This window comes from Punica granatum, chromosome 1 (genome assembly GCF_007655135.1).
Source record: "Punica granatum isolate Tunisia-2019 chromosome 1, ASM765513v2, whole genome shotgun sequence".
NCBI classification, from domain to species: Eukaryota; Viridiplantae; Streptophyta; class Magnoliopsida; order Myrtales; family Lythraceae; genus Punica; species Punica granatum.
Window position 1 is genome coordinate 603,424 of NC_045127.1, and position 67,823 is coordinate 671,246.

Consider the following 67,823-nt stretch of genomic DNA (forward strand, 5'->3'; position numbering starts at 1 on the left):
TTCTCTCGTCTCTTCAAAAGTTGTGGGTTATTTGATGCTTATCACATGCAGTAAGTCGTGTTATGTTTATTCAATTTACATTTTAATTGCAAACAAACAAACAAGCAAGCAAGCAATTCGTGATCGTTTTGAAACAATAAACATGCGAATGCACATAAAAATCATTGTCTTCCCCTTGTAACTACCATTTAATGCATTCCCTTATTATTATTATTTTTTTCATTTTCTAAGAAGAGCATAGGATATATCATGACTGACAACTAGTTCTAAAATTAGGCTATTCAATATTGATATACAAAGATGGACGTAAATATTGAATTTCCATATGCTCATACGGGCTCAAGGCCATTTCCAATTAAAAATTTAAACTGATAAGTGGTAGTACTCATATTTCATATAAAACCATGGATATTCCTTATTTTTTTCAATGTGAATAACAATCTCAACGGTACAAATGTTTATTTATCCCCATAATTGATAAGGCCATTCATTTTTCTGTCACTATTACTATTTTTATGGCCACCTTTTTTACTATTACTAACTGTATACAACATATTCATTAAAAAAAAACCAACATACAAATTCCCTGAATATTTTTTTATTATAAAAGAGGCACAAGATCTTGTATAATGAAAGATATATCATAATTAACTAATACAAGAATAAGGGTAGTCCTAATAAGTATTCACTATGTAACCTCTAATTGAACCGGTGAGATAAGTATCACTGTGCTACTTTTGATTCCGTGAACATACTTCTTCGAGCCCATTCTTTAAACTAATAACAGTAATATATAAAGAATTATTTTCTTATTAAGAAACAAGATTTCGAATTACAATCTGTGCCAAAAAATTGTGAGATCAAATTCTTAATTTTATTTGTTATTAGATAATATATTTAAAGAAAAGGAGAGAGGAAGAGACCGAAAAGCAGAATTGCCACGAGTTTCGCTGGTGGGGCCATCGACAAAATAGTTAAGAAAAAAGCATGCCCCAGCAAAACAATTCCCCACTCCAATAACAATTCCTCTCTCTCTCTCTCTCTCTCTCTCTCTCTATCTCTCCACTCCCAACGCACAGACGCGCACACACACACATCTTCTTCGACCCGACCTTTTTAACATTAAAACGCCTCCGCCTCTCTCCGGTCATATATATATATATATTTATACACACACACAAACATTTCATCTTCGATCTCAGATTATCCACTTTCCTCCTTTCCGTCCCTTCTCTTTAAGCCTCCATTATCTCTCTCTCTCTCTCTCTCTCTCTAGACCTACTCTTCTCTGTTTCTCTCTTAAAAACGAACCCCTGAGTGTACATATCTATCTATAATATGGTCATCAGCGAGGACGAGGAGTGGATAAAGGCTGCCCTGTCAGACGACTCCGCGGTGGCGGAGCTGCTCCTCCTCCTCCACAGCTCGCCAGCCGCGCCCGCCCCCTCCTCCCTTCGTATAGACTGGAGCGTCCGCCAGCGCAGGTCGCCCTCGTCCAAGGGAGTCCACAGGAGCCCGGACCCCTCGGTTCCGGAGAAGGGCAGCGCAGCCAAGCCCACACGGGCGAGTCCGACTACGCCGCTGTCGTGGAGCGGAGCCACCTCCTCCGCTGACGGCCTCGAGGAGTCGAGCCTCCCCGCCGCCAAGCCGAGATCTAAGGTTCGTTCTGCTCGTAATTCCGAAACTCCCTTTTTCTTTTTTTCTTTTTTTCTTTTTTCCCTTCTTCTTTTTACGTTTGCTTGCCAATCACGTGTTATCATACACACATTACTAATTTAGCTCAACTTTAGTCTTTTCAGCCCTTATTTATTTTATTTTGTGGGGGAAAAAGATTGATTGACCCATTCAGACACTTTTATAAATTAGACGTTATCATGAACCAAAGGTTGGGACCGCTCATATATAATACGGTACAGAACTATAACTTTAATTCGGCAATATCAGATTTGTTTACTAGAACTCCCGGCCCCGATGATTTTCGTTCGATCGGAATTGGAAATGCTCCATCAAAGAAGCTGTGGAGTAGAAATTTCGTTGTTCTATTATTATTATTTTTGGTTGGGAGGGGGGGGGGGGGGGGGGGGGGGGGGGAGGAAGAAGTTTCATTTTGATGGATCGGGTGGATGTTTCAAGATTGGTTGGGCCAGTCGCTTCGATGGTCAGAGTCTACTGAGTTTGGTGGCAGTGGCCGAATTGTTTTTCCTTTTCCTTTCTTTAATTAATTAATTAATTAATTAATTTTGTGGAACAAAATAGCCCAGCTAATTCCGATATTTTACGTCCAATGTCCGTCTGGTGGCACCTCAGCGAGCGACCACGTCACGTCCACGGTCTCCGGAGTGACTGCTGCTCGTCGGGCCCCTTCTTGCTCTTGGGGTTTGTTTCATACTTGCATTACATTTGGTGATTTCCGGAAAAGCCCTCATTCATTTCTTTTTCTCTTTTTTTTTTCTTTATGCAAATGAAACAAAAGAAAAGAAAAAAGTATTTGAGGAAAAACGACTGATATTTAACCAAGAATATAGTTAGATTCCATAATGATATATAGGTCAGAAGAGCCAGAACAGAACTGTCCCATGCCTTTATGGGTGCCACGAGGCTATGGAAATGTATGGTACAATTAATATATATATATATATATATATTTTGCTGGTAATAAACTAAACATACATATATTAATAATAATATATTAAATTCGGGATTGGCATACTTCTGGGAGAGGACAACATGGTCTTTTAACTTCATTTATTTATTTATTATATCATCTAAACCATAACGTGCTCTCTTAATCATGAGTCAATTGTTTCGGTCAAAGCTCTCCCCGATGGCCCTTGAAATGCCAGGTGCTAGAGAGAGAGAGAGAAACTCCACCGTCCAGGGTCAACTCGTACTTTCCGTTCATATTCTTTCCTTCCTTTTCATTCCTGTGACCTCTAGTCAGCCTCTTCGAAAAACTCTGGCAATATTTTGAGATTATCTTTTTCGATATGTTAGACGTGCATGTTGAAAAAATAAAAGAAAAAAGTTACGAGAATTTTCATCATTGGAGACATAACGAAAAATAATGATAATAAAAAAAAGATTTATGCATAATTTCGTTGTTGGAAGCATTGTTATCAGAACCGGACCGGACCGGCCGGTTCGACCGGTCGGACCGGGAACCGGCACCAAGTCCGGTCCGGTTCGCCTAAAAACCGAAATGGCAGCTTTGAACCGCCGGACCCATTGAACCGGCCGGTTTTAAGCAAAATTTCATTAAATCGGCCGGTTCTATGGGTTTTTATGGGTTTCCTATTTAATGTAAAAATTGGTTGGTTGTGTAAGGATTTGAACTCATGACCTCTTGCTTTTCATATTAGCATACTACCAACCAAGCCACCACCACTTTTTGTTCTTTTAACTCTACTTTTAAGTACTTATTAAAATAAAATATTTATTTGAAGTAAGAAATATTAAATATAGATACTTTCTTATACTATTGTTATATTTCTTTAAAATCATCATACTTTTATCTTAATTATCATAATTTTTTTAATAATATGAATATTTATTTTATTTTAAATAAACGAGCGGTCCGACCCATCGAACCCCCGGTTGGACCCATAAACCCATGACCCCGTACCCCTTCCGGTTCATCATCCGGTCCGGTTCTGATAACACTGGTTGGAAGGGCAGTTTGGTCAGAGAGGAGTACGGTTCGATGGCGTATTGTCGTGGCAGAAATGGGTTTGCTTCTGCAATTTGTTGAAGCGTGTTGTGGTGGTGGGGAGTGGATTTATCTGTGCTCTTTATGCCGTGGAATAATCCAGTGTCCTGCGTCTCACGGTTCCCTGTGTGCGCACACCACAGCCGGCCGCCCTTTTGTTCTAATCTGCGGCCGAGATGAGCGGTCGTGATTGGGCTGTCGTCACTCGGGTAACCCGCCAGCTACTGTAGCTAGTGGGGCCCATAAATGTTTTCTTTTCTTTTTTTTTATCGGATGGCAGCGGTTATTTTTTTGTCACGTGGCTGATTTGTCTGGTAATAAAATTCGATAATACAATAGTTATTTTTTTTTTCATTCACTCTCATATTTTTTTATTTAAATTAATTTTTAATATTAAAAATTTTAAATTATTCAACATTATTTTTTAATTTAATAATACAATCGTTACTTTTTTATTTTTATTTTTAATTCTAGCACATATTTTTTTAAAATTATTTTTATATTTATCTGATTAAATAAAATTAAATTAAATTAAATCAAAGAGTCTAGGGAGCCACTGCCAACAATGCCACTTGGTTCGGGGTCAGCTATTTATGTGGGGACCACTTCTGTCGCCCACTTGCTCTTTTTGTCAAATGTTTATCCGCATGACGCCCTTTTTTCTCTCTCTTTTTGTCTCTGTTCTTTCTTTCTTCCTTTTTTTTTTCCCGATTTTTCCTACAATAACTAGCATATTTCTTTGAGACTATTACATGCTCAGTGGACTGTTTTGATATCTATGTATTTGTAATCGAGGTTTAACGGGAATGATAGGTTTCCTCAAGGACCGTCAACCCGAGTGGGGTAACAACCACGAAGAGGTCGAGAAGGAAAAAGGTAACAAATTCATTCACTACATAGTACCATATGCATGCCGGTCTTTCAACTCTAAAGTCGAAGTGATTCTTGGCCGCAGAGGACGTTAGTTGAGCTCCAAGAGGAGGAGAGTTTGCTGCTGAATGAACAGAGAAGCTTGGGACACGTGCGATTTCTAATCTTTCCTATGATTCATTCGCTCACATATACTTCTTTCCTATTTTTAGAACTCCCAAAATCGCACTCTTTAGATGAATATTGGTATTTTTCTTTTATCGTTTGTAGGAATTGGCAAACTTGCACGTACTCATCGAGAAACATAGAGCCATGAACGAAAGGCTGAAGAAACTAAAGGTGAGCTATGTATGTTGTTTTGCACGCCAACATCCTTCGGAGATGTTTGTTGTCTATATATTTTGAAGGACACATTCCCGATCGAGTGTGCATGGGCTACTAAGCTCCACTCGTTTTATGATAATTGTTTTTGTAGATAAAACTGAGCATATATCCAATTTGAATGAAACTGTACATGCCATAAACTGTGACACGCCATAAAACCGAGCATTTGAAAATTTGCCTTATGGAATTTTGTAATTCCTTTGTTTCACTCTTGCAGCTTGGTTTCCAAGAGCAGCGGGCGATAAATGCACGGGATCAATGTCATCCATCTGCCCTTGTTCCAGATACTGAAAATCCAAAAAATCGAGAAACAGTGTTTGAGCTGCCCGACCTGAACCTCCCGGTAGAAGATTCTTAATCGGAAGCTTTTGGTTTTTCACATGAGCGGAGAATGAGGGTTGTCGTGGATGGTGTCAACTAATCTTATACTCGCTCTTCTCGACTCCTTTGTAGGATTAGCTCTTTGTAACTATAGGAGTAAAACCGATCAATCTTTTAGCAGTCTTTGCGCTTCGAGAATTCCATTTGGGAGATTTTCGGCCTGATAAGAGAACCAATGTACGATTAGTTAGCGTATCTTTGGTGACCCTAACTCATTATACTGCAGCTGTATTTTATTTCAGTAAAGTCCCGTCAAGAATTACTCGTGTTTTTCTATTTCTCTCCGGTTGTTGATACGAATGTCAATTTTCTCATATCTATATTCATTCCTTGCAGTTAATCTATCTTAAAATCTCAGAATATGTCACATCTAAATCAAATCATGGTTTGAAAAGTTTTCACCAAATACTGCGTGTGGAAAGATCACTGCTAGGGACCACAAAATTAGCCCGAACATTTTGGGCTCACTTTGATACACCGTATCGATAATATCTTGTGGATATATTTGCTCCACAATTATCCCTCGTATATCTCATAATATCTCTGATATTAACTCATGAATATTTTTATGAGATATTATTCTATCTCTAACCCTATATGTGATAAGCATGTTTACTTGTTATATACAGTCATATATCTGATACACAGATTACTATATCTTAATAAAGATTTACTCGGAAAGAGCAAGAAAATTAGCTTTGAAGAAGCAAAACGAAGAGGAAGTTTCTGGTCCTCAAGCGATTGCACTCCTTGCGACTACCACTCCCAGCACCCAGACTGCTGAAGATCAAAATCAAGCTGCTAGAGAAGCGCAAGAGAACAAAGTTGTCACTACTGAGATGGAACAGTTTGTTTGGGGTCTCCAGCTTAGTGAAGGTAATCTTTAATTTGTGAGACTTTGGATGATATATTGCCTGTGCAATGTATTGTTGCATCCGGTGGCTTTATCTATTTTACATTCTCAAATGCCTTGCTAGCTCGTATATATATATTTTCGACATCTATTAACTTTATGCTTGCTTCACCAGAATCTCGTAAGCGTTAGTGAAGATGTCTTCGAGGACGAAGATGAAGCACCGGTCGCATCTGATAACGAACATAAGGATGAGGCTGGTGGACAGACAGAAGTTAATGAGAATAGAAATGATGACAGGTCTCTCGATGAGGACAAGGAGGAGATAGCTCCAGATGAAACAATTCATGAAGCAGCTGTAGGGAAAGGTTTGTCTGGTGCACTAAAGCTTCTAAAGGAGCGGGGGACACTCAGAGAAACCATTGAGTGGGGAGGTGGGAACATGGACAAGAAAAAGAGTAAGCTTGTTGGCATCATAGATGACGAAGGAACTAAAGAGAGAGATCCGAATTGAGAGGAGATGAATTTGGCCGAATTGTGAGTCATTCTCAAACTCTATAAGCTTCCCAATCTAGTTGTTCTGCATTTTTCTTAGTTGATGGAATATTCTTTTCTTTATTCATCAGGACCAACGCATATTCTAGAGTGAGGTTAGTCAATTGGTTTTTTCCAAATTATTGAAAGAAGAAAAAAAAAATCTGCTACATGTAAAGTTATATCTTGCCTTAGGAATTGGTGGTTATGCTCACATGGTCAGCTTAGTAAAATTGTTTTGCTAAGCCCTATAGACATCCCTTAGGGTGCTGAGGAAGGACTAATGAGTTATAAGCAGGCCACACTCCACCATGTTTTCCTTCCAAATAGTGAAACCATCTAGTTACTTGAAGCTTCTCTTGTTTGTATCTGCAGTTAATCCCTAAAGAAGCATTCCATTCGCTGTCACATAAGTTCCATGGCAAAGGGCCTGGAAAGAGGAAGCAAGAGAAACGTATGAAGCAATACCAGGAAGAGTTGAAGCAGATGAAAAATGTAGACACTCCATCTCTGTCTGCCGAGAGGATGCGAGAGGCTCAGGCTCAAAAGAAGACACCTTATCTGGCGCTCAGTGGACATGTGAAGCATGGGTAAGCCACTTATCTTCTTTGCGTTTTTATTCTATATAAATAAATTTTATCAGTTGTTTCATGTTAAATTGAACTTGTGTGAGTCGGGGTAGATTGGGGAAGAGAGACAATTGTTGCAAAAATGTCAAATCTGAATTGTTATGAACTTGTAGATTGTGGAAAAATAGGTTATATCTACTTCCATCAATGGGAACTGAAGTCTCAATAGGAAAACCATTACAATGGGTTGGAGCAACTACACTTAAAAGCAAAAAAAGAGTTGCAGCACCTACTTTCTTTGTATGGATCGAATTGCTTTGCATGCCTTAATCTCATATTTGATGTATTTTTGCAGTCAAAATAGTGATCCAGGAAGTGCTTTTGCCACGGTCGAGAAAGATACAGGGAGCTTGACACCCATGCTTGGTGATAGAAAGGTCAGCATCTTCTCTTTTCTTTCGACTTTTTTTTTTCTCTACATTGAACAGGCCTTAGATTTCATCAAAAAAAGAGCAAGCCTTAGAAAGGTTGCTGATGATTAGCTTCGTATGGTTCCAACTTTGGACAAATTTTAATAATTCTATTTCACCATCGAGCTCTGCTCTAATAGAATCTTTTCTCATTTTGGCAAATCTTATAATTTGAGCATTTCCTGGGGATCAAGCGCAAGCCCGACTCCTCCGAGAATAGGGGACCACCAAAGAAGCCTAAAACACGAAAACTTTCTTTGAGAAATTTTGTGGGTTGACTCTGCCGAGATTGTGGCTACTCGCTTCAACTGCTGCAACATCATAATCGAAGACCATTTCAACATGTGTGGGAAGAATTATGCTCTGAAGTGAAATCCTCGAGTGCCCCCCCCCCCCCCCCCCCCCCCCCCCCCCCCCCCCCCCAGCGGAAGGGCAAATCTTCTGAAAGAGGGAAAAATACTCTTCCTGACATAATGTACAAATAATTGCCCCCTTTTGATTTTTTGAATTCCTGGATATTTTTCCATATATAGCAAGCATATTTTGGCTGCAATGAGCCGACAAACCAATCGATTGAGTATGATATGTGTGAATCATCGACTGCTTTATTGCTACCTAGAGACTTGTTAGCAGCAAACAAGGATTTACATTAATAACCATATGGAACTCACACTTCACGTGCATTATATGTATTATCACACTTAATTCAACATAGTAATACATACAAATATATTCTAGTAATGATTGTCAAGCACTGAAAGTGTAATGTAAGATCAATATGATGAGCTAAAACTAGTGTCAAATAAATGGAAACAGTAGGTCCACCGATCAAAAAAATGGGAACAATAGAGCCTGTGAATAGCAAAGAAAGCAAAGAAGGCAAAGAAGGCTTGTACATCCATAACAAATCTCGCCGGAAGGAATCGTTCTGGCTGCACCTTGAAGGCCGCTTTCAAATATCTGTGGACAACCTTCCACCGCGAGCAGCCTCAACTTGCCTGACCTCACGAGCAGTTTCAGCCCGTCGTCAGTTACCCCGAGACATTTCCTCAACCTCAAATCTTGCAATCGGCAAATATGTGCCACGAGCTGCCTAACCTCGTCACTTATCTCTTGGCACCGGACCAACTCCAGAGTTTCGAGGGAATTAGAGGAACATAGAGCTTCTTCCTTTCTTCCATACTCTCATTTAAGCATCGGAGCCCTTTTGCAAGTTGTTCATGTGGTGTTCGTGGAAGCTCGAGTCCCGTGGTCTACACGTGATCAAGACCGGATTATTTTGGACTCTAACAACTTACAAACCCTTCTGCCATGCCACACTCCTAAATGAACTTGTTAGGATCTCGATTTTCGGACCTTGATCATGTGCTAAAATGGGTAGAACGGGAGAAGAATATCGATTCCCTTTATTCGATATTTAAATGAGAGAGTGTACAGGAAAGTAAAAAGAATTGAACTTAAGATTTACGGTACCTGGAGAGGTATTTATTAGAGTCCCTAAATATTGGTATCGAATATCGTAATCTGTATAGAATATTTAATAACAAATAATAAATAGATATACTTGCTATATATATGGTTAGAGATAACAAATAATATATCGTAGATAAGATATATATATCAGTAGAATATTCGTGAGATAATATCAAAAATCTTTGGAGATATAGATAAGAAAATATACAGGATTTAGTTACCTAATTTAGAGTATTAATGTGAATCCAAGACCGTAAGTCGGACCTAATAAATCGGGCCAATTTTCCGGTCCCTAACATAACTAAAGCTGATAAATATTATCTTATCCTGAATATAGTAATTTCCATTTCAGTCTCGCCATGCCACACTCCTAAATGAGAACTGATAGTCATAAATGTCTATCCTGTATACAGTTTCGATTTATTATCTTTTCTAAGTTTTTCTGCATACAGCAGTATATATATATATATATGCATGTGTGCCTTGGAAGGAATTAATTCGAAGTCCTCCGATACCTAAGAAAATGAACTTGCAGCCCAGACTGTCGGCCCGAAAGTAGGCCCATTATATCGTGATCCTTTATTTATTGGGCTTTCGGCCCATAATGATCCTTTCACTCTCTTTCCCTTTCCGGCTAGGCGGCTATTCCTCTTTTCTCTTCACTGCTCATTCATTCATTCATATAAACGAACAGAGAAGCCTCTTACATGACTCCTTCTTCGGTCGTTCTTCATCCGTCAGCTGAGCTTAGGGCACAGATTTCTATTGCGTCGGAGCTCAGTGAGTGCCTGGTCAGAATTACGTGTGCAATTGCTTTCTACAGTTGACATCTACCTCGCGCGGGGAAGTCCTAGGGTTTGTGGCCTACCATGGATGAGGAGAGGTTCGACTCGAGAGCTGAGGGGTGCGAACCGATGGAAATACATGACGATTTCGAAGACAATGGGGATGACAGGTCCAAGGAATCGAGCAGGCATCGCAGAGGGGATCGCAGCCGGAGGGATGAGAAGGATCAGCGGAGTAAGGAACGGGACAGGGAGTTGAAGGATGATAGAGTTTCGAGCAGAGATAGGAGGAAGGAGGACAGGGACGAGCGGGATAAGGACAGGAGGAAGGATCAGAGGGAAGACAGGGACAAGCATCGGGATAAGGAGCGGGAGCGCGAGAGGGAGAGAGATAGAGATCGAAAGGACAGGGCGAAGGAGAGGGACCGGGAGATTGATAAGGAGAATGATCATCGAAGCCGTGATAAGGAGAGAGGGAAGGAGGATAGGAGTAAAGAGAAAGGTGGCAGGGAGAAGGACAGGGACAGAGAGAGGGACAGAGTGAAGGAGAAGGAGAGAGAGCATCATAGAGAGAGAGATGGGGACAAGGAGAAGGATAAGGAGAGGGTGAGCAAGAAAGGGGATGAAGCGCATCATCATGATGATAGAGTGAAGTTAGACCGTGAGCAAGATGGCAATGTTGCTGGGCACGAGCAGAACTCCCCCTCGGATGGAGCAAGAATGTCTACATCTGTGATTGAGGCGCGCATACTTAAGTAAGTGAAAGCTATTTCTCCTTGCTATTCTGTGATAATTTATAAGCTACACTGTGTAGGAAAACCCAGTTTTTCAATCTGTTTGCTTTTACGTCTTTGTGCGATCACTTCTTCCGGGCATATGCTTACTTCTAGTAGGGTGTGACGAGATGAAAGATTTATGATGTGTGTAGTACACCTCGGCATTTACTTTTGAATTTGCAATATGCAATCAATAGCTTCTGAGGCTCGCCAAGTCTCGGCAGTGCTCACATTTGATGTGATTTTTGACATGCCAACATTTGACATTAAACATCTTTCCCTCAGGGCAAAAGAAGAAAGGGTAAAGCAAAACTCTGAAGGTGTTTCCGAAGTAATGGATTGGGTTGGTAGGAGCCGGAAGCTTGAGGAGAAAAGAAATGCAGAAAAAGAGAAGGCTGCACAACTTGCAAAACTATTTGAGGAACAGGTGAGATTGTATCTGTTGTCACTGTTAAAATTGCTCTCCGCTTTACCTCTACTGTGTAGTGCTGACTGTTCTTTCCTGTAAAAATTCACAGGACAATATTGAAGAAGATGAGGGGGAGGATCGCCAGACATCTCGTAAGATTTCTCCAATCTTGTAGGAAGTATCCAATCATGTAATTTTTTACTTATTTTTTATCATATAGCTAGATTAAAAAAAAGGGGGTTAAAGACTATCAAATTGATAAATTCTTACTCCCATTTTGAACACCTTTTGACAGATCATTTAGCGGGTGTCAAAGTACTTCATGGCCTTGATAAGGTTATTGAAGGTGGTGCTGTGGTTCTGACATTGAAAGATCAAAGCATACTTGCCGATGGGGACATCAATGAAGGTGAATATCATTGGATTACATTATTTACTTTATGTGCCTTTTTGGCCAGTTGAAGGTTCATGGTCTGACATTTTTCGTTTTCAAACTGATGTACAGAGGTTGATATGCTGGAGAATGTCGAAATCGGAGAGCAAAAACGGAGGGATGAGGCTTACAAAGCTTCTAAGAAGAAAACCGGTGTCTATGATGATAAGTAAGAAAAACAATTGTTTGGCCTGGGACATACAGTCTTCCAGAACACAATTCATGATTTTGAATTGAATTGAAATGCTTTGAAATCTAATTATTGGTTATGATGAATTACAGATTCAGTGATGATCCAGCATCAGAGAAGAAGATACTTCCACAGTATGATGAACCCGTTAAGGATGAGGTAAACTTCTGGTTAGAGATTATCCTTTGCTGAGGATGACAAAATTTAGCTAGCTGTAGTTTCTTACTTTATCGTTTTGCAGGGGGTTACTCTTGATGCAAGGGGACGCTTGACTAGTGAAGCTGAGAAGAAACTGGAAGAGGTAATAACTTTTTGTAAATTTTATGATTGATCAGATTTTGGGATAGTGATGCTTATTTGATTCTTTCATTCAAAATTTCAGCTCAGAAGAAGGCTGGAAGGTGCTTCAACAAGCAGCCACTCTGAGAATCTCACCTCAACTTCGAGGGTGTCATTGGATTACTACACTCAAGAAGAAATGGTACAATTCAAAAAGCCCAAGAAAAAGAAATCATTGAGGAAGAAAGAGAAGTTGGATTTAGATGCCCTTGAAGCGGAAGCAATTTCTTCTGGGTTGGGTGCTACGGATCTTGGATCTCGTAATGATGCACGGAGGCAGGCTATCAGAGGACAGCAAGAGAGATTGGAGGCTGAAAGGAGAAATAATGCATATCAAGCAGCTTATGCGAAAGCAGAGGAGGCATCTAAACTATTGCGGCTGGAGCAAAATCTTCCTGTCAAAAAGGAGGACGAAGATGATGCAATTTTGGATGATGATGAAGATTTTTACCAGTCTTTGGAAAGAGCAAGAAAATTAGCTTTGAAGAAGCAAAAAGAAGAGGAAGTTTCTGGTCCTAAAGCGATTGCATTCCTTGCTACTACCACTCCCAGCACCCAGACAGCTGAAAATCAAAATCAAGCTGCAGCAGAAGCGGAGGAGAACAGAGTTGTCATTACTGAGATGGAAGAGTTTGTTTGGGGTCTCCAGCTTAATGAAGGTAATGTTTAATTTGAGAGACTGCATGATATTGCCTGTGCATGTATTGTTGCATCTGGTGGCTTTATCTATTTTACTTTCTCAAATGCTTTGCTAGCTCGTATATTATTTCAACTTCTATTAACTTTATGCTTGCTTCACCAGAATCTCGTAAGCCTGATAGTGAAGATGTCTTCATGGACGAAGATGAAGTACCGGTTGCATCTGATAACGAACAGAAGGATGAGGCTGGTGGACCGACAGAAGTTAATGAAACTAGAAATGATGACAGCTCCTTTGATGAGGACAAGGAGGAGATAGCTCCAGACGAAACAATTCATGAAGCAGCTGTAGGGAAAGGTTTGTCTGGGGCACTGAAGCTTCTAAAGGAGCGGGGGACACTCAAAGAAACCATTGAGTGGGGTGGTAGGAACATGGACAAGAAAAAGAGTAAGCTCGTTGGCATCATAGATGATGAAGGAACTAAAGAGATCCGAATTGAGAGAAGAGATGAATTTGGCCGAATTGTGAGTTATTCTCAAACTCTATAAGCTTCCCAATCTAGTTGTTCTTTATTTTTCCTAGTTGATAGAATATTCTTTTGTTTATTATACATCAAGACCAACGCATATTCTAGATTGAGGTTAGTCAATTGGTAGTTTCCAAATTATTGAAAAAAAAAATGCTACATGTAAAGTTATATCTTGCCTTAGGAATTGGTCGTTGTGCTCACATGGTCAGGCTAGTAAAATTGTTTTGCTAAGCCCTATGGACATCCCTTAGGGTGCTGAGGAAGGACTAATGAGTTATAAGCAGGCCACACTTCACCATGTTTTCCTTCCAAATAGTGAAACCATCTAGTTACTTGAAGCTTCTCTTGTTTGTATCTGCAGCTAACCCCTAAAGAAGCATTCCGTTCGCTGTCACATACGTTCCATGGCAAAGGGCCTGGAAAGAGGAAGCAAGAGAAACGTATGAAGCAATACCAGGAAGAGTTGAAGTTGAAGCAGATGAAAAATGCAGACACTCCATCTCTGTCTGCCGAGAGGATGCGAGAGGCTCAGGTCCAGATGAAGACACCTTATCTGGTGCTCAGTGGACATGTGAAGCCTGGGTAAGCCACTTATCTTTGCTTTTTTATTCTATATAAATAAATTTTATCTGTTGTTTCATGTTAAATTGAACTTGTGTGAGTCGTGGTAGATTGGGGAAGAGAGACAATTGTTGCAAAAATGTCAAATCTGAATTCGTATGAACTTGTACATTGAGGAAAAATAGGTTATATCTACTTTCATCAATGGGTACTGAAGTCTCAATAGGAAATCCATCACAATGGGTTGGAGCACCTACCCTTAAAAGCAATAAAAGAGTTGCAGCACCTACTTTCTTTGTATGGATCGAATTGCTTTGCATGCCTTAATCTCATATTTGATGTATTTTTGCAGTCAAAACAGTGATCCAAGAAGTGCTTTTGCCACGATCGAGAAAGATACAGGGAGCTTGACACCCATGCTTGGTGATAGAAAGGTCAGCATCTTCTCTTTTCTTTCGACTTTTTGTCTCTAAATTGAACAGGCCTTAGATTGCATCAAAAAAAAGAACAAGCCTTAGAAAGGTGGCTGATGATTAGCTTTGTATGGTTCTAACTTAGGACAGATTAGATATTTCTATTTCAGCATCCAGCTCTGCTCTAATAGAATCTTTTCTCATTTTGGCAAATCTTATAGGTTGAGCATTTCCTGGGGATCAAGCGCAAGCCCGACTCTTCCGAGAATATGGGACCACCAAAGAAGCCGAAAACATGATAACTTTCTTTGGGAAATTTCCTGAAATTGACTCTGCCGAGATTGTGGCTGCTCGCTTCAACTGCTGCAACATCATAATCGAAGACCATTTCAACATTTGTGGGAAGAATTATGCTCTGAATTGAAATCCTCAAGTGGCCCCCAGCGGAAGGGCAAATCTTCTGAAAGAGTGAAATACTCTTTGCTACCAAAAAAAAAAGAAGAAAAAAGAAAAGTAATACGCTTTGCCATATTGACATCACGTACAAATAATTGCCCCCTTTTTATTTGTTGAATCCCTGGATATTTTTCCGTATATATGGCAAGCATATCTTGGCTTCAGTGAGCCGACAAACCAATCGATTGAGAATGATATTTGTGAATCAACGGCTGCTTTTCTGCTACCAAGAGACTTGTTAGCAGCAAACAAGGATCTACATTGATAACCATATGGAATCCACACTTCACATGCATTATATGTATTAACACGCTTAATTCAACATAGTGATACATAGCGGTGTGCACGGATACCGGATATATTCAGAAGTGGTTGGAACATATTCGTTAGGGTAGGGTCTGGGTAGCTCGTAGTGAAAAGAGGGTAGGGTCCGAGTATTAAAATTAAAAACCGGTGAAAACAGATTTCGATTTCTGTTCCGGTTCTTGCATATGGGGTATTTAGAATCGGAACCGGAACTGGTATCTGGACCAAATAATAATTTTTCTAGTTATATTCAGATATATTTTCCCTTTTACTTTACCTTATTCTCCTCTCAGTCTCTCTCTTCTCTTGATGGAAGCTTCGTATTCCTTATCATCAACAGCTTTGTTTTGACGATGATAGGTGTATCCTTGATGAAACCTAATCGTATTATAGATGTTTAATTTTGTAGATAAATTGATGAAACATATTACTCTTTGTTGTAGATATATTGTGGATTAAATCTAAATTTATATCGACATTCTATTATGCGTAATTATTAATTTTGGATGAGACATTTTCGATTTTATTTAACGAGATAAAATTATTTACAGGTTCCAACATGGTACCCGAAACCTGTGGGATAATACAAGTTTCGGGTAGGTTCCAGTTCCATGACTCAATAAAATAGGGTTCGGTTCCAAAATTTTGAAACATGTTCCTTACAAGGTAGGGTACAGGTATTGTGAAAAAAAGTAGGATTTCGAAACCGAACACCCCTAGTGATACATACAAATATATTCTAGTAATGATTTTGGAGCACTGACAAAAGTAAATGCAAGATCAATCTGATGAGCCGAAAATAGTGTCAAATAAATGGGAACAATAGGTCCACCGACAAAAAAAAAAGGGAACAATAGAGCATGTGAATAGCACAGAAGATTAGTACATCCATGACAAATCTTGCCGGAAGGAAATCGATCTGGCTGCACTTTGAAGGCCCCTTTCAGATATCTGTGGACAATCCTCCACCGAGAGCAGCCTCAACTTGCCTGACCCCACGAGCGGTTTCAGCCCGTCATCAGTTACCCCGAGACATTTCCTCAACCTCAAATCTTGCAATCGGCAAAATTGTGCCACAAGCTGCATACCCTCGTCACTTATCTCCTGGCACCGGACCAACTCCAGAGTTTCCAGGGAATTAGAGGAACATAAAGCTTCCATCCCTTCATCGTTGAAAGAGTCCACATGGTCAAGCACAAGGACCCGTATAGGGCACATCCGGACTAGTCTGAGTATCCCGTTGAGGGTGAATGAAGAGAAGGAAGGGAACTCCCCATCCGAGAATGATATTCTGACCTCCTCAAGCAACTGACAGTTCTCGGCCACGGCCTTTAGGCTCTCATCGGTTAACCTTAATGGATTGTTCATAAGAAGCGGGAGGGAATAGTCTGATGGGACCCTAAGCGACAGAGAGCGGAGCTTACTGGAAACACAAGCTAATCCGATAATGTCACTATCCCGAACCCCAAAACACATGTCCAAGTGAACCTTCTCCAAGTTTCTGCATTTACCAAGAACCGTGGCAAGACCTCTCCCGGGATTGATAACACAATTAACCAGACTTAGCTCGAGCAAGCTCTCACAAGGGATCCGCTGTGTTTGCCACTGATCCACAGTCAACCGATCATAAACCTTCATGTACCGATAATTTGGGTCCACCTCGAACTGGAGCCGTTTGATCGTCCTCCAACCCCTGCCTAACTTAATCAAATCGCCCTCCCCAATTGCACGGCAGTTCTTGATCAAAAGGTCCTCTAGAGTTCCAAGCCTGCCAAAGTACTCGAGCCACTCTGCGCTGCACACATTTATACAACGGACGAGGTGCAGAGTCTTGAGATTCTTGCATCCCACAGCAAGAGTCAGTATTCCACAGCCCGTGATTCGCGGGCTGAAATTCAACTTTAAGGACGACAGCCTGGAGCAAGACGCTAAGTGCCTAAGACCTGCATCGGTAATGTACGCGCAGTAACTTAAGGTGAGATCGGTCAAGTAAGGGCAGTAACTGGAGAGGATGAGCAGCCCTTGATCATCCAATTGCTTTCCCAGTTTGGACATCCAACCCGAATAAGTAATCTCTACCCTAGATAGGTTGGGAAAGCGGAGGCAGAGAGACATCAAGCCCTCGTTGGCAGGGTCTAACCCACACCCGACCCGAAGAGAACGCCTGTGGTCGTTATCGAGCTCATAAAGGCGCTTACAGGATAAAGAAGCCGAGTTTCGATCTACATTCTTCCTTATCCTGCCCAAGATCTCCCACACTAATGGATCGGGTAAGTCCTCCATCGGGAACCAATTGCATCAGCCACTTCGCAATTCGAGAGACGCAGCAACAAGAACCTGAAAGAATCGGAGCATGGAGCTTTTCATTTCAGACAGGGGCATGCACAAAAGCAGGAGACAGAGCCAGAATCAGAAAGTGTCCAAAACAAGAACAAGCTGAGAAAATTCATATCACAAAACAACTGTGGATAGACATAAACTTTAAGATCAGCAGAAGTCCCCAACCCCCCCTTCCCCTTTTTTTTGGGGGGAGAAAGGATAATAATAACTTAAAGATAAAAAAAATCAGAACATCCCATGTACGACTAACTAAAAAATCAATAAGCTTAACGATTGAATCACTCACTTCCCCCCACAGCAAAATAAAAAAAAATAAAAAAATAAAAGAAAAAACGTAAAACTTTTTCACATGTAAACTCACAAATTTGTTTCTCATCTCTGTTCTGTTACCAAGATGGGTGGAGAGACGATATCAAGCATGCATCATCAATCATGGAGAATCTGATCTTTAATCAGGTTTCTTCGATCTTCCTCGTCCATATTATATCCCCAGGAAATGGATAATGGGAATGGAGAGAAACAACAGAGACAGAAAGAAGATAAAAAGCCTGGAATCATACAACATGTCTCGTGAGTTAAAAAAAGTCTTTGTACCTGGGACTGGTAGGGAACGGAGGAGAATTCGATGGTGTTCGAGGAAGATCAAGAAAAAAAAAAACTCTTCCATCTAATCTAAGGAACAAAACTCTGAAATAAAATAAATTGGCAACTGGATTCATTGGATCTCGAAACGGGACCCGGCCGGTTGTATGTATCGTTATCATGGGCCTACCAAGGAAAATATCTATATCTCTAAATAGATATCCAACAGCCCAAATTCCTGAGTTATTATGGGTGGCCCAGCCCGCTGGTGGGACCGGACCACTTCATCATTCATTAGAAACATCAATTTGTAGTATCCGATGTATGTAATAATGTAGAATGACCAACGTACATATGCGCCTGTGCCAGCCAGATGGAAATTAAGAAGAGTAAAAAAAAAAAAAAAAAGGACAACAGTCTGTGACACACAAAAATAAATAAATAAAGGAGAACATTCCCTTCATGGGCCGGAGTCCATGTCATTCAGTTTGGTCTGTGGACCACAATTAGGCCCAGAGTCCATCCAAATTGCCTGATGTTGCATTACGTCCTGGGCCAGAATTGGGCCATTCGTTTTGGTCTCCGGTCCAAAATTAGGCCCATGTCAACCAATTAGCCAAGATAGATTGTGCCCAAAGTGAAACGGGACAGACCATGCAAATTGCAAGTCAAGTGTCTGCGTACAGAAACGGTGAGAGGACAGCAGATGTGGCAGTTGATCCCTTTCTCATTCTCAACATCCCATCCCAAAACATAAGAAAATCCAATTTTAAAATCCTTTGTGTGCTCAAACGAAAGCAGAGGATTCAACATGGGATCCATCCAACCGTTCAGTTCCGCACCATAAAATAAAATCCTATGCGCTCACGCTAGCTACCGTTCGACATTGGGGCGATCTATTAAGGTAGAGAGTGTCATTCCTCTATTATTAAATTTGCAATCTGGAAGTCATCTTGCCATTTCTCGGATTCGAATGAACGTGGAGGGATTCCAGTCTCTCCCGGGAGGAATCATCTTTCTTCGAAGCGCCTCATAATTTTACAGTCTCGGTTACAATTTATCTGTGTTTGTTGGTCGTGTTTCATGCATGTTACTTACACGAGCCATAACAATTATGAAATATCAAATAGAATCAAGATCCATTCTTTTCATCTTTCAAATTCTAGAGCCATGGTTTATTGTCCATGCTCGGCCTCGTAGCCCATACTACTACAATATGAACTCCAATGATATGGACCTGAGAGTACTCAATGTCATCCACCTCTCTTGTTGTACCATGCCAACAATATTTACCATTTTAGTCAGCAGTCTGAATAATTCCTCCTCCAAACTATTTTAACACCAGACAGCTTCGAAAAACCCAGAGAAAAACAGAGATGCTGTTTAAGTTTTTCTGTTTATAGGAGAACAAAAAAAAAACACTAAACTAAATGACAAGAGAAGCAAAATTCCAAATCAACCGTCAACAGAAATAATAAGGTCGGGAGTTGCGGTTGGAAACTTTCCTCCAGAACGCAGACACAACAAGTACACGTAGTTTCTAGGGGTCTCCATTTGCTTGCATGTGATTTCAGGTTGAAAGAGCAGTTTGGTTTGCAGACGTCGTGGCCCGATGTACGAATGATCAGCCTTTCCCTTTTCTTGCCTTGACACATTTGCAACATATTTTATATATATATATATATATATGTATATATGTATATATATGTTCGTATGGCATTGGCAGGGAAATTCTCACTTTTTTTTTTATCAGATCCGATCTAGTTTAACTTGTTATACAGTCTTGCGATCTCCATGGTGGAAGAGTTTTTAAAATGTTCATGTCTATTAGGATCTCGATTTTCGGATCTTAATCACGTGTAGATCACGAGTCTCGAGTGACATGCAAAAAGGGAAAGAACGGGAGGGAATTTTGATTTCTCTCTCCGATACTTAAATGAGACTATATTGAAAAAAGATAGAAGAATTGAATTTAGGATTTAGAAATACCTAGAGAGTTATTTATAGGAGTCCCGAGATATCTGCATCATGATATCGTAATCCGTGCATAATATTTAATAACAAATAACAAGTAAATATACTTGTCATATATATTGTTAGAGATATAATAATATCTTATATGATATATTAACAGAAAATTCTACAGATAATATGATAAATATTATAAGATATAGATAAGGAAATATACTCAACATGATTTACTTACTAAATCTAGAGTATCAATGTGGGCCCAGGATAGTAAGTCGGACCGAACTGATCGGACCAATTTTCTGGTCCCTAGCAATATCTATGATTAGTTCTTGATTTACTCTTCGTCCAATATAAATTAGTCTAATTTATTTATTTTAGTTTGTCTAATTAAGGAAGAATCTATCTAGTACATAAGTATATGGGAACCTCACTGATAGTGAAAATATGACACCTTATCGCGGGGTCAAAGATTTCATTATAATCGGTTCGACGTACTCCATGGTTCTTCTAGACCAAAAACAAGAGATCAATCAGTTTCCTGGGAAACACAATCCATGTATATATATATATATATACACACACACACACGTATATATTTTTATCATGATAACTCAGAGGCATTCTCAACTCATGATCGAGACTAATTCTTAATTCACGATTTAATTCTGACTAAGATACTTCCATTATGTGTCAAATTTTTGCACTACATGCGAAGTTCACCCATATGGAGTTGTTTTTAATTTTGTGGATACTAAACTAAATTAAACTCAACTCAATTCTAAAACTAAACACAAAGTATAATTTGCTTGTTTGATTTTCTAAATTTTCGTGTCCATTGATTAATCATTATTTATTATAAAGAAAAGAAAATAAGAATATAATTATAAAAAAGTCTGGTTTATTTCTTTACAAAAACAAATTTAATTTAATTTAACTTAACATTTTTCTCAATTCAACAATACATTCATTACTTTTTTATCATTTTACTTTTTCTTATATTTTATTATAATTAATTTTTTAATGCTAAATTCTCTCAACTATTCAACACGTTTTCTCAATTTCAACACTTTTTTCTCAATTCAATAACACAATCATTAAATTAAATTTTTGTCACGTACTTTTTCCAACTATTTTGTCTTCATCTCCTTAAATCAAATTAAAACAAATTAAATAAAACTTACATAGCTTTTGATAACCAAGTTAAGTTTGATATAATTTGATTTAGTTTTATTTGAGAATATGAAAGCAAAAGTAATTAGAAAAAAGTATGTGAGAGAATTTGAAGGAGATAAAAAAATAATGTTTGCATTGTTGAATTGAAAAAAATATCGAATAGTTCAGATAATTTAATATTAAAAAATTAATTTAAATAATAAATAAGAAAATATGAGAGATAATTTGAAAAAAAAAATAATAAAGTAATGATTGTATTGTTAAATTAAATAAAATATAAAATTAAGTTAAGTTATTACCAAATATACTATTAACTTCGTTACCATTGAAGACATTGGGACCGAGTTTTCTTTTCATAATGACCCAAATAATTATGAGGACACAGCTGGAGGAAAAGAAGACAAGCGCCCACATATGAACCAACACCTGGGGCCACGTGGCGGGCAGTGGCTGGTTTCTTGTAGCATTACCATGTGCGCACACGACCACAGGAAAATTCCAAAGCAAAACAAAACGGCGGGTCGTGCTTGTTGTGTTGCGGTGCGTTGTGAGACCGTTGCACGAGAAAGCGACTTGTCTCGGATGGAGTTTGTGGTTATCATAATATTCGAACGTGCAATGATTTTTAACTAATTTAATTCGAATTGAGTCTACTTATTAAAATATAAAAATTTTTTAATTAAAGATTTTCTCAATTTAAAAGACTCGAAACTGACACTTTACTTAAAGGGAATAGATATCGAATCGCTCCATTAATTGTGATTGGAGGATTGTTTATATTATACTTCTCATATTAATAATAAATAAACCTAAACACTCACTAATCTCATATAGAATATTGTCCTTTTTCTTTTTCAAGATAATATATATTTCTCTCCCTTTCTAATCCTCAATTTTTAATTTTGATATATTGCCAATTCCATATTAAAATTGGACTAGTTTATTATATACATTGGTTTGAAAAGTGCACGTCCGTTACATTCAAGTGAATTACTTAACTGTAAATAATTTTACTTATTTATATATAATTTATTCGATTTATAATTAAATTATTTGGAGTTTTTTTTTCATCTGTACGTGTATACATGCATTTTAATTCAATGTATAGTTTTGTACTAAAAATAATACAGGTCAGTCTCCACTTTTCTAATATTTATTTATATGTCTATATACAAGATTGGGAATAGACAAATTGTACAGAAAACTCTCTCTCTCTCTCTCTCTCTCTCTCTCTCTCTATATATATATATATATATATATGATTAAAGGTTAATGTAGAACCCTGTCGCACAACATAAACTCTAAATAAATATGAGTTTTTGAAGCTTTTCGTCCACGACTTCAAATTGATGTACTTGCTCAAATTCGTACTGAATAAGGAAGGAGCATCATAGTTTTGTTTGTAAATCTATGGATGTTAAGTGGGAGGGAGCAAGTGTTAAAGACCATGATCATTCTTGGCTTACCTATAAAAAAATAAAAAAATAAAAAGATCATTCTAGGCTTATCCAGCAGAAAAATGAGCCCATTATTGCTAATATAGTAATCGGTCGGTTGAGTGGAATCTCGGCCGGGGCCTTCAGTACGTGGAATAGTTCTGTGCCCCGAGTTGAGGGCAGTATGGTCATTATGATACAGAGAAGGGAGGAAATTAGAGGAGAAAGTAAAGGGTAGTTATGTAATCTAATTCTTGGACCCTGCAATAAAACTGTAAGTGTTGCTGGATGCGTGGCAGTCTCTGGGTGGGCGCCTCCCAGAATCTGCCAGTCTGACAATTGCTCCCTATAAAAAAAAGTCAATCCCACACCATACTATTTGCCAAATTTACTTGAAAAACCGATGTTTTTGGATACCCACTGCCCGCCGGAAGCGCGTGACAGTCTTTCCCAATTTTAGCAATATTCTTTTTAATTAAGGACCTGTACTTCATTTGGTTGGTTATTATTACAGTTGAGGCAACTACGACAATTAGTTCTTCCAATTCAGAGGAAAATTGATGAGTGCCAATTCACTTTTTTTCCCCCCTCTTTTCACTTTCCAATCTAAAACGCAATTACCATGAATCAATCCGATGATAGTAAATTAATCATCAATGTCATGATTAAAGGATCATATTATCAACATCTCGATTCATACCCAAGCCAAAAGTAAAAGATGCTCGAGTTTTAGCCAAAGACCACAATTGCAATTTGCAGTTGCCCTCAAGCTTCTCGGAGCCGAAGCCGAACCAAACATTCTAGACAGTCCGTTTGTTTTGAGGGTTAAAATCACAAAAATTTTAACTTTCACTTTAACTCAACCCACTATACAACAAAAATACATATTTCCCAAGTCAAAAATTTTAACTTTAACTCAACACACTACACAACATTTGTCATTTTCCACAATCAAAATTAAAGTTACTTTAACTCTGAAACCAAACGCACTGTCTATATCTGGGTTTGGTATGACACGAACTTTTCATAGCTAAACCGATTAGAATCAACTAATTCGATTTGGATTTTCAGTTTGATTCGGTGTGAACCGAATAACGGATAGCCCTCCTGACGGGAGAGTAAATAACAATGGATGTGGGTGGCATAGTCTTAAAAATCAAACCGCGCCGCGCGCCGGCCGGTTGAACTGGTCGACTAGGAACCGGACACCCACCTGGCCTGATTCTTTAATACACACTCCATTTGCACACTGACACCGACTTAACCTTTGAGAACCGGCAATTTTCTTGTAAATGCATTGAACCCATTCAAACCGATGAGAAAATCAGTCAGTTCGAGTAAACACAAAAATATGAATTCAAGCTGACTTTTCTTCTTTTCCTGACCCGAAGACCACCACATCTCGTCCCCTCCAGCTATCAATCGATGAAACCGTTAGAAACTGATGGAAACTCTTCTCTCTCCTTTTGCTCCTCATGATTCTCTTCTATTCTTTCTCATTCATCGTAACGATCCAAATATTTCCTGAAGTTGGAACAAAGCTGCCTCCATCAACTAGTAGTCCCCCAATCAAAGGACGATCTGAAGAAGCAAATCGAGCCTTCAATTAAAGAATTGGCAGCCGCCGCCGCCGCTTCACTTCGAAGAGATAGCCTATTTATGAGTTCTTGCTTTGTATTTTTTTTCTTTTCGTGGGGAAGTGGAAGAAAAGCAGATTGACCTGCCTTCAAATTTCAGTGGCAGCTACATTACTCCATTCTCTCTATCAATCCTACCTTCTCCTCCCATTCATCCTTATCATCTTCACCAAGACCAGCAATGCCACTCTAGAGGATGAAGAACCCATTCAACAAACCAAAAACTCAGTTTTGTCAAAAAAAAATAAGGGAGGTAGAGCTCTTGGAGGCGTAGTAGAAATAGAAATACCGGAAAAGAGTTGGCTAGATTTCAAAAGTTTTACTAAAACGTCGCATTTCTCCGTCCAGTAGTTTTGAAATGCCGAGTTAGGATATTAGGTCTTCCTCTTCCTATTTTATGAGTTGGACTTCAATGCAATTTCTCATATTTTATACAATTATAGAGGCGGCTTATATATTACATAAATAATTTAATTATTTTTCCTAAAGACCCGGTTCAATCCGTAAACTCCTATTGAACCTGCAAAACTGGGAATCCATCTCTTAATCGGTTCAATGTTTGGTCCGATTTTAAAAATTATGGTGGGTGGTGTAAAAGGGATCGATCCTTCGCCCATAGCTTTTGGCAGTTTGGACTCGATAAAGAAGTCCTAACCTATCCCACTACTCCGTTCGGTTTGGTTTCGCTCGTCCATCCCATCCAAATTCCAAACGCCGACATAACTGCCGCGCCATGTGTCCTCCCACCCCCCAATGAAATTACTATTGTGCCACTCCCCCCCTTATTTTAAGCACCCTCAGGGAACCTCTCTAGGTTTGACGCTCTCAATGATCGAAGCGGCGGAGGTTTAGAGAACAGAGAAAACCAAATACGCCCACAAGTCTCACTCTCACTCTCAGTCTCTCTCCCACACACAGAGACAGAGGTAGGGTAGGGTTTCTCTCTCCCACTCTGTACTGGTGCGGGCGACCATGGCGTCTTCTTCGAGGACCAAATCCAGAGGCTACGGCGTCCCCGGTTTTCACGAAAACTCGCTGTCGATGGCCTCCGCGGCTTCCTCGTTCGCCTCATCGACTTCGAGCTTCTCCAGCCGATCGTCCACCTTCTTTGCACGCGCCACCTCTCCCTTGCGCGTCAGGGTGTACGGCCACTCCAATCAGTCCTCCCCGTCCGTTCGGTTCTCAGTCGATCGCCCCACCTCTCCCGGGCGCTCGATCTCCGTGATAAAGCAATGCGGCAGCGGCGGTGGCGGCAGGCCCGTGTCGAGCCAGAAGAAGACGTGTATGTGCTCGCCGACGACGCACCCGGGCTCGTTCAGGTGCTCGCTCCACAAGGGCGCTGGCCGGGCCGGCAACAGCCACTCGACAGCGTACAGTTCAAGCCGGAGCCTGAATTTTCGGAGATCGGCAATGACGAATTCTCTGGTGAGGATCTGCGGAGTGGAAGGCGATCTGGTGAAACGGGCACTGTCGGCGCTGATCAGGCCGTCGTCACATCAGCTGAGGCGCAGAGAGGATTTCCGGCCGAGGCCGAGCCGGTTGTCGGTCATGTCCAAAGCAGAAGATCTTTAAAACTGACCGCAGCCCCACGCCCGGTTTCGTGTTTGCGTGAGGGGGTTAAGTTCAGTTTTGTTTGTTTGTTTGTTTTTTTCCGTTTGGCTAGGCAGCTCTCGTGGTGAATCGGCGGGAGTTGTTTGAGTGAGTCGAGTCGGACTACTGAGTCAAAAGTCAAAAACTCGGGTATCGGGAAAAAAATTTTCGTCTCTTTGCTCAGTGGGGTTTGAAAAATCTTTAGCGGAAGCAAAGGAAGGTGCTTTCGGCTTAGGAACGACGTTATTATTAATGTAAATAGATTTTGACGAATTAATTCAAGAATTTGGGAGAATTACTCCTCCTCCTTCTTTCGCCATATATATATACATACCCCTTTTTAGCAATTCGATTTGATTGATTGATTTGTCAATGAATAATAGTAGTGGTGATTGAGACCACAGAATGCATCGCTCCGATCTTTGAATTTGTTTCTTCTCCGGTTGTATATTCTCTTTGGTGGTTGTTTCTTCTCTGGTTGTATTCTCTTGGTTAATTTGTTGTTCTTGTTATATTACTTTTCCTAATTCGATTCGACATTAAAATTAATTTAAGTTGGTTGATGGAAAACTGGAAGAGTAATGTAATTTGACTTTCCAGCAAAAATAAAAAATAAAAATGTAATTTTGACTGTGAACCTGAACCTCCAAGTCCAGGCATGTGCTATATATATATATATATAATATATATCGTTCATTAGGCAATCTGCAAATTTTCCTGGTGTTGTAAATTACCAAAGACGGCCCCTTGTCCAGTTGTCCTGTTCTCAATCTTATAATAATATATATTGCCTTGTTTGTCGATGAAATTGATGATCTAACAATTTTTTTGTGATTAATTACTAATTAACAATCCACGCTTGACCTAGTAATATCGGAGTTTCCATGGTTTGGGGTTCGACTATAAGAGAGTCAGTTCAAGGATTGCTTTGCTGGTCGAAGTTCTCCCGCAAATGACTTTCTTAATTAATTAGTTGGCTAATGTTTTCGGAGGTGGCCCATGTTGGAGCATTAATGCAATACGAGGCTGCTTGCAGCGGAGAAAGGAGATATGGCTCTTTTCCATATACTACTAGCTGTATGCGCATAACATACATTTGAATTTTGATCCGATTCGAAAATGGTATAAAGTTTTATTGGAACGTAATCATATAATATAAAAGTTCTTAGGAATGAAAATAAGGAAATTAGTGGCGTTGGGATGAATTATTGAGCGGTGACGATAATTAACTTGACACCGAGGAGATAGTTAAGTTAAGATCCTAATGAATGTGAGGGCCGGTCCATGGATGTCTGGGGACAGGAGACAAGTTCCAATAGCTGCTGTAGACTTGCATGACAAATACATGTGCTTTGTTATATTAGTCTGTCTATTTTAAGATTGCTGATATTTATTTATATTTTTTGCTCTGCTCTTGATATTTGTTTATAAAATTTAACACCAATCAGTGTGTAATGTATTTGAGCTTGTCCGGAACCGCAACATCCAATATAATCTTGTTTTAAACTCCTAAAAAATTATAATGAATCTCAAATAATATCTAATAATGGAGCATGAAATCACACTTTAAGGGGAATTTGCTGATCTTTATATACAGGTACGGAACCAACAATTTTCTTCGGGAGGGGAAATGTGTTCATTGTCCTCAATAGCAAAATATTTTAGAGGGGCATGAATAATTTTAAGGGTAAAAAGATTTAATTTCATTAATTTATATATATATATTATGATTATTCAAAATCTCAGGGGGCAATTGCCTCCCCTATATATATATATATATATATACACACACTAAATGGGCGGTAATGGTAGTTCCAACATTAATATTTTTTTAAAAATAATAATAAGATAAGATGGGCAGTTTCAATATTAAGAATTTTCCTAAATAATAGTATAGTAAGTATGTGATCTATGGCAAGAATGTTAAAATTACTTATTTCGCTTTCGCATGCGGCTGCTTATGGACAGACATTATTTATTCTTATGTGTGTTCACATTTTATTTCTTGTAACAAACCATAAAATATGATGGCCGAAAAAGGGGTAAAAGATAAATTGAAAACAATGCAAGCTTTGGATTTGTCATTATGGGCCAACGTTTCTGAAAGGTTCGGCTTTCTTGTGCCTGCTTGTTCATTCTTTCAGCCCAGAACCTCTTTGATAAACATCTGTGTAGCATAAATACAGTCTCAGCCACATCTTCTAACTGCTTGTATCATTTAATTCATGCATATATATACTCGTTCGATCCATAGACACAAGATATGCGAGCTTTCTAGAGTCGTTTTTATTGCTTAATCAGTACCGGATATAGAATTAGTACATAAATAGTATGAAAATCTAAATGAAGTGGCAATTAAAACATGATACCACACATAAGAATCTGTGATGTGAATATTGACTTACCTGTATTGAACTTATGGAAAAGGCGAAGTTTAAATCGTGTCGAAGATATCATCAGTATCGTCTACAATGAAACCCTTCAAATAGCCCTCAATCTCCATTCACAAGCACCAATTTCAACTTACATGTAAAAAATCATAGAAATGATATAGTGTGAGTGTCGTCGTCTTTGAAACCCCCAAGTAATTCTCTCTACTCATTACCCCGCAATCACTCCTCAAAATAGTCAATATCGAAGAAGACATGCGACTCTTGCTCAAGCATGTGCTCGGTGTTTGGTAACTTGTTTCCGCGAGAAACTTCAGTAATAGCTAGAGAACCTCCCGATACTGTTAACTTGTTTTATCCGTGAACTACAAAATATGTGGTGCCACTTGAAATCAAAGGAAGAAAACAAATGTCATTTTTTCAATCTTAGAAGACATCAATTAGATTGAATTATGTCTCTCTTTTAGTTGCCTTAATACCTTTTCTATAGTAGTTTATTCAATGTCGATGGTTCCAATGCTTGCATTACAAGATCCCCTGGTAGATTTTTTATTCATTATTGAACTTTATATAAGTTTCTCAAGCACATCCTCATTGCTAGAATCGGTGTTTGCACTGCATACAATAAACATTAAATAGTGATAAACCAAGAAAAGTTACAACCTTTAACATACATACTTCAATCTTGGAAAAGATAAAGTCGTTACACTCTATGAAACTATACAAGTGCCACCGAATTTTGATGCACTTATTTTTCCACACGCACTTCTCAAATTATGCCATGTCAGTTTATATTAAGTTGGTGTAATTATAGCAAAATTTCACTTTATTTCAAAATGTCAACATGTTACCAAAATGCATATGACAATCTTTTTATCAAAAAGTATCAAAGTATTGTCATCGTCTTTTTGCGTGCTTTTTTTTTTTTTTCATTTTTCTCCTTATTCTTCTAACAATAAGCACTCAAGCGACTCTTCACTAATCAATCTTTGACTCTTTGCAAAAGTATGTTACCAGTTGAAACCAAAAGCATGTAAAATATTAACATTAGATTTTTCTCATGTAGTGTATATACACTAAATGTGTCATTCTTCAGTTTGATAAGCAAGCGGAAATGGTTACATCCAAATAGATTTCACAGTATATAAAGGATAGGGGTGTTGATTGTGCGCTTAACTTATTACTGCAAAACTCCCGTATATACAAAACTCAAAGTACTTTAAGTTTATCGATCTTGCAAACCTATGAACTAGTTTCAAAGGATTACACCCTCATATAATGGTCAAATTGCTAAGTTACGACCCGATCCTTTGATGATTTTCGACCAACAGCGACCGAACTGAGAGATGGCAATTGGCATCAAGCACGATATGAACTTGAGTCCAGCCCATTCGTGATCTCAAGGCTAATAAGCATTTGATACAAACTCGTACGTTGGACCCAGCCCATCACAAAGCAGCAATCATAGAAAAGTTTTCCAGATTGTTTTATGGCCTTTGGCTCCATCAGGCAGCCCTTTAATGAATCGATGTTCTTCCACTTTACCCTAAAATAAAGCAAAAAGAAAAGAGAGAGAAGGTTCCCTTGGTTACGATATTCAATAGATGGGTGACATATAATTTTATCTACCTCATCATCTTTTAATATGATTTCTTTTGTTGCACTCGTGGTTTACATATGCCTGTCGAATAACATGAGGCATTTTCCTTATTAAATGACAAGAAAAACAACGATCTTTCTTTATTATAAGATCAAACTCGGTTGAGATTTGAACCACTCGATTTAGCTATATTGTGTGCAAACGGTTAATGAAGACTGGTTTTTTGGGACAATAAAAATAGCTCATACGTCTGTATTTTCTATATATTACGCTATGCGGGTGTGGGGGTGTATAAATGTATGCATGTATATACTGCTGAAAGAGAAATGTGTTGCATGGTTTCATCACATTCCTCGTGTTTGAATTGAACTTTGAAGGTTCTCCTTTCCTTTTTTTACTTTTTTTTCTTGTTGAAAGGCACAAAGGGTAGAGGACTAACCCAGAACAAGAAGCTGCAGGAAGGACTGACCGAGCCAAAGCCCAAAAGATATTTGATGTATAATAATTTGGCTGGTTTATCGTGGGGATGCCCAAAATACATTATTATCATAACTGAAATGAAAATGACAACAATTTTTTTCCCGGCTCCTCTTTCCTGCCAGGTATAAAATGGGACTAACAACAAGAGTATATATTTAATCATATGGTCCATATAAAAATTCATAGATTTTTTAGAGGAAAAAAACGATTTATGGACTGACTTTAGCGCGCGCGCATATATATATCATTGTAATATGATTGGTTTGAGAATGATTTCTCAAGAATTACATTGTGATCTCTCGAAAACTATATATTTTTGTGGGAGGAAAGGATATCCCGCGAATGAGTATATCAATAATCATCAATAATTAACTCCAAGATATCTTAATTAAGATCTGGGTTACAGTATATATATATATATATATATATATATATATATATATATAGTATTCATACACAGATAGTGTCTCAACTAAGGAACAATTGGAATACACAACAATTCCAGGTCCTATATAACGTATGCACGCAATAAGTTAAGCAAAAACATACAACCCCAATCCCCGCCTTATCTTCAGAGCCAAAACATGTGCTTGACGCTAAAGTTTGTCCGCCAAATGACCCCACTCCACCATAAGCATATATCTTCAGGATAAAAGTAAAGAAAAAAAAAAGAAAGAAAAGATTTTGGAAATTATATTCTAATTTAAGGCACTCCAGAAAATTATGATTCGTCATCATTAATTGGATTTACCGGTGGACTTAGTGCCAATTATAAAATCCACTATCTCCATAATTACATGATTAAGTTAAATATATACCCTTCAGAGGAATTATAATGATGACCCGACGACGTACGACTCAGCAAAACAGTGGTATCGAACAATTATCTCCAAAGATAACTCGGTGAAATTAATTTTCAAAACGTAATTAATGGGGACAGCGAGTTGAAAATATGATCTAATACTTTTTTAAGTAACATCTAACTATAATAATAATTTTAGTGAAGTATTGCCAAGATTAAATTAATCAAGTGGGTTTGAGATCTTGGAACAAAGTATCCCACCTGATCTCTTCAACACCAGCTGACCAATACCCTTGATCTTCCAAGTCCTTCTTCTTCGTCCCACTTAACGGACACACCACCGGACTTTCACAGAAGCTATTATCCCTCGCGGGAGTATGGCTCCCGTTGGTCAGCAACAACCGCCCCATCACCGTCGTCCCTTGCTCTGTACTGCTCCTAGTATTAGTTGCGGCCGCAGCCGCAGCCTTCTTGTTCCGCTTCAACACAGTACCGTGATACCCACTGGTCGCCCTACTATAGTTATCCTTATGTACAAGTACTAAAGCCGATGAGGGTGGCGATGATGAGTCGTCCTCATTGTGGACCCAGCTCTTGATGTACTTCTCGACCCGTCTCTTTGTGCTCCTGATGGCGAGTAGGAGCCGGGGGAGTAGCACGTCTGGCCGGTGGGCCCACCTGCCATTTGGGTGGCGGCGCCGGTGCTTACGAGCAAGCTTGAGGATCTCAAGGCGGTGTTTGGCGATGGAGACGCCCATGCTCTGGAGGAACTCGTGGTCGAAGTAGGAGAGATCATCCTCCTCGAGTTCGTTGTGGGTGAAGGCTAAACCATACTCGTAGACTAGTGCCGGGTTGAGCCCGGTCTTTGAGAGCCATGTGTACCAATCCATCGATTATGTGCTAGTACTATAAACTGGTGATGAGATCATATGAATATATAGTTCCAGTGAGAGAGATGAATGCAACTGTGGAGGTTTGTCATCGATAGCTCTAGTGTATATATAAGGAATAAAAGGGTTGTATAATTGTATATTATCCCAAAGGATACAAAAGAAAAGAAAGAAAAAGAGAAAGAGGTGTGAATTAATCATTAACATGACCGGCTTTCATTTTTTCAGTTTTTCTTTTCATAATATAATTTTAGCGATGATACAACTACTTAATTTGTCTGCTTACAAGCCGGTGACAAAGCATGACCAGGAAAATTAATTGACTATATTAGAATCCGGTCTGATTAATTATGCCGGCAGGAAGAAATTCAAAAAAGAAATCTTAAAAACCTTCCCGGGACCTGTCGGGAATTCATTAGATAATATGATATGACCATATTATATATAACCAGAAGGTCGTTTTCCTGCTGGGGAGCAGGCAGCTAATAATATTGGTGATAACACTTTAAATTTTGTCCTTTTTAATTGCTGTCCTCCCTAAAATTAGTTTCACATATACACATTATTCTAGGGGGTCTGATGTACGAGAAATTTTTAGCAGTAACCGTCGCCGCTCCCTGAGTTAATGGCGATTAGTTATTAACAAATGAATTTTCATATATATATATATATTAATTAGTAAATAAAGTAGGATCAAAAGAATGAAGAAACTAAAGTGTTTTTGAAGATTTTGGGCGGTGAATTCGGGGGAAGTTTTCCGTTTAGTTTATCACCTTTTCCGCCGCTTTACTTTTCTTCTTTTTCTGCTAGAGAAGATTTTACACGTATTGTTGGTTGGAACTTTGAGACCGACTATATATAGTATATAACTGAATTGTGGCCACGAATACGGAGGAGTCAGGTCATGAGTTATGACACTCTTGACTCTTCATTCATACATATATATATATATATGTATGGTTAAGAATGCAATTCCCTTCAAGCACAGCGATACAGGAAAATGTTGAGAGGAGAGTATATATCTCAAGGACCGATATAAAGTTGAAGGACCTGAGGACTCGTACATGTCACATTAAATTTGATGAGCATCTCATCTATTACACGTTGATTTTTGGCAAAAGAATGTGAAAGGGGGCGTGTAAGCTAATATTGTCAATTAATGTTTGATGAGAACTTTTTGCTTTTTCCCCGGTTATATGATGGGAACTTCATTGGATGTTTTAGTGATAGACAACTATAGAATGGGCAAATTGACCTTGATAATGAGCGTGGAAATGAATCTAAACATGTGTCTTCTTTCCCGATGAAACGAAAATAATGTCAAAATGTACAGTTCCTTTAATGGGTCATTAGAATCTAATACTCTTTTTGAACGGTTCAGTAATTTTGACAATCGATGTAGGGATACTGGTGGATGCATGTGATTAGATATATATTAATTTTGTTAGATATGAACAATGCGTTTGTTTTCGGAGTTAAAGTCACGAATTTGTGATTGTGATTGTGATTGTAGAAGAAGACAAAAATATATGGGGCCCACCAGTTTGACTTTTGAAATATAAAATGAATGGAAGGTAGAGATAATTAATTATAATGGGATTGTATTTTAATAATATATGGGGCCCACCAATTTGACTTTTGAAATGTGTGTTTTGTTGTGTAGTGTTTTGAGTTAAAGTTAAAGTTAAAATCTTAAATCACGACTTTGAAAACAAACGGAGCAGAATGGTTTTTTGACTGGAGAGAAAAGATATAATATTATTCAATCAGATTTGTTACACACTATATCTATGTATCACCATAACTAATTAATTGTGCTTTTCATAAAAGCATTATAAGTTTTTTATATATATAGTGTTCCGTTCGCATCTAATTGGATCGATCTCAAAAACTATATACATATTGATGTTGCAGCTTGAAACTGTATATAAATATTTCTGGAATATAAAGAAAAAAACTCGGTGCAGTGCTTAATTAAACATTTAACAGGGTCGCAAGAGCTTAGATGTGTCTGTCGATAAGTTTATGTATATATTTGGAAATAAATAATTGAAATTTTATCACATATTTGCATTATATATCGCCAATCTTTATCTTTAATCATACTAAAACTGTTCCTTTTTACCCATTCTAACCTTTTATTTTCTTCTTTTTAAAATTTAGCCACAAATTCTGATTATTTTTCTTTTTTTGTCCTTTCTTTTGATTTCTCTTCTTACATACTTCAAAAAATTCCAAAAATTAACATGTCGTAACTGTATTACCTAAAACATGTCACATCCTACAAAAGTAGAGTATGATTTTTTGGTATGAACTTCAGTATTTAAAAATCCAATTGGACTCTAATTGATTCAAACAAGTCAGATTGACCTACTAAGAGGTAAAGCTCTCTCTGCCTGGATTTTCTCTATTCACCGTGACTAGAGTATCATTTTGATACACATGCGCATTTTTTTCTCAAAACAATACCACAAATAATTTTTGTCTCCATAAATTTGTGAGAGATAACGATGAAAATAGGTGCTATTAAAGTATATTTCTCCATTATGATGTCTCTGATTTTAACCGATCCCTCAATTCTTTAGTCTAACTTTTTTTTTTTGGTTTAAGCAAAAAACTATTATGATTAATTCATTATCTCTCTATATATATAATAACATCATGACTCATAAGTGATGAATTTATAAAATCTCAACTAATTAATCTCAAAAAATTAATATATAAAATATAATAAAATTAGTTAATTTCTTTTTATAGTAAGTATAAAATAAGTTAACTTCATTAAATTTATTTATAAATTCAAGTATCCATATATATTTTAAATAATACTGCCAAACTAAATTTTGTTCGTAGATTGCATTTGGTACTTTATTTGGCAATATAGGTGTTTAGCGAGAAAATTATAGTATAGTATTGTAATTTAAGAAGTAATGACATAAATATATACATTACATTATACCTGATATAAACATATAAATATTATAATGTGACTGTAAGAATCTTGATATTGTAATAGCACTATTATAAGGTTAAAAGAAATATAAGTACATAATTTCCTATAATCTCTTCTTTTCCCTTCTTTTAGCTTGATTTGTTTATTTAATTCTTCTAATTTTCTGTTTTATCCATTTAAACATGCAAATATAATATAAAACATAACTAATTAATAAAACCATTTAGATAGATTATTAACCACCTAATATTTAAAATATATATATTTTATCTTTCTTATTATACATTAATATCTGTACATCTTAATCTCAAGGAACCATATGACTTTGTGAACCTGTTTGCTTTATGATAATTTTCTATTTTATTTTTATAACTTACTGCAATCTTTTAACTTTTTGCATTTTTCATTCTAATTTTGCACTTTTTATTCAAACACATTCATCATTTTTTTCTCTCTTTCAAATAAAAACTATGTAATCATTATTTTTAAAATTTCATTTAATATTTTTTATTTTCGTGCTTATCTTATAATATCATTTTTTAAAATTTCTTATTTATTTTCCCTCTATGTTAATGTATTTTCACAAAATTGGAACAAGTTCGAAGTTAGGGTGTGCAATCAATTTTGAGTCACACTATATTAATTTATTATTATACTTTCCCATATTAGTTATATTGGTTCTCATACTTTTGTTATGTGAAATTTTAATTGTTAACAAAAAAAAAAGAGTTTTTGAAGACCCACGACAGATCGCGAGTCCTTCCTAGTGTTTGCCTTATTATTCTTGTTCTTGTCCTCAATTTTGCCCACATTTATTCACATGGCTCTGGTCCCCATCTCTCTTTCTCTCGATTAGATTTTGGACTCAAAGGGAAGAGAGGACAGAAGAGGAGGTTGATTCACGGGTCCCAAACAATATCAGCATCAGCACTATTCCCATGTGAAGATGCTAATAAAGCTCTCTATATATGAGCACCAGCTAGTAATAATAAGGTTAATTCTTTCCTAGCACATATATATATATATATACACATATATATGTATATGGATAAGTATATGGGTTTTTATCCGGAAACTCAACGAGTTCCGACTACTCCAGTTCTAGCAGGATCGGTCCACTAAAAGATAAAACTCTCACGAATTTCCATTCATTGAGGTTGCTTGTTATCGAAACTTTCACCAGATATAATTGTTTGCCAATTAATTAATTTGAGGGGGTTGTGTTGTGGGAGAGACCCGTCACCCTTTCTTATCTAGAGACCTAACACTCGAACACATGCCTTAATCATAACTTACTGAAATTGCGATGGTAGTTAAGGGCCTGGGTTGATTATGACGTCGTAATCTACTAGTACTCATGCACGCTCGTGCATGTCGGACCATACGTACATATCTCTCAGGGTTGAAGCAACCAGACATTTCTTATCAATTATTACTAAAACATCAATTGAATTTATGTAGAAGAAAATCATGGTAACATATTTATGGAGTTTGTGACCGCTCCAGTCATATATAAATGGTAGCATGTCGCTAATTAATACTTACTCTGCCATTGATCTTTTTTTTTTTTTATGGATTATCCATGTTTTATCGATGGTCAATTTGCTCAGACTTTACGACCGGACGTTTGGACGGGTTTCAGATGGATCGTTGATGGAGCTGGGAGATGGCAATTGGCATCGAGCACGGTATGTGAACTTGAGCCCACCCTTTTTGTTACGTCAAGGCTGATGAGTTGATGCAAACTTGGACTGAGTCCACAACGAAGCAATCCTAGAAAAGTTTGTCGACATTATTTATGGGCTTTTTGTGAGGCCCGTAGTTGTTTCCTCACCCTTTAGCAAGTTCTCTATAATCCACTTACCCAAGTCACTAAAAAGGCGACTTGTATATTTTTATCTATCCCACTTTTTATTATCATGGCTATTGTCGCAGTAGTTACTTCATAAAGTCGTGTTGTGTAACATGGGGCATTTTCCTTATTAGATGATCACGAGACAATCGTTCTTTATTATAAAGATCAACTTCGGTTGAGGTTTGACCGATTTGATTTATTTACTTAAGGTGAGTAATCCTTTGGTGATCGTATGTTGTTGCATAGGATGCGGAAGTATTACAGATTGTATACGCACGATAAATGATTCATCATGCGATCGCATGTGTATAACGGTTTATTTAGTTCATTTTCACCATATTTTTGCAAAGTGAAGTTTTAAGTTTTTTCTTTTTGTTTTTTCATAAGATGTTTGACTTGGACTCAATTCATCGAACACGGTGGAATGATGGATATGACGATAGAAATCTGTCCTTATTCTAAGGGCTAACAATCGATTGAAGGGGAAAAAAAAAGAAAAAAAAGAAAAGCAGAGACGGTTTATTAATGGGAAAATTTATTATGGACCATCCGAGGGAAAATGGCGTACAATGTCAAAGACCCAATGTTGAAAAATCAAGGCAAATATTTTATTAAGAAAAATTCCTCACAGTTTTAAGGTATTGGGGGGGCCCACCAGATTATCTGTCACATTCTCACTGCCATTATATTTGAAATCTCACGATAAATTAGGTACTTATTCGCGAGACTAAGGACATCTCGGATCACGGGAATCTTTCAATTTCCAGCGATATGTAGCGGTGGCGGCCTTTTAGGACTCTCAATTTAATTAGTCAATATTTTTTTTTATTATAAGTCATAATAGTTGATAAAATGGATACAAATAGTTTCACTGACCATTCAACATGAAGTTTTTTTATTACCAAACGAGATATGCATCACTGCACTATATTATTTTTTTATAATTAATTAGTTAATAATTTTCTTTGCTCGAAGAAATAATTAATTATACTAAGGTAGTGCAGAATATTAAGGTAGTAGTGCAGAAGGTGAGAGAAACGCTCCACCAAACAAAATTGTTGAGCTACTTAGCAAGAATGTAAATCGAGATGGTTCGCTCACGAAAAACACAATATAATGAGCTATATATTTTTATTATATATAAGATTTTGAATCAATACATAGGGCATACTTATTTTTCTGTATAGCCAGAAATCTATTTGAAAAATTAAATAGGTTGATATTGATTGGAGTAATGACTAAGGTAAGGTACACACTTTTTTCAACAAAAAGGGAACATGATAAGAATTTTGCCCGACGAATAAATTATTACATCCCGCTCTTATAATATTCGATTAGATTTTTTTTTTGTATTTGTTTTTATTATGAATGTATGAAAAATTCTTATGATCGTTCAAATAAAAAAATTTTGGCAAAAGCAAAATATTGAACACATTAAATTGTTGGTGTCACGTCATGATGGAGATGGACTGTACACGCGCTGCTTAGCGCGTCGAAGGGAAAATTAAGGTACAATGTAGTAAAAGCATGGGGCCTGTAGTATGGCTTTAACCTGCAAGATTCTTCCTCCACCACCAGTTCCCTACAATTCGTACAGTGATCCAACATGTTTCCTTTTCGTGAGGTTGGTTTACTATTTAGTTCATTTTTATCAATTTTTTCGCAACGTCAGATGGTTCAAAATTTTGAACTTAATTTTTATGAATGAAAAATTTTATAATTTGAAAAATTTTATCACTAAATAGTTTCATCTAGTTTAAATATGAATTAATTGAAATCTATTAATTTTTTGAATATCAAAAGAATATGCTTCGAAATTTTTTTTTTCTTTTTTTATTCTTTTTCTCTTAATTTTTCATTTCAGTTTAAGAATTTAAGAATTTTGTTGTTTCGTCACATACAACTCTTACCTAATAGAGACCCTACCGTGTTACAAGTCTTACCATATATACACCTAGACTATTGTGGAAGTTAGAGAGCTATTACATTTACGGTCACATTCCTTTCTCACATTAGCCAAGAAATATTTAATCCATTGTACATCAATCGGAAAGAAGTGAGTAATAAGAGATCGACCGAGATAATATAATGAAAGCGCTCGTCATTTCAATTTATGTTAAAGTTAGTTGTTAGGACAAGCGATAAGTGGAAACTAACATTGTACATATTTGTTTAAAGCATGTAGCAAACAATATGATTAAAGGATTTGAGTAAATTTTTCTCTTTTTTTTTTCTTTCGATAAGTGAGAATTCGATTGCTTTCCAAATTAGGTTACTAGTTGATTTTCTTGCATGACATATTGTCAATCATGTTTGGTGCTAAATATTATATATTACATGACAATAAACATGCACGAAGAATGGGACTTAATTGGTGGAAAGTGAGTCTAGAGCTAGCCGAGAGTTATAACATTGTAGTAATCTAAGGACGCTCAAGAAGAAATTTGTATATATAGTCATGATCCAAATTCTCATCCATCAACAAATAAATTTGTATCTATATACATATACATCCGCGACCGTTAGAAATTGACGTTCACATAGTTGGACCCACTCTCTTGAAGTTTTTAATTTGGTATTCATCGCCGGATGATATTTCCAAGAATTTGACATCACTCACCTTCACGGCTTCCAAGAAAAATAAATTTCCCGTTTTCACTATCTTTCCTCGTTAGTTAATTGTAAAAAAACTGTCAAATAGCTACTCATTTATTCCCGTGGCCAGAAAAAAAAGTGATTCATTTATTCCCCAAGAATAAAGCGAGCCACCTACAGCTAGCGAAAGAAAGCCACCGAGGAAAGTGTTGCCACTATTTCCTATCCCCCCCCCAAATTTTTTTTCACAGTGAAGGCACTTGAATAAAACAAACCTTATCGAAGGCCTTTCTCCCCGTCTTTTTTCTTTATCTTTTGGTTTCTTTTTCATAGAATTATTATTACAGCTTATTGTGTCATTTTTGTCGAGAATCATCGAAAAATGCGTTAAAAGGCTTTTTGAGTTTATCAATTTTTTCTATGTTCGCAGTGTGTCATAGGAGACCATCACTACCAATCATCTCTTGGATGATTTGGTGGGTTCGGGTGCCCTAAGATTCCCAGTCTTCTCGATGGGTTAGAGAAGTCTTGACGCTATCAAGAAAGATGATGATTTTTTTTTACAATTGAAAAAAGAAAGGGTTATTTGGTCAAATATCACATTGTATTACTCGTTTTTTAAATTTATCTCATAGTTTAAAAATTATATGGAAATGCTCACGGTTTACATTTGATTCCAAATCTATCATGACATTAATTTTTCCGTCAATATTTAACGGTGTTACTGATGTGAAACGTAAGTGAGCCCATTCTTGCCACTGTAGCCCTTTGCCCGATATAAATTTGAGAAAAAAATAAAATCACCAAATATATTTGAAAAAAATTAAAATTACAGAATAAGTTTGGAGGCCATTTACGTTTTATTGACGGTGTAATAGATTTGAGGCAAGATATAAATTATAGATTTTTTTGGATAATTTTTAAAACATGCGATAGATTTGAGAAAATTATAAAATTATAAGGTATATGACATAAAAAAAAAAAAAGAACCGGCTTTATCCTTCTTCTTTTTTCCGACAAAAAACTTTCTTTTATATTTTCAATGGAGAAAAAAAATGAAAATGAGAAAACTTTTAAACCGACACATTTTTTTTACTTATTAAAAATAATACTTATTATTATTGGGGGGTCCCCATCATAGTTGTCTTCCTAGAAAGCTCTTGAGATGGGATGGGATGGGATGAAGAAGGGGATTGGCCATATCAGCACCAATCCTTTTCTGGTAAATAATTAAATTTCCATTTTCTTTTTTCTTTTTTCTCCTCCATATTTCGTGCTTTTCTTTTTGGGCATTAACTAGCTAATGGAGACAGGAGCCTTCCCGATGTCAATTCAGCCGGCTCGGATCGGCTCGGCTAGTAATGACAATCAAGACCGCACGTGCGGATGGGCCCCTTTTGCATGTAAAATCATGTGCCCATCAAATAAAATACCCTTTTGTTTTCATTTGTGAAGAAAAACTTTTTAAAGAAGAAAGAAAGCCTTTGGCAACGAGGACGTGGTTTAAAAGATAAATTGAACTTTTAGTAAATGAACTTTATTTGTAGCGAAAGTTACAGACATTGTGTGCAGTACGGGATAATCTATCATAAGTGTCTCCTGATCGTGCTAAATTGACACTTGAAAAGATTTTTTTTTCTTTTATAGATGGCACTTTAATAGAATTGGTCCTAAGATACAGAGATCCATGTTTACAAATATATAAATAAGTACAAAGGGAAAAAAATGAGAGAATAAAATAAAGTTTGCCCCTCGAGCTTTTAGTATAGTGGCAGAGTGTCTTGACCTTCAAAATTTTGTACAATACATCCTGACCTATCAAAAAAGAAGCAAAGTTCACCGAGACTACTTTCCAGTCACTTGCAATATTTATTAAATTTAGCAGTTATAAAATAATTTCAAAAATATAAAAATATAAAAAAAATAAGAACAAAAGATCGTCATTTAGAGAGAGAGTAGAATCTCTCCCTAAATTCTTGAAACCAAACACCCTCAATCAATTTCTCCAGTGAAGTTGCTCTATGATTTTGCCGGACTTTCATGCAAATATGAGAGCTCATAGTTCATGGCAATTCCTCGAGCTTCAAGATTGGACATGTAATTTCCGTATATTCCAATAATTTGTTGTCATTTGCTGTATCAATTATGTCCCAAACTTGGTCATTGGATTTGTTTATTGCCTCCGTGTCTCTTGCATCATATAAAAGGGAATCAGTTTTGCTAATTTTAAGTAATCGTCTAATAAGCATGTTCTATGATGGGATTGTTTTAGGAAATGAATGGATCTAAAAGTACAGGGAACAATGTTGTAATGAATTGTTTGCCCAAATTGTTCTCTGCTTGTAATTTGTATGGTAATATTCATTTGTTATGTTCGATGAATAATGTGTATGGATTGTTGGGTTTGTTTGTTGCCTCTAGGCGATGTTCTTATCTTTTGTTCCTCTTTTCCTTTTATTTTTTATTTTATTTTTGAGACAATTGGTAAATGTTGAATATCAATGAGTTTTTTAAAAAAATTGGCCCGAAAAGTGATCGGAAAAAGTAGTCAGGGTGGATTTTGCTTCTTTTTCGATAGTTGGGTGGTATAGTGCAAAATTTTAAAGGTTAGGCGACACTATGTCATTTGGCTCAATACTTGAGAAGCAAACTGCATTTTACCCAAAAAAAAATTCAATCGCAACAACAGTTGACTTTTTTTTTAATGGCGTACACTCTAATATTCGGAAGTCCAATTGGATCCCGACTAATCCAGTCAAGCCAGGTTGACTCACTCTAGGGTAAAGCTTTCACAGCTTGAATTTTCTCCATTCACAAACCTCAAATCCGAGACTTTGCGTAAGGGGAATAAGAGCCAAACCGCTTCAACCAACTCACGTTGGTGCTGAATGTTTTCTTCTATTCTAATCATAAATTGTTCTTATTTTCTATAAAAACTTATAGAATTAGCCAAAAAGGAAAAAAAAATCTAAAGGAGAGAATATTCCCCAAAGTGCGAAGCAAATAAAGTTGCGACTTATAATACCAACGTACTCTTCTCTCGACCAATTATATTTGTCATAATAGGAGAGCATTCTTGATATGGTTCTTATCATTTTCTTGTTTGATATGTGACAATACCAATTTCGATACTTCATACGCATACACATATATACATATATGCCTAAATAATACGAAGTTTATCTTGAGGATGCACGTGACGCGATAATTTACAATATGGTGGAAAACTTATAGAATGCTTAATTTGGACATGCATATAGCTTCAATGTAAAACCCTAAAATTAGTTTGTAAATTCTTTTGGTCAGAGTATCCTTAACTCGGAGCTAAGCCGACGTCACCTTGTATTAAAGAAAAAAGACATTGACACATGTCCCTTGCTAAAAACTAAAAAAAAAGCATAAAGACAAAAATAAAAGGTAAAAAAGAAAGAATCATATAGACAAGAAAACAAAATTAAAGTCGAAGTTGAGAAAATGTAGAGAAGTAAAATTACTTCAGCCTTTTCTTTTTCTTTAGTCAAGTCCGTGTAGCTTTTGTGATCTTTCCGATGCTAGATATTTCTGTTCATTTGGTAAAGTTAGGGAACGATGAAAGTGTTTTGCCTCATTGATAACAATTTATTAGAAAAATATGTTTGGTACAATGATACAAATCGTCGATTTGAAATCACGAGATTTCGAATCCAATCATTATAAGTGGAACTTTATGCTTTAATATTAGCTTATGTTTTATATTAGACTATAAGCTATTCTTATAATTAGAAATATGATAATTTATTAAAATAGAAAAATCTATTTATTTTTCCGACAAAAAAGTCTTTTTTAAACGATAATAATACCTAATAAATAGATCCAGAAAATCTGTAATTTCACTGAAAAAGTAAATATATGGGAAGTCAATCGTTGTTTGGCGGACTAATTAATATATGTAGGAATGTATATGCAACATCTCTCTGCCGAAGGTCAGGAAAGTCCAGCCACAAATAAGAGGTAGTCCAACCCCGCATACAGTAACACGGGAAAATTTGCTGCCAAATACAATAAATTCTAAAGTAAAATGCGCTAATCTCCCTGGAGATTTGGAAAAATGACGCTTAACCTCAGTCGTTGAAAATAAATGCACTTAATTCCATTTGACTTATTGAATCAATTATTTTTTTGAGAAAATATCGATTGAGTTCATAACTTACGAATTTTTCTTTTCAAGTCTATACATTTAATTTTTTACTGAATAAAGCAACCACATTTAATAAAATATTTGTATAAGGCTTTTTAATATATTTTAAATGTTAGAAATAAAAAATATATTAAAAATAAAAAAAATAATAATTTAGAAAGAATCTGGTCAAATAGGGCGAAGAAAGGCCTCTAGTAACGTTTCTTGGAGTGATGGTCATTAAATGAAAACGTTGAATGTAATAATGTAAAATAAATTTAGATATTTAGAAACCCTAAATTTATTTTGAAATTTAAATTTGGGTAGGTCGGGTACTTATCTGATTTCTTCAAAAAATTCTAGAATTGAATTGAGGCATGGACCTAATAGAATTGAAATCAGGTGTTCAATTTTTTGGTCGGGTCAGATCTCGATTTTCGAGTTTATACTTTTATTTTGAGTGCCCTGCGACAGGTCACTCGCTTCCCTCTATTTGTCCTCTATATCAAAACTTTCAACTATTTTTATTACATATTTTTAATTTTTACTCCTTAAATAAAAAAATAAAAAAATAAAAACTGTGTATGAACATTTTAAGTAATATGAACCTCATTCAGTAAAAAAAAATAAATGCATGGACTAAAAAGGAAAAAATAAAACTTATGATCCTAATGATTATTCTCTAAAAAAAAATTTTTGATCAACTAAGTCAAATGGGGTGAAGTGCATATATTCTCAATAAATGGGGTTAAGTGTCATTTCTTAAAACCTCAGGGGAGGTTAATGCATTGCACCCTAAATTCTATTATCTTAACTAGATAGATTCTCTCGTGCAATTTCATTCCCTATAAAAAAGAAAGAATTAAATCATTGATTGTTATCATGAATGAATGTACACAACACCACATGGTAGATTACCCTATGCCAAAAATTCACACAAGGTGACCAGTAAGGTAGTATTACATGTCCATTTCCCCTGCCCTCGCATACCGTGCCACCTACTTATCGAACAAATATTGTACTCGTATGATCCACTCTCCTTTTTCGGCCTTTTCTAATTAAAAAAAAATTTGCACCTAATGACGGATGATTTGGTGGTATGACACGTACATGATCAGTATCTTTCATAATCTGCTAGAGACGTCAATTTTTAATTTATGAAAATGAAATGGGACACGTCTGGTCCCCATTAAACGTTATGAAACTTCAGGATGAGGACTCTTTCCAAATTAAATTAGTTTCTGATTACAAACTTTCCCGCTCCATATCGCGATACTGTTTCTTCCCCGATAAATTGAAGAAATCATCTCGAGAGATTCCAGCGAGACGAGACTGGAAAACCAGTGGCAAAAGATCGTAATTGTGTTACAACAAAAGGGGCTAAATACTTCCAGAAATCCTAGAAAGCTGGTCTTTTCATGGGCGATCTGAGAGAAAAATAATCCCCTGCTACTGATACACCTGTACGCTCCCCCCATGCGCTGACTGCACGTGCGACTCCATACGTGGCGCGGTATTACTGGGTAGAACATGCACGAGGTCTATTTGTTTCCCTCCAAGTCGAAGCACCTGATATATCCCACGGCCCTCCTGTGGCTGAGCTGATGAATAGCTTCGGACCTTAAAAGGATTCCGCGCCGATGAACTCGACGAGACATAGCCGGCTAAGTGGGGCCCACTTGGACCACTACTTATTACAAAGGTCAACCTACTTGTTGCACACTGCTTATCGGAGAAATGATAGGTTCTTATATAAGCGGAGTAGCTTATCACTCGCTTTATCTGCAACCTCTTCCCTATAAATTTCGCCACTTTCCTGCAAGTTCAATGTCGTGCATCTATTTTTTTCTCTAGAGAGAGAAAGTCGCCGAGAAGAGATAAAAAGAGAGAGAGAGGGGGGGGGGGGGGGAGAGAGAAAAGGGGGAGAGAGAGAGCTCTTCCGGTTTCATCCACTGGAACACGACGACTGATCTCTCCGATTACATCTTCGGAGGTGAGTTTTTGGTCTCTGCTTCTTCCGATTTGATGTTTGTTCTTTGCAAATCTTTTCATGAAAATTGCTTCCGCTAGCACCTTTGTTGCTTGTCGTGCTCTTTCCCTTTTCCTTTTCTTGCATTTCCTTTTATCTTCTTTCTCCTTTTTCACTTTCAATTCATGAATGGAGCAAAGCTTGCTTCTCTCTCTCTATCTCTCTCTCTGTCTTTTGTTTTTTTGCTACCCTGCCCCTGACAATCAGATTGGAATGATTCTGACCCTAAACTCTTGTGGATTTTTCATCTGCTGCGTACCTGGCTTACTAGTTCAGGAAGTTAGATCTCTAATGTTGATCCAAATGTCTCAATTCCTCTGCTATTTCAAGTGAAGCTGTTGCATGGGGAGAATTATGAGCTGACGCTTTTAATTTGTAGTATTCGATATCGTTGAGTTTGAATTAATTGTAGATCTAGAGCATTGTAGGTGGAGATCGAAGACAGGCGGCCTCCATGACGTCTCTCAGTAGGGAGCTGGTGTTCTTAATCTTGCAGTTTCTCGATGAAGAGAAGTTCAGAGATACTGTTCACAAGTGGGTTTTCAGAACCTTATCCCTTCGGTTTCATTTATTTTTCGGGGCAAATTGCACGGGCCACACCTGCAATTTGCGGAGAAAGTTAAATGGACGCTTCCTCATTTTGGGGACAGTTACAATTAACCTTTGAGTCGAGTTGGGGCAAATATACTGTTTCGTAGGTGTTTTTGACACTGTTTTGTAGGTTTTTTTTTTTTTTGGACCTGGCCAGTCTTGAGCTGCTCATAATTTTCAATCGGAATGCTGAGTGTTTTGTCATTGAAATAAAATGTGGGACAGGACGCAGTGCTTTACCTTTGATAAGTTTTGCTGTGCCACAATGATGATGTGAATTTGGTGCTTGGTGATTGCTTCGACCATGAAACAGGCTCGAACAAGAATCTGGGTTCTTCTTCAACATGAAGCATTTCGAAGATGAGGTGCAAAACGGCAATTGGGATGAGGTCGAGAGGTACCTCTCTGGGTTCACAAAAGTGGACGATAACCGTTATTCCATGAAAATATTCTTCGAAATAAGGAAGCAGAAGTATCTTGAGGCGCTGGATAAGTAAGCCTTCTCATTCCTGTGACTTGTATTATAATTTCATCATTTCCTTGTAACGAATGTCTAGTGAAGATTAGTGATGACAAATATTTGAAACATTTTACAGGCATGATCGAGCCAAAGCTGTTGATATATTGACAAAGGATTTGAAGGTGTTTTCCACATTTAATGAGGATCTTTTCAAGGAAATTACGCAGCTGCTGACTCTGGAGAATTTTAGGTATGAATGCTTCGAATGTATCTCATCCACCATAAGGTAATCAAGCTTAGAACAAGCTATGTTTTTGTTCAGGGATAATGAGCAACTAGCCAAGTATGGAGACACGAAATCTGCCAGGATTATTATGTTGGGTGAGCTTAAGAAGCTTATTGAAGCAAATCCCTTGTTTCGAGATAAATTGCAGTTCCCTAACCTTAAGAACTCGAGGTTACGGACTCTCATTAATCAGAGGTGCTTTTCTGATGACTTTCGTGTCAATTTTGAAAGAATATATTTGTGAAGCATGTGCCTGTGATCGAAGTCCACATTCTGTAAGGATAAGGAACTGATGTTCTTCTGTGAATCACAGCTTGAATTGGCAGCATCAACTCTGTAAAAACCCAAGGCCCAATCCTGACATAAAAACTTTATTTGTGGACCACAGTTGTGGTCAACCTAATGGTGCTAGGGCCCCATCTCCTGCCAATAACCCCCTTCTTGGATCTTTACCTAAGGCTGGTGGTTTCCCTCCATTGGGTGTTCAAGGGGTAGGTTAACGGTCTAAACAAGTGATGTAACTTACAAACACCTTTTCTTGTAGTAATTTATTGATGATATTTCCTTTTTGCGTTTTAAATCATGTTCTCAGCCTTTTCAACCAGCACCAGCCTCTGTTCCTACACCCCTTGCTTGGATGTCTAATCCTCCTCCCATGGCTCATCCAGCAGTTTCAGGTGGTGGAGCTATTGGTCTTGGTGCTCCATCAATGCCTGGTAAGATATTTCTGTGTACGAGCTGTACCAACAGGTCATATTCGTTTTTCTATGTGTCTTCAAATATCGCAAAATTTGTTTTAAGATTGAAAATGAACTGAGTCATGCCATAGTTGGGACAGCTTGTAGCTTTCTCAGAATCTCTCTTTAAAACACTGTCTAGTGTTTGTGTTGTCCGCTGGTGCTTAGTTTACATGTAACTTTTGATGGTCTTTTCATTTCCTTTAATAGTTGCTTTGAAGCACCCGAGGACTCCTCCAACTAACCCCTCCGTAGACTTTCCTCTGGGGGATTCAGAACATGTTTCCAAGAGAATGAGGCCCATGGGACTACCTGATGAGGTTTGAAACTTACCCAGAAACTTCTGATAGCCTCCATCCCTTCTGTTTTTTGCTTGTATAAACTAAACATTGTCTCTTGAGTATCTGCAGGCAAATTTACCAGTGAATGTGCTCCCTGTAACATTTCCTGGCCATAGTCATCCTCCGGCCTTTAATGCTCCTGATGACTTACCCAAGATCGTTGCACGAACTCTGAGTCAGGGGTCATCCCCTATGAGCATGGATTTTCATCCTGTACAACAGACTCTACTCCTAGGTGTGATATTTTCCTATAAACCCGATGTTTCTAATTTACTGTTTGTTGTTCACTTCTTTGCTACAGGTAGGTTACATGTGATAACACCTAATTTAAGCGTTAAAAATTGTAAACTTGAGGACATGATGTGCTGAGAGTGAAAGAGAATGAAGAGACATTTTCAATGAAAAAGTTGTGAAACCTCTCTCCCTTAATCTTCCTCCTAATTTGATTTTTAGAGCATAGTTTTAAGTCTCGTGAGGCAAAAACTTGGTTAATGCTCAAGCTCACATTCTATCTTTCACTTGGTGCTTCAGTTGGTACCAATGTGGGGGAAATAGCATTGTGGGAAGTTGGTTCAAGGGAGCGACTCGTTTTAAGGAACTTCAAAGTCTGGGACCTTAGTGCATGTTCGACTCATCTACAGGTTTGTCACTCTTCTAATTATCATTAACTGATTTCTTTTTCTTTTCATTTCTATTCCTCCACACATTTCTAAGTGTGTTTCATCCTTATGGAGGTTAGGCAGCTCTAGTAAAAGACCCCAGTATTTCTGTGAATCGCATCATTTGGAGCCCCGATGGTTCACTATTTGGTAAGTACAAATTATAAGCATCTTTATCAGCTTTCAATAATATCATGTCTTTATTTATTTATTTATTTATTTATTTATTTACTTTTGGAAATGGTGTTGCTTCCCATTACTCAATCATATATGTATAGAGAGTGTCTCTGTACACAATACGATAACTTCATATTTCTCCATGTTGATTGATTATAGGAGTCGCGTACTCAATGCACATAGTACAGATATTTTCTTACAATGGTGGAAGTGATCTGCGGCAGCACCTCGAGGTATGTGAAGAAGCCTTATATTTCTCATCAATTTTTTTTTAACCATCTTAAAAGTGTCTGTTTTCTTATTTTATGTTATAGATGGATGCTCACAATGGTGGAGTGAATGATCTCGCATTTGCCCAACCCAATAAACAGCTTTGCGTGATTACTTGTGGGGATGACAAGACCATCAAGGTTTTAAGATACATGACATTATAGCTCACTAAACTGCAAAAAAAATCGTTCAGTTTGTGTAATTATTGTTTTTCGGCTTTCAAATATAGGTTTGGGATGCTTCTACTGGTGCAAAACAGTATACATTTGAAGGCCACGAGGCGCCTGTGTACTCCGTATGCCCTCACTATAAGGAGAACATTCAGGTAGTGGGATCTACTCCCAGAGTATATCTTTCTAATTACAGCTGTTACGCCTTATAGCTTTTAATTCTTATTATTTAATTTTATATTCTTTTAAATTACTGGCAGTTCATCTTTTCAACGGCAGTGGATGGAAAGATAAAGGCGTGGCTCTATGATAATGCGGGATCTCGAGTCGATTACGATGCACCGGGTCGGTGGTGCACAACTATGGCTTATAGTGCTGATGGTACTAGGTGAGAGCTGCTTGAACAAGATATCTGCCTTTGAACTGGATCAAGAAGTTTCTTTTACCAGTCCAGTAATAGATTCAGTCCATAAAAGAAAATGGGGCAACTCTAGCAATCATTGATTACTAAGCCAATAAGATAAGATTTAAACCAAATTCATGGTTAAATATTGCAGTTCTAACACCTTATGTTTATTGTGCTCATTGTGTAGCGCATTTTTGGGTTGCATCTGTTTCTTTCTAAACTACCCGTTATTGTCACTTTTAACAATATCATCCAGAAACATATTCTGCACAAAATTTCATCGCGTATTAAATCCTTAAAAACATTTCTCCATGTATATGTTGTAGTGTACTTCTGTGGAGAAGTAATTTTCATAGAACAGAATGGACTGTGATGCGTAGGTTTTGAATGCTGCAGGCTGTTCTCATGTGGAACGAGCAAGGATGGCGAGTCATATCTTGTCGAGTGGAACGAGAGTGAAGGAGCTGTGAAGAGGACCTATCAGGGATTCAGGAAACGTTCTCCGGGTGTTGTCCAGTTTGATACGACGAAGAGCCGATATTTGGCTGCAGGGGATGAATTTTCTATTAAGTTTTGGGATATGGACAATGTTCAGCTTTTGGCCACGGTTGATGCTGAAGGGGGCCTAGTAGTAAGCTTCTTGGTCACCTCAGAAAATTATGAACTTGATAGCCTCCCTAATTAAATTTGTTGATATTGGTCTCTTTCGTTCTACATAGGCTAGCTCAAGAATCCGATTCAACAAGGATGGAAGTCTTTTGGCTGCTTCGGCCAATGACAGTGTAATAAAAATTTTGGCGAATTCAGATGGTTTTAGGTTGCTAAGAACATTTGAGAATCTTCCATTCGAGGCTTCAAGAACATCGGAAGCGCTGACAAAGGTTAGTCTTCGTCGGATAATCATGTACCACTCGGACTTTGACCATTCGTGATGTAATAGAACAATGACTCAAAAAGTGAAGAATAGAATAAATATGATTACAGCATACTTTTATGCAGCCCATGATTGGTGGAATGACAGCTGCGATGGCTGGTGCTTCGGCCTCAAGCACAGGACTTGCAGATAGAGCTACTTCAGCAATTGCTATTTCCGGAATGGTCAGTCAGGGTTTTACAATTTCAGTCAATTTGTAATTCTTGGTAATGGCACTTGAATAACCAATTATGAATGAGCTTGCCAGAATGGGGATGCTCGAAGTTCAGGAGATGTGAAACCGAAAATTGCTGAAGAAAGCAATGATAAATCAAAAGTTTGGAAGCTAACTGAGATCAATGAACCATCTCATTGTCGTTCATTGAGGCTCCCTGAAAACTTGAACTTGCGAGTGGCCAAGGTATATTTGTTTCTACCCATTCCGTTGAGAAAATGTCATATATTCTTTACAGGTTGATTATATCCCTGCATTTTCAGTTGGTCTTGGTAGATTGATAATGCATGGCAGACCTTCTAATTTCGTGGTCAAAGCCACTCATAAGTGGACCTACTCACAGGAGAGAGTACATCTGAAATCATCAAAGTTGGGCTCAGTGAAAATGAAGAAGTAACTTATTGATTCTGCTTAGACATGATAGGGTCCAGGGCAACTATTCCTCGAACTATATGAGCACTCTAATTGGAACCTCATTTTCTGCTTGATTCATTGCAGATATCGAGGTTAATCTATACGAATTCAGGGAATGCTATTTTGGCTCTAGCATCTAATGCTGCTCATCTGTTATGGAAATGGCAGAGAAATGACCGGAATTCTACTGGCAAGGTAAAATGTCAGAAACAAAGTCTTTTTCATTCTTGCAATCTCGAGGATAAAAATTTGCTTCATCTTTTTCCCTTTGCAGGCAACTGCAAGCATGCCACCTCAGCTGTGGCAACCTGCAAATGGCACTCTGATGACCAATGATACTGCTGATAGTAACCAAGATGAGGCTGTCCCCAGTTTTGCTTTGTCAAAAAATGATTCTTATGTGATGTCAGCTTCAGGGGGCAAGATATCACTATTCAATATGATGACTTTTAAGGTACCTGTCAAAACGGGAACCATTTCATTCTTCAGAGCAGTACTGTCTTTTGTCCATTTTCTTCATTCAATAGAAGTCCAAAAAAATCCCTTTGAGATTAATACTGATCCGTTGGTTCTTATATGTATATTTGAAACCAAATCTTATTTCTGGTAATTTTTAATTGCGTTCTTATAGAGGAGGAATATAACTCAAAAATATTTGGTTTCTGGATTTGCAGACCATGACAACATTCATGGCACCACCACCAGCAGCAACATTTCTTGCCTTCCACCCTCAAGATAACAACATTATCGCCATTGGGATGGATGATTCTACTATTCAGATTTATAACGTTCGTGTTGATGAGGTAATACGGCTGAATTGCTTACAATATGCCGCTGATAATTTAAAATCAATGGATTTTTATGTCTTATTGGAAATTCTGTTACAGGTCAAGAGCAAGCTTAGAGGTCACTCTAGAAGAATAACTGGTCTTGCCTTCTCTCATGTGCTGAATGTTCTGGTTTCCTCTGGAGCAGATGCCCAGGTAGGCCAAATTTGAACAATAGAGTAACACGAATCTATTGTAGCTATAGACACCTTGGAGGCTTGCTTCTTACTGTCATTCTTGATTCTAATGATGCATTGATATTTCTGTTCTTTAAGATATGTGTGTGGAACTCCGAAGGGTGGGAAAAGAGGAAAAACACATTCTTGCAAATCCCAGCAGGGAAGCCACAAGCTGCACAGTCAGACACGAGAGTACAGTTCCATCAGGACCAGATACACTTTCTAGCTGTGCATGAGACGCAGCTCGCTATATATGAAACAACGAAACTTGAGTGCGTGAAGCAGGTATGATCCCTAAAACCAAACTTATGGAATATTTCCTGAAAGCTCAACCAGTAGTGTGCATTTGATGTTGCCAGAAAACATTTATGGAAATATTCTTGTTCCACCAACAAATTTCCCAACCCAAAATCCAACACTCATTGTTTTGTCTGCTATGTAGATTGCAAAGTGAATAATTTTCCAGTCTTTGGATGCGCTATTTTGGGCCTGTGCCATCTAAAGGGAAATTAATTATCATATAAGTTAAAGCCTCAAGTCACTTTGGAAATTATGATTGCTTTTTCTAGTTGACTGGAACTTAATTCTTGAATATTTGTTTTTCTGCTGGCCAAGCAGCCAAGAAACAAATAGAAACTAAAAGAATACTCTATCTGAAGATTTCTTGGATTCATGGAAAACCACTTGTGAAAGTTGGTTTCTTCAGGCATGCCAGTTTTTCTTACTGCAAAGAGAGAATGGGAAATGAAATATGCACATATTGTTCGCCTACAGAAATGAGCATTACGCAACCCTCGAGTGAAATTTTCCTCCCTTGATATTCTCTTAATGTCAAATCTTACAGTTGTGCTTTGTTTCTGTATTCCTGTCAGTGGGCTCCGCGTGAATCTAATGCCCCGATAACTCATGCGACTTTCTCGTGCGATAGCCAGCTAGTTTTTGCAAGCTTTGCAGATGCAACCATCTGTGTGTTCACTGCCTCTAATCTTAGACCTCGTTGCCGCATAAATCCCTCTGCTTATCTTCCTTCCAGCCTCAGGTCAGCTACTAAATCATGGCTTCTCTAAAGACTTCTTTGCTTTATTTAAATCGTAGCTTCTCTAAAGACTGCTTTGCTTTATTTGGTGAAGTATACTCACTTATGTTGTACTGCCTCTTGCATGTCCAGCAATTCTGGTGTGCATCCACTGGTCATTGCCGCACATCCGCAAGAGCCAAATCAGTTTGCTGTGGGACTTTCAGATGGCAAAGTCCATGTCTTTGAGCCTCTTGAATCTGAAGCTAAATGGGGGGTCCCTCAGCATTTCGAGAACGGGTCAGCCAATGGTGGGCCAACTGCTTCTGCAGCTGGGTCTTCAGGGCCCGATCAGGCCCAAAGATGAACTAAAGGCTGAACGATGGGTGCATCGAATAGAATCTGGTTAAGTTGGATGCATCTTTTATAGAATCTGGTTAAGTTGGAATCAGCTCGGCCCAATTTGCTGCCGCAGTGTCAACCGTTTCACTATATCTTCTCATTATGGTCCTGCCCTTGTCGAAACTAACAAGGATCACTTGGAAAGGAGGTTCGTTCCTTTGACATTGCAGATGGATTTTGTTGTTACGACTGTTTTAGGGGTGAGTTGGTGCGGAAGTTCTTTAGTCTGTCTGTTTATAAATGCGAAGGGAAATTCTTTTGTCATGTTTGTACATATTCCCCCAGTTCGACTCTTTTTAGTTAAAGATCAGATTCCAGACATTTGTGCTGTTTCACTTGGCAGACATCTACTGATGCCAAAGCATATTCAATTCCTTCCCAAGGGCCGGCAATTATCTTGTTCTTTTGAAGGTGGTTCCGACCTTCACTCATCCCATCGACTTATTTCAATCTAGGAACAGTGGAATTGTCGGTCAAAAGTAATTCTAAAACCTTGAGATCTTTCATTTTGCTTAATTAGAATCAAAGCCTTTAGTTGGACCGACTATTCCAACTGTTTCACTCCATTTGATACGCATAATCGCAAATTTCATCCAACATATAAGACATCTAACACATGATCCGATCTGCATAGCATAAGTCTTCCGAAGCTTTCATTCAAGCATTAGAAGAAGGTACTAGTAGACGCATCGTAAATACCCCTTTTATAGATCATAGTAATATACACAGAAACTACGCATCATCATCATCAATCAATCATCGTCAAGTACCCCAAAGCTGGCTTTAGGAAGCTTATTTACATTTTCTTCTGCACAAAAAAATTTATACAGAATCGAGAGCTTCAAGAGCACCAAAGTCTTCTTCCTTCCTTCCTTCCAGAGAACCCTTATTTCTTCAAGTTCAAGCCACACCACCCAATATATACACCTCAACCACCCCCCCTTGGGCCAGCGTGACGGTATTTACAATGTTGCCCCCTCCAATAAATTGTAGCTAATCTTCAGGGAAAGATATTCACTCGGGTCGGAAGCTCACCAGGTTTGGGAGATCAGTTGATTGGAGCTTCCTTATGTCATTTGCAGTAACCTTGCAGGACTCCAGAGTGAGTTGCTTTAAATTCTTTAGCAATTTCAGGTGCTGCAGACCCGAGCTAGTGATGCGGGAGTTGGACAAATTTAAAGATACTAGACCAGTCAATCCTGCACTTGGGAAAAGCAGGTAAACATGATTCAGGGACAAATCTAGTAGAGACTTGATCCCTGCACATGCGTATGAAGTAAAATCAGCTTTACCTGAAATCAACTCCAATGTCTTGTCAGTCAAATTGCAGTTCTGTGATAAATTCAACAGCGTGAGGGACGTCAGATCCTTAATATTCTTCATTCCAGCATCAGTCAGCCCTCCACCGCATATTTCGAGGGACCTTAGATTCTTGAAATCTGAGGAGGGGAAAGCAAGTTATGTTGTTTCAAACAGAGCATGGTAATATTTACAGGAGCGAATAGAGAATTGTATACTCACTTCGAAGGTAGACAGTCCCAGAATCCGTGATGCGAGCCCCAAAAAGATCCAGATGAGTCAAGCCAGTCAAGCCTGAATTTTATACAGAAAAAAAGGCTCATCAAACCTTTGAGAAGAACATCTTATTAGTGGCTCATTAAAGGAATCAAGAGCTCTAACCTGAAGGAGATTGTTTAGATCATCACATATTATAGATATATACACATATATCTGCTAAACTTGCCTGTAAGAGCTGCAAGTCCCGAATCTGTAACATGGCGAACATCGAGATTGAGAGTTTTAAGAGAAGAAAGTCCAGACAACTTTCTTAAACCTATATCTGTCACTACTGTGAAGGACAGATTTATGCTCTCCAGATTAGTCAGCCCTACAAGGGATAGATTCACATCTCATCAGATCAAGCTCTTAGTAAACCGAGAAAATTATTTCTGTTAATTTCTGAAAAAACTCACTTTCATTGTGGATGTCATAATATTCCATAAATTCATGAGGGTAAGAGCCTCACCAGATAGATGGTGGAGCCCGTTACTTCCGACTTCTGTATCAGACAATTCCAAACATTTCAATCGGCGAAGACCTAAATTGACAGATGTAAGAAAAGCCAACAGCATTAAGGTTTTCCATAACTCGAGTTTTCCAGAGATGAGGAAGTGGAGGCTTGATAACAATGGGAAGAAGAGGATGGGATGATGGCCCCCAGTCCTAGATGCATGTCCCATACTACTCAACCAAGAACAGAAGTATCCTAGAGTGCCACATTAGCATCAATATGATGCATATAGTCACTAAATTACCTCAATTCCAAGGGGAAACATTAAGTGAATAAAATATTTTGAAGGTCATAATTCAGGAACACTCATAACCTGTCAAGTTAGCCATTCCCCCATCTCCTATCCTGCAAGAATCCAAGTTCAAGCTTTCCAAATTTGTTAAACCTGGTCAGAAAAAGCTACTATTAGACCTCCAAGACAGGACTATTAACCAAAATTATATATGGAAAAACAAAGAGACGCAAAAGCTTACAGAGCACAGTCATTACATATCTAAAACTATCTATAACAATCTTCCATGGATTATAGAAGATGGCCCTGGAAGTTGATGATATGATATGTTGGGATAATCTGGGATGAAATTGCAGGAGGCTCCTAAGTCAAACAAGAGCTGGCTGTCTAAACATCACCAATTGATTTTACAAGTTCAAAAGCAAACATAAGCTTGTTCAAGTCTGGACGAAACAAGTCACATTTCAAAGGATAACCGTCTCCTCCTAAAAGACTCATTAGTAATCAGGAAACTTGAAAATGAACAACAATAAGACATCAAGAGTCCATCCTTTGCTAAATAGATGAATGAGAAAAATACCTTTTAGGTGTACCAGACATGCATCTGTTATATCATTGAAGCCCAAGTTCAATACTTTCAAACTCCCAAGCTCTGAGAAGATAGACATGCAGCACCAAACTCAGTTCCATGCTGTAGACAAATATTTTGCAAGACACTCCCCGCTATTAATCACTAAAACTAATACGCAAATCAAATGCAACTTACCAGAGAATCTCTCACTTCCCTCATCAGTCAGATGACATCTGTTAAGGTTCAAATATAAGAGGGCAGATAGAGCTGCAGGAGAGTAGCAGAGGTTATTCCCGTAAAAAACAGAACCACACCATACCAGACAGAGTACAAATATTATATGGAAATACATCTCTATTTTCTCATAAAGCTTAGAAAATTAATATGAATGGAAACCAAATCAGGTATCAGTATAGTAAACACAGCATCTCTTTAAGCTATTGCATTTTTTTTTGGACGAAAAAGGTATGAAATTACTTTAACTATCACGAACCTGCAACAGACTCCAGGCATGCTGTAGTGACAGGGCAACCTTCCAAGTTCAATAAAGCAAGCTTTTGCAGACCTGAAACCAGAATTTATTCAGGGATCACAAGCATGACTACGAAAAACATAACTAAAAAAAGCAGCTAATTAGGACAGCCTACTAAAGCACAGCATAAGAACAATTCCAGGGGAAAAAAAATAGTTAGTTTAATCTAGGCCATTGGAGCTATAAAAACAAAGCTGAAAGCTGAAATCTCCAATTAACATAATTTAATCATACTTCCTATGTCTCGTGCATTATCGCAAACTGCTTCAGCTTTTCTCCAAAATAGAGAATTTAGCACATCCATCTGTAATGTAGCATTCCGATGATTTTACCATGTGTGATATAGCGAAGATTACCTCTGAGATAAGCAATCCCAGAATCAGTGACCTTACTGCAAGAAATTTGCAATGCTTTCAGGTTCTTGAGCCCTGAAACACAGAGAAGTTTTTTTCATAACTAAATGTCAAAAAATAGGTTAAAGCACATATATAGATTAAATGACCAGATTACTTGTCTTCAAATCAGCACCTCAGAACTAAATATCCCATGAAAATCGAATATCAAATGGTCCAATTTATTGTTGTCTTCCAACCACAAAAAGATTCATGCCAAAAATCTACTGATCAGTAAATGAGTGAAGCGATGCCATCCGGCCATTCCTAAGAAGCGTATATCAGTATAAGCTGGTAAAATGACCAACGAAGACAGAAACTGATTTTATATATTTCACAATGAAGCATCCTCAACCAACACCATATATTGCTACTGCAGCAATGTGAATGAAATCCAAAATGTGATGGCTAAAATTGAGCTATTGAACTTCAAACTTAATTAGAGAAGGCCGAGAAATAAAATGCATAAAGAACTTCCAGAGGACAATTGACAAGCCTCAATACATAAACTTCCTTTGATCATTTTCTTTAATCAATCAGAGCACTTATGTACTCATCTAAGATCCAAGGATCGTGTACAATCTGTCAAACATATATTGCCAAGAGATGAGAGGCCTTGACAATAAAAAGGAACATACCAGAGAGAGGCTTCAGATCTGAATCTGTTATTGAATTGCACCATTTGATATTAAGGGACTCTAACTTTGACAAACCTGCAAAAGAAAGTTTAGGAGTTAAAGCCAAAACATACTGGATATACAAGCGACATTCTTCTCTGCGGCGATAACCACATCAAGAGAATACCTTCGAGATAAATAAGTCCATTATAGATCTTTGGACACCTCTCCAAATCCAACTTCACCAAATTAACTAAGCCAGTCAAGGCACTCATTCCATGTGCAGTAATAGCGTTGTTTCTCCTGAAGCTCAAGCTTGTCAAGTTCGAGAGACCTGCAAAAGGAAATAGAGTTCAGACATCTTATACCAGAGATGCCTAAGCAGCATCATATCTCATTACAGTACACAAATAGTTGCATGCACATAAACATGAGCCATGGATTGAAGAATCATAAAAAATTTATCTAATTTTGAACTGAACCAATAAATCCACCTTTAGACACTTCTCAAGCCATGCTATGACAGCTTGAGCTCACAAAAGTGGTAAAAAAAACATCAAAGGAATTACCTCACAGGCAGGTTAAGAGATCTTACCACTTAGATGCTCAAGACCACGATCAGATATCTGGTCACAAAAGTTAAAGTTCAAAGCTTGGATGTTCTTGCAATCCTTCAAACAAGTCAGCCCTGCATCAGTGACCTCAGATCCCGAAAGATCTACAGAAAGCAAAGATGATCCCTGTGAAGAGATTACGTCCAACCAACTATCGTTCACCCCAGGGTACTCACCCAAGTTAAGGTCCTGCCACATGCAGCATATAAAGCTATTACACTGACACAACCACAAGCTAACAACAACAGAGAAGAGCTGCAAATAAAGTTTGAAGGCCAGCTATCGTTGTGTCTACCAATTTACCTGGAGTGCACAGTCACGAAACGCTTCAAGAATAACATCATTTAGGCGCTGGGAGTTCACCACGTCATTGAAGATCAGTTGACTTATATCCCTTGGCAGCATTGAGAATTTGCTATGTGTTTCAATGTCCTGTCGTCGGACAATGAGGAAACAGGGAGAAGGAATGATGTATTAGAAGCATGGGCATCAGCCAAAACAAAGTGGGGTAAAAGTCCCGTTAGTTTAGATATGCAGAGTAATTCAAAGTACCTCTCTTATCTTTTGTATGCACAAATCCATAAGGGATGGACATTTCCCTCCGCCTTGTTGGATGTCAATTGCAGGTCGAGAAAATGAAGTTGCCAACCACTTTGAACTCCCACTCTTTGCATATCTTGCAGAAACCCCTCTCTGCAGAGTTTCTTCATCATCCTGCTGGTCCCTCTTCCTAGAACAAGCGCCCCCCATTAAGAAGAATTTCTGGTAATCAGTATGTACCACGAGTGCAGTACAGGCCCCCGCAAATATCACTCAGACCCCAAACTTCAATTGCGATTTACTTTCCCTGTGAACAGACAAGAGAATTATAGAATGCAAAGTTAGCCCAAACTGATCAGCTTGGAATGGCACGACTTGCAAAAGCTCTATGAATTATCACCACTGACTGGGCAGGATATAAACAAGTTCCTCACATTTATTAGTCAACAAGCTGAAATGTTGCATTTATTCTATGCATTAGTGGTGTAATTCGTACAATTACACGAGACTTCATAACTGAAATAAACTAAACTATAATAGGGCCAGAAGTATTATCCTAATAAAGCTTCAAGAAAATGGCGCAAAAGAATATGAATAGCATCAAAATCATGCAAAACACTTTGAACTTTTACCCGACCTCTTCAGGCTGAAACTGGGAAGCAAAGTTTGAATACCAAACAATTACAAAACAATAAGTTGGAACAGATGAAGAAAACCCAGAAGCAGCAAAAGGAGCCGCAGCTTTCTCAGCTTTGAAAACAGAGTGCACAAGACCAAGCCATGCAGAAGCTTATCCTAACTCAGTTGAACAAGATCAAAGCAATCCAAGGATCATCGAGCACAACAAAGAGAGTAAAAGATCCTGTTTTGACGGTGTAATTACTGGAGATGATCATGACACGCCGAACCGGACTTATAAAAAGTAAAACGATGAGCAAGAAAATCAATTTCTTGGGATTTTTTTCATGCAAATGAAACAAAAGGAGAATAAACAACAAACGACCCAGCTCACTTTCTTTCACAGCACAGCGGAAAAAACATTCACAATGAAAACTTTCCCGAAGAACAGTATACAGAACAGTGCTTAGGGAAAACGAAGAGGAAGAAAGAAATATCTTCCTGTCAAATTAACGAAAGCCGAATATCACCTCCTCGTCCTTCCAGTTTTCCGCAAGATACGTAACGAATTTCACGCGACGAAGCTCAGCAAAAGCGAAGAAAAGAGACTACTTTCCCAGGAAAACGAACAGATACAAACAGAAAGGCCAGAAAAACAGTTCTTTAATCGATATCTCATCATCATCTACACGCCCTCGTGCTCGATTTCAACATCAATGGGAAGATGATGGAGATGCAGAGAGTAGTGATCAGGGCAGGGGCTCGAGAGAGAGAGATGGACTGCTCAGACTCTCGGAGAGCTTTTAGAGAGAGAGAGCGCAGGCCACGGTAGAAACTACGGAGGGAGCTATTAAGAAGTGCGTGTCCAGTTTGGAGACGAACCTGAGCCGAACCTTCCCGTAGCTGCCATGTGTGGCTCGGAGCCCAATGAGGTTCGGAGTTGGGAGCTTTGGAAAATGAGATAAGGGAAAAGAGTGCGCGGTAGTGGGCCCTACGTGATATAATTTGCTGTTAGGTCCCCATTACCTCGACCTATCCCATTCACTCCTCGTAGTTTGGACTATTACTCAAATATGCCCATGATGTATCACCAGCCACTTTGTTCATGTTCATAGGTGGGTAGCTAATATAAAAAGTTACGGAATATTCAGAAGCGTCCACACAAAATTCTTGTTGATTATATATATAATCAACTCCAATAGCTCGAATGCAAGGGAAGATGGTAGTTATTGATGGGTACAAGGGCAATATAACAAAGCATCATATATAATGAGAAAAATTATCGTGTAGTAGATTATAAACATTTCTTACATAATCAAAAAAAATTCTTTTAAATTTACAAAACATGCGAGAATTAATTCTTAATTTTTATCCTCTCATTCTTTAGATTTATTAGTATTGCATAAAAAAATTCAATTGTCATGTGTAAGTTCCAGTTGTCTATTTTAAATTTGATTTATTTAATTTAAATAGTAGTAGGTTAAATTTTCAGATGATGACGACGACTATGATGATGATGTAGTAGCAAAGCAGTATGGGATTGGTGAGACAGACGAGCAAGTTGAGGTAGTATCTTTGAGATGATTGAAACCATAGGGTACATGCTGAAGATCAGGAAAAACTGGAGGGTGTGACTGGAATTAACCCGGGAAAGAAACTGAAAAAAATATAAATAAATAAAGGAAAGCGTAAGATAATGGGAAAGAAATTAAGGTGGGGCCCTGGCTTTGGTTTTCTATTTCTAATGCCCACCCGCTTCCTTTATCCATTGGGCTAGCTGGGGCCCATGGTTTTGGCCCCTAGTGCACGCAACCTTTTTCTCTAATTAAATTAAATTAATTAATTCATAGATTTGTTTCTTATACATCATTCTTTGCAATAGCTATTATTATTAATAATTATTATTAATTCAATAATGCTAAACATCCACTAAAGGAAATACAGGATGATCTTTGTCAGGTCCATCTGATTTAAGGAAATATATATAATATATACATATACAAATATTATGTGGCATTATCCTTCAAGCAAAAAAAAAAAAAAAAAGAGCAAATCGAACTGCGCCTTTGGTTGGATCCCACGTAGGATCCAAGTATACGGCGCCTCAATCCCTTTCAAGTTTCAACTTCGTCAAGAAAAGCTGTATTTTCATTTTTCTCTGAAATGAGAGAGAGGAAGATCATGAGCAGAGGTGGCACGTGCCTTATTACGGTTTATATAGTAGGTAGATAGATAGATAGTCATTATACATACACAAAAATAATTAATGCCTTATTATGGACATATATTTTGACAAAAAAATTCCTTAACAAAATTTGAGTGGTAGACTGTAGAAGAGTTGGACATATTGTCCTTTTTCCCCAAAAATAAAATTATAAAAGAGGGCTGCTTCTTTCGTCCCGTGGACGGCAGCATGATTTTTTTATATATGATTGGAGCAAAGACCCGACACGTGACCTTATGAAACAACGATGGTGTCGTCTTGAGTCTAAATGGTATGATTTTTCACTGGTAGTAGGCATTCGGGATACCGAATCCATGGGTAATAGTGATGACAACATTATCATTCCCCGCTATGTAATGTTCGAACTCTCGTGTTCAACCACAAACATATCAGACGAACTGAACAGTTAGCACAAGTACTGACCCCATTATAGTAACACTACCAAGCATGAATTGGCCTTCTACTGTATACACAAGGTCGATCTAATGTGATTTGAGACTTAACAAATAACTATGTTGCCCGTGCTGGTAGGGTCTTTCATAAATTACCAAAATATCATCGTCATCAATGCTCTTTGCAAATGCAGACCGCGGCAGGTGCCCCTTCTCTTCCTTTCCTTCGTTCATAATTGTGATTGTGATGATGACAACTAAGGAAATTGATATTATATCCTTCTGTAACTTTCGTTCTCCTTAGTCCTCAACCTTTATCATATCCACTGATATTTCGATGGATTTAATACCATGATACATTGAAGGCAACCAACCAGTACATTATCGAAGAACGAACCAGCAAGAAACGTTCAACATCTTGTTAGTTGCCCTGCCGTGATAGCTCGTGAACGATTCTGCGAGTGCTCTCAAATAGCACGGAGAAGAAGCCATCGAGGAAGAACGAATGAAATCAAGACTCTGAAGGATAGAATGGCATCGGAGAAGAGATTCATCGAGCATGGAATGATTTTTCAGGAGCGTCGCACTGTCTTGCAGCATCATATCGACATACAGATTATGATCTTCACTCATTCAAGCACAAAATAAGCTCCATTGGCAATAAGTCTTACCAGGAAGTTCAGGAACAGATCATCAGTTAAGTAAAATGAAAAATAGTTCATTAACTCCCCCCTAATTGGTTAGTTACTTCCTTTGGTCTCACGGGGCACAGCGAAAAAAGCCCAATATGAAATAATTTGACTCTGAAAGCAAATTACTATTGTCTACTTAATTCATAAATCAATTACTCGGGCAACTTCCCCGTTCGAAAAACCGCAAACTTGTTCATACTTGAATAGGTATACCGCACACCATTCTCCGACAACAATCCCTCGATCAGCTTCTGGTCCCTCTCCGGCTCCACCGTCTCGCACTCGATCTCATAACTTGTCCCGAAGTCGTACATTGTCTCGTCGAGCTCCAACGTAAGCCCCCTCCATTCATAAACACTCCTCACATTCCTAAACCCGCCCAAACACACCAATTCCTTCACCCCGTATTCCTCCCTCACTCTCCTAACTACGTTCGACGGATTGACCGACAAAATCCTGCTGGGTTCGGCAACCAACGTGCGGGCGAGGACGGGGTCGAGAGGTTCTTCTTCCTCCTCGACCCGACTGATCCCGCCCGATATTACGGGCTTGGCTTTGAGCGAGATGACACAGCGGGAGTCTAGGTCATAGAAGCGGAGCCGGAGGGCGGCGAAATTTTTCACGAGCTCGGCAGCGGGGCTGTCGAAGAAGACGTTCTCTTGCGTTAAGGTTTTGAGGTGGAAAGGGGAGAGGAGTTCTGATAGCTTCTGGTGCGCGGTGGAGTCGGGGAGTTTGAGCTTGATTTCCACTTCCATGGAGCTTGAGGTCTGCTTGCTGGGGTTCGGTGACACTGCTCGGGTGGCAAGAAAATGGAGGGCCGGCCTCAAGGTTTCATCTTGACGGGATTTCCTCCAATTTCTCACCAAGCAAGCTGGGGAGAAATTGTATGGGACCGCCACCGCTAAATCAAGCAATCTCCTTCAAATTCGATGTCAGTGCGCGCAAATTGAGAAACAGCTTCAAGGGATATTAAGAGGGCAAGCGAGAATTTTTTGCAGAAAATGAAGAAACAGAGCAGGATGAAACCAAATGGACAATCAACAGACGTTAACTTTTCTTGAGCTTCCATCAGGCAATTTTATCAAAATCAGAGCAGAAAACTCACCCGTTGTCCGCCGGCTCGGCGCACTATAATGGTGGATTCAGGCGCTATCGCATCTCTTGGCAGCCATAGCATCGGGGGAAAGAAAGAAAAGGAGGGCTCTGTTTTGAGTGGTGGAGATGAGATGAGGACTGGAGGATGATCTTCTGTTCATTGGGTCATTTCGAATTGGACCTGCTCCCACATTTACTATTTTGGGCCTGTTTTCGTCCTATTGGTCTGGGCTTCTTTGCAATCGACATTGGTTCGGCCCATAATGAGTCCCAAGTCGGCGGATTTACGACAGATGTAGTTAACAGAATCGGGTTTGAATTTTCTGCGTTTCGTGAGCGTCGGATCGCTGCTCTTCCCTTCTCTTCCGCCACCGCCGTCCGCCGGAGCTTCTCGCCTTCCACCACCACACCCCGCGTCTACCTCCGCCTTTAAAAGTGAGGTGCATATCCCTCATATTCTAGGTTTTTCTTTCTCAGCTGAAATTGACCACTAGCGGTAACTGACTATGGATTCGTTGTAGCTAGGGCTGTGAATTGCTCGATTGAGCTTCTTGTTTGGTACTAATTGGTTTCTTAATAGAAAAATTCGTTGATTTATTGTGAATTTCTCTTGTATGGTTAATTGTTCTGCTCCTCCGGTTTGTGGGGTTTAAACAATTTACTCTCTCTCTTTTTTTTTCCTAAGGATGTCTGCAGCTGCTTCTGCTGCTGGCATGGGAGATTTCAGCACGGAGGAGGACGATGATTATGTCGAATATGTCCCAGTTGCAAAGCGAAGGGCTCTCGAAGCTCAGAAGATCCTACAGAGAAAAGGCAAATCTTCTGTTGCCCTGGAAGAAGAAATCGAGAAGGCGAAGCAAGTGGAAGCGAAACCCAGCCTCCTTGTTAGGGCCACCCAGCTCAAGCGCGAGCAGCCTGAGATCAGTCCAACCGAGCAGATGGTCCAGCAAGAAAAGGAGATGATTGAGCATTTATCGGATCGAAAGACCCTTATGTCTGTTCGCGAGCTGGCAAAGGGGATTACTTACACCGAGCCTCTGTTGACCGGGTGGAAGCCGTCTTTGAACATCAGAAGAATGTCAAGGAAAGAGTGTGATATGATTAGGAAGCAGTGGCACATAATTGTTGATGGGGAGGACATCCCTCCCCCGATAAAGAATTTCAAGGACATGAGATTCCCAGAGCCTATTTTGAGGAAACTGAAGGAAAAGGGGATTGTGCAGCCAACACCAATTCAGGTTCAAGGCCTCCCTGTGATCTTATCGGGTCGAGATATGATCGGGATTGCATTCACCGGATCCGGGAAGACCCTTGTTTTCGTGCTTCCAATGATCATGATTGCACTTCAGGAGGAAATTATGATGCCCATCGTGCCCGGAGAAGGGCCCTTTGGGTTAATAGTTTGCCCATCGAGGGAGCTTGCTAGACAGACTTATGAGGTTGTAGAGCAGTTCCTGATTCCAATGAGGGAGCACGGGTATCCCGAATTGCGGCCTTTGCTGTGCATTGGTGGAGTTGATATGCGTTCCCAGGTGGAGGTGATTAGGAGAGGAGTGCATATTGTTGTGGCCACCCCTGGGAGATTGAAGGATATGCTTGCAAAGAAAAGGATGAACCTCGATAATTGCAGGTAATCTTCAGCTCGACCTTGTCTCTGGATTCTTGATGTTTGTGAATTCTTCAGAAATAATGTTTATCTTTTCCGCTTCTGATCCTTGTTCTTGTTCTACTTTTAACATTTGGTAATATGGCCGCATAGGCTTGATCAAGATTAGCCTTTATGTATTCTCTAGGAGCTCTCTATCCAATCTACAAGTGCTATTCTGTTAATGCCTTGGGAATCTCTTCTATGTTTGAGTGTGCTTCTGTTATGTTCATTTATATTCTCTTGTGTAGACAAATTCGATCATTTGTGGTTTTTCTTTTTTTGGCTGGATCCTAGTAAGATCTCTTTAGTGGTCCTTAGTTGAAAAGAAACAAGTGGATCATATATATTTATACTTGTTGCTGTTTATATACTGATATTCTTGCTTGGTTCAGGTATCTTTGTTTGGATGAAGCAGACAGACTTGTGGATCTAGGATTTGAAGATGACATAAGGGAAGTGTTCGACCACTTCAAAGCTCAAAGACAGACACTCCTTTTCTCAGCCACCATGCCCACTAAGATCCAAAACTTTGCCCGAAGCGCCCTTGTGAAGCCTATAATAGTTAATGTGGGAAGAGCAGGAGCAGCAAATCTCGATGTTATTCAGGAGGTTGAGTATGTGAAACAGGAGGCAAAGATCGTCTACCTCCTCGAATGCCTCCAGAAGACCCCACCTCCCGTTCTGATATTCTGTGAGAACAAGGCCGATGTGGATGATATCCATGAGTATCTCCTCCTGAAAGGAGTGGAAGCAGTGGCCGTTCATGGAGGGAAGGATCAGGAAGAGAGAGAATATGCTATTGCTTCTTTTAAAGCGGGCAAAAAGGATGTCCTGGTCGCTACGGATGTTGCTTCAAAGGGTCTGGACTTCCCAGACATTCAACATGTGATCAACTACGACATGCCTGCAGAAATTGAAAATTATGTCCACAGGATTGGGAGAACTGGAAGGTGTGGGAAGACGGGAATCGCCACCACTTTTATAAATAAGAACCAGAGTGAGACGACTCTCCTCGACCTGAAGCACCTGTTGCAGGAAGCCAAGCAGAGGATTCCTCCCGTCTTGGCAGAGCTTAATGATCCGATGGAAGATGTGGAAGCGATTGCTACTGTGAGTGGAGTGAAAGGGTGTGCATACTGTGGTGGTTTGGGACATAGGATCCGCGATTGTCCCAAGTTAGAGCATCAGAAAAGCATGCAGATTGCTAGCTCGAGACGGGATTATTTTGGATCTGGAGGCTATAGGGGAGAAATATGAACTTTTGAGTTACTCTGTTCTAAATTATTATTCCATCCATCCCTCAATCATGCAGAGATTGTGGTTGTCAGTTGATGAAAGTGAAGAATTACCGCGATGGATGTGTACTGGTTCCTTTGGTTCTCCAGCCGTTGCACTAGGAATTTCTCGAGATTTTTTAACATGTCCGTGCACCGTAAGTGGATGGAGAAACAATGTACCATATATTCTAACACTAAAAAGAAAGTGATGACTAATATTCAATGCTGAAGTTTCATCTACTCTCAAGTAATCAATTGTGTGGTTATCAACTTCATCGAGCTCCTGAACCACTTAATGAGGCCATTCGCCCTTCTTTCCTCACCACGAATGGAGTTGAACATTCGCATAGAACCAGTGACAGCCCGACTCCTCTGTCTTCCTTGTTAACTTCTGCTTCCTGTTGTCATTAATTTGATTAATTAATTTACAGAGCAGTCGCTTAATTCGACTTTCATGATGGCGTGAATTGTTGAAGATATCCAACCCGGTCGAAGAACATTTACCTCAAAGGACGTGGCAGCTAAAGGAGCATAGGTAGAAGCCTCTCCTGTTAATCGATCTCTGATGTGCAGGGAACTGTCTACGTTCTGAAAGTGCTGATAAACCTCATCAATGAGCCTTTTCCTGTCATGCACAGCCTCGAAAAAAGCTTGCTTTGCGGTTCTGGTT

The 67,823-nt window shown here is 38.4% G+C and overlaps 10 protein-coding genes across 20 annotated transcripts in view; 5 read left to right on the plus strand and 5 right to left on the minus strand.

The window, feature by feature from the left end:
* The first annotated feature begins 1,022 nt into the window (after positions 1-1,022).
* LOC116215844 lies at positions 1,023-5,655 on the plus strand. Its single transcript, XM_031515503.1, has 5 exons — positions 1,023-1,659; positions 4,520-4,582; positions 4,662-4,727; positions 4,847-4,915; positions 5,178-5,655. Exons 1-5 carry the CDS (start codon positions 1,339-1,341, stop codon positions 5,316-5,318), a joined length of 660 nt encoding a protein of 219 aa, XP_031371363.1. The 5' UTR covers positions 1,023-1,338; the 3' UTR covers positions 5,319-5,655.
* Positions 5,656-9,915: 4,260 nt separating this feature from the next.
* LOC116199841 (SART-1 family protein DOT2) lies at positions 9,916-14,952 on the plus strand. Its single transcript, XM_031530395.1, has 12 exons — positions 9,916-10,780; positions 11,087-11,228; positions 11,320-11,362; positions 11,506-11,619; positions 11,716-11,812; positions 11,926-11,992; positions 12,075-12,134; positions 12,216-12,831; positions 12,975-13,336; positions 13,703-13,923; positions 14,255-14,336; positions 14,537-14,952. The coding sequence occupies exons 1-12, from the start codon at positions 10,110-10,112 to the stop codon at positions 14,612-14,614; spliced, it is 2,553 nt and encodes an 850-aa protein (XP_031386255.1). The 5' UTR covers positions 9,916-10,109; the 3' UTR covers positions 14,615-14,952.
* An 812-nt stretch (positions 14,953-15,764) lies between these two features.
* Positions 15,765-18,163, minus strand: LOC116199850 (F-box/LRR-repeat protein 14). Of its 5 annotated transcripts, none has more exons than XM_031530415.1 (2): positions 18,012-18,163; positions 15,765-17,414 (listed from the first exon to the last, which is right to left on the minus strand). In XM_031530415.1, exon 2 carries the CDS (start codon positions 17,358-17,360, stop codon positions 15,957-15,959), a length of 1,404 nt encoding a protein of 467 aa, XP_031386275.1. In that variant the 5' UTR covers positions 17,361-17,414; positions 18,012-18,163; the 3' UTR covers positions 15,765-15,956. The 5 variants fall into 5 exon arrangements, with proteins under 5 accessions (XP_031386275.1, XP_031386292.1, XP_031386300.1 ...); XM_031530432.1 differs by having other exon boundaries at positions 15,765-17,436; positions 18,012-18,122; XM_031530440.1 differs by lacking the exon at positions 18,012-18,163 and adding an exon at positions 17,808-18,005.
* Positions 18,164-24,911: 6,748 nt separating this feature from the next.
* Positions 24,912-26,242, plus strand: LOC116194663. Its single transcript, XM_031523533.1, has one exon. The coding sequence runs from the start codon at positions 25,189-25,191 to the stop codon at positions 25,786-25,788; it is 600 nt and encodes a 199-aa protein (XP_031379393.1). The 5' UTR covers positions 24,912-25,188; the 3' UTR covers positions 25,789-26,242.
* Positions 26,243-29,368: 3,126 nt separating this feature from the next.
* On the minus strand, positions 29,369-32,161 carry LOC116194177. 2 transcript variants are annotated; one of them, XM_031522932.1, is made up of 2 exons: positions 31,340-32,161; positions 29,369-29,742 (listed from the first exon to the last, which is right to left on the minus strand). In XM_031522932.1, exons 1-2 carry the CDS (start codon positions 31,966-31,968, stop codon positions 29,556-29,558), a joined length of 816 nt encoding a protein of 271 aa, XP_031378792.1. In that variant the 5' UTR covers positions 31,969-32,161; the 3' UTR covers positions 29,369-29,555. The 2 variants fall into 2 exon arrangements, with proteins under 2 accessions (XP_031378792.1, XP_031378798.1); XM_031522938.1 differs by lacking the exon at positions 29,369-29,742 and adding an exon at positions 30,741-30,918 and having other exon boundaries at positions 31,340-32,155.
* A 13,206-nt stretch (positions 32,162-45,367) lies between these two features.
* On the plus strand, positions 45,368-53,959 carry LOC116198958 (protein TOPLESS-like). 3 transcript variants are annotated; one of them, XM_031529241.1, is made up of 26 exons: positions 45,368-45,520; positions 45,985-46,090; positions 46,461-46,640; positions 46,744-46,857; positions 46,930-47,088; positions 47,207-47,384; positions 47,486-47,609; positions 47,841-47,950; positions 48,041-48,206; positions 48,503-48,612; positions 48,711-48,780; positions 48,967-49,040; positions 49,122-49,217; positions 49,307-49,402; positions 49,508-49,635; positions 50,050-50,284; positions 50,373-50,534; positions 50,638-50,751; positions 50,835-50,987; positions 51,300-51,410; positions 51,490-51,669; positions 51,890-52,018; positions 52,103-52,198; positions 52,318-52,506; positions 53,094-53,260; positions 53,390-53,959. In XM_031529241.1, the coding sequence occupies exons 2-26, from the start codon at positions 46,011-46,013 to the stop codon at positions 53,601-53,603; spliced, it is 3,435 nt and encodes a 1,144-aa protein (XP_031385101.1). In that variant the 5' UTR covers positions 45,368-45,520; positions 45,985-46,010; the 3' UTR covers positions 53,604-53,959. The 3 variants fall into 3 exon arrangements, with proteins under 3 accessions (XP_031385101.1, XP_031385108.1, XP_031385113.1); XM_031529248.1 differs by having other exon boundaries at positions 50,653-50,751; XM_031529253.1 differs by having other exon boundaries at positions 47,282-47,384.
* A 360-nt stretch (positions 53,960-54,319) lies between these two features.
* LOC116199047 (leucine-rich repeats and immunoglobulin-like domains protein 1) lies at positions 54,320-60,656 on the minus strand. Its single transcript, XM_031529340.1, has 16 exons — positions 60,356-60,656; positions 59,220-59,514; positions 58,971-59,099; positions 58,649-58,856; positions 58,241-58,387; positions 58,075-58,149; positions 57,401-57,472; positions 57,006-57,077; positions 56,708-56,779; positions 56,522-56,593; positions 56,023-56,094; positions 55,665-55,736; positions 55,383-55,526; positions 55,160-55,231; positions 54,931-55,077; positions 54,320-54,837 (listed from the first exon to the last, which is right to left on the minus strand). The coding sequence occupies exons 2-16, from the start codon at positions 59,415-59,417 to the stop codon at positions 54,653-54,655; spliced, it is 1,737 nt and encodes a 578-aa protein (XP_031385200.1). The 5' UTR covers positions 59,418-59,514; positions 60,356-60,656; the 3' UTR covers positions 54,320-54,652.
* Positions 60,657-63,073: 2,417 nt separating this feature from the next.
* Positions 63,074-64,382, minus strand: LOC116199177 (triphosphate tunnel metalloenzyme 3-like). 2 transcript variants are annotated; one of them, XM_031529471.1, is made up of 2 exons: positions 64,239-64,382; positions 63,074-64,051 (listed from the first exon to the last, which is right to left on the minus strand). In XM_031529471.1, exon 2 carries the CDS (start codon positions 63,886-63,888, stop codon positions 63,286-63,288), a length of 603 nt encoding a protein of 200 aa, XP_031385331.1. In that variant the 5' UTR covers positions 63,889-64,051; positions 64,239-64,382; the 3' UTR covers positions 63,074-63,285. The 2 variants fall into 2 exon arrangements, with proteins under 2 accessions (XP_031385331.1, XP_031385337.1); XM_031529477.1 differs by having other exon boundaries at positions 63,074-64,034; positions 64,239-64,376.
* A 133-nt stretch (positions 64,383-64,515) lies between these two features.
* LOC116199023 (DEAD-box ATP-dependent RNA helicase 35) lies at positions 64,516-67,393 on the plus strand. 3 transcript variants are annotated; one of them, XM_031529320.1, is made up of 3 exons: positions 64,516-64,663; positions 64,914-65,858; positions 66,269-67,393. In XM_031529320.1, exons 2-3 carry the CDS (start codon positions 64,915-64,917, stop codon positions 67,131-67,133), a joined length of 1,809 nt encoding a protein of 602 aa, XP_031385180.1. In that variant the 5' UTR covers positions 64,516-64,663; position 64,914; the 3' UTR covers positions 67,134-67,393. The 3 variants fall into 3 exon arrangements, with proteins under 3 accessions (XP_031385180.1, XP_031385175.1, XP_031385188.1); XM_031529315.1 differs by having other exon boundaries at positions 64,517-64,668; XM_031529328.1 differs by lacking the exon at positions 64,516-64,663 and adding an exon at positions 64,690-64,786.
* LOC116199167 overlaps positions 67,265-67,823 on the minus strand; it is a 2,418-nt gene continuing 1,859 nt past the window's right edge. Inside the window, exons 1-2 of the mRNA XM_031529460.1 lie at positions 67,658-67,823; positions 67,265-67,551 (exon numbers count right to left, since the gene is read on the minus strand). The exon at positions 67,658-67,823 is cut by the window's right edge and continues 1,859 nt beyond it. Of these exons, the coding sequence (XP_031385320.1) occupies positions 67,426-67,551; positions 67,658-67,823 (292 nt within the window). The 3' untranslated portion in view covers positions 67,265-67,425. The remainder of the gene's footprint in view (positions 67,552-67,657) is intronic.

What these genes read in the sequence shown, in the direction of transcription:
- LOC116198958 (XM_031529241.1), top strand. Translation starts at nt 46,011, where the DNA reads ATGACGTCTCTCAGTAGGGAGCTGGTGTTCTTAATCTTGCAGTTTCTC. An exon ending in TGAACTTGCGAGTGGCCAAG is followed by an intron (nt 50,988 to 51,299) that starts GTATATTTGTTT and finishes GATTCATTGCAG; the next exon opens with ATATCGAGGTTAATCTATAC. An exon ending in TCAATATGATGACTTTTAAG is followed by an intron (nt 51,670 to 51,889) that starts GTACCTGTCAAA and finishes CTGGATTTGCAG; the next exon opens with ACCATGACAACATTCATGGC.
- LOC116199047 (XM_031529340.1), bottom strand. Translation starts at nt 59,417, where the DNA reads ATGGGGGGCGCTTGTTCTAGGAAGAGGGACCAGCAGGATGATGAAGAA. An exon ending in TGGTCTTGAGCATCTAAGTG is followed by an intron (nt 58,388 to 58,648) that starts GTAAGATCTCTT and finishes TTCCTTTTGCAG; the next exon opens with GTCTCTCGAACTTGACAAGC. An exon ending in CGGGCTCCACCATCTATCTG is followed by an intron (nt 55,527 to 55,664) that starts GTGAGGCTCTTA and finishes TATCCCTTGTAG; the next exon opens with GGCTGACTAATCTGGAGAGC.
- LOC116194663 (XM_031523533.1), top strand. Translation starts at nt 25,189, where the DNA reads ATGGCGTCTTCTTCGAGGACCAAATCCAGAGGCTACGGCGTCCCCGGT.
- LOC116194177 (XM_031522932.1), bottom strand. Translation starts at nt 31,968, where the DNA reads ATGGATTGGTACACATGGCTCTCAAAGACCGGGCTCAACCCGGCACTA. An exon ending in GCTGGTGTTGAAGAGATCAG is followed by an intron (nt 29,743 to 31,339) that starts GTGGGATACTTT and finishes GCTTTATTTTAG; the next exon opens with GGTAAAGTGGAAGAACATCG.
- LOC116199841 (XM_031530395.1), top strand. Translation starts at nt 10,110, where the DNA reads ATGGATGAGGAGAGGTTCGACTCGAGAGCTGAGGGGTGCGAACCGATG. An exon ending in CTGAGAAGAAACTGGAAGAG is followed by an intron (nt 12,135 to 12,215) that starts GTAATAACTTTT and finishes TCAAAATTTCAG; the next exon opens with CTCAGAAGAAGGCTGGAAGG. An exon ending in CCATGCTTGGTGATAGAAAG is followed by an intron (nt 14,337 to 14,536) that starts GTCAGCATCTTC and finishes CAAATCTTATAG; the next exon opens with GTTGAGCATTTCCTGGGGAT.
- LOC116199850 (XM_031530415.1), bottom strand. Translation starts at nt 17,360, where the DNA reads ATGGAGGACTTACCCGATCCATTAGTGTGGGAGATCTTGGGCAGGATA.
- LOC116199177 (XM_031529471.1), bottom strand. Translation starts at nt 63,888, where the DNA reads ATGGAAGTGGAAATCAAGCTCAAACTCCCCGACTCCACCGCGCACCAG.
- LOC116215844 (XM_031515503.1), top strand. Translation starts at nt 1,339, where the DNA reads ATGGTCATCAGCGAGGACGAGGAGTGGATAAAGGCTGCCCTGTCAGAC. An exon ending in CCGCCAAGCCGAGATCTAAG is followed by an intron (nt 1,660 to 4,519) that starts GTTCGTTCTGCT and finishes CGGGAATGATAG; the next exon opens with GTTTCCTCAAGGACCGTCAA. An exon ending in AGAGGTCGAGAAGGAAAAAG is followed by an intron (nt 4,583 to 4,661) that starts GTAACAAATTCA and finishes TCTTGGCCGCAG; the next exon opens with AGGACGTTAGTTGAGCTCCA.
- LOC116199023 (XM_031529320.1), top strand. Translation starts at nt 64,915, where the DNA reads ATGTCTGCAGCTGCTTCTGCTGCTGGCATGGGAGATTTCAGCACGGAG. An exon ending in ATGAACCTCGATAATTGCAG is followed by an intron (nt 65,859 to 66,268) that starts GTAATCTTCAGC and finishes TGCTTGGTTCAG; the next exon opens with GTATCTTTGTTTGGATGAAG.